Source organism: Raphanus sativus, chromosome 2 (genome assembly GCF_000801105.2).
Source record: "Raphanus sativus cultivar WK10039 chromosome 2, ASM80110v3, whole genome shotgun sequence".
Taxonomy (NCBI): Eukaryota; Viridiplantae; Streptophyta; class Magnoliopsida; order Brassicales; family Brassicaceae; genus Raphanus; species Raphanus sativus.
In genome coordinates, this window is record NC_079512.1 from 16,954,187 (window position 1) to 17,004,781 (window position 50,595).

A 50,595-nucleotide genomic window follows, 5' to 3' on the forward strand; every position below is an offset into this window, starting at 1 on the left:
TTACAGGTAAGTCTTCTGGCTGTAGACAACTACATGAAAGTCTTCTGGTCAATGGAGAGGTTAATTTTGCAATTTAATTTTAAATTTGTTTTTATAGACGATTTACATGGAAGTCGTACATCTTTGTTTGTTAAAAAAAATTGAGACGATTTCCATGTAAATCGTCTAGGGTAAACAAATTAGTTTTGCATTAGACCAGATTGTGTCAGAAATTTGACTTTTCCTAGACGACTTACACATAAGTCGTCCAGTAGAAAATTAAAAAAAAACAATATTTTGTTATACCTAGAGGACTTCCATATAAGTTGTCTCAGGTTAGTTTTGCAATTAGAAAATAAAACTTAAAATTTTATTTTTTTCTAGACGACTTACACGGAAGTCGTCCGTTAGACTTAAATAGGTCCATCAAAACCGCTTCCCCTTTTTTTTTTTGTTCGAGCACTTACTTGGGAACAATCGGCGGAACAACCGCTGGAGTGCTCTCCTGGAGTGATCTCGAATTTTCTTGATTTTTCAACCTGCAAGTTAGTTCTTAGAAAGATAAAGACAAAAAGAAAACAATATTTACATTCACAGTGGGTTATCTCCCACCAAGCGCTTGTTTTCTGTCACTAGCTTGACTTCAATGAGCCGATTAGGCTTGAGCGGGATCGCTTAAGGGTATCTCTACACCTTCAGCGATCGTTGTGTCAGCAAGATATGGCTTGAGACGCTGACCATTGACAACAAATTCACCACCTCTTGTGTCCAGCAACACAATAGATCCGTAGGGGCGAACCTCCTTGATGGTGAAAGGTCCAGACCATCTGGACTTAAGCTTTCCAGGGAACAGCTTAACCCTTGAATTGAAGAGTAAGACCTGATCGTTCGGAGCAAAGCTTCTGCTGATAATCCGTTTGTCATGGAATGCCTTGGTCTTTTCCTTGTAGATCTTAGAGCTCTCATATGCTAGATGCCTGATTTCCTCCAACTCGTGGATCTGAATGGTTCTCCTCTCCTTGGCGGGTTTGATGTCGAAGTTGAGTAGTTTGACAGCACAAGCCGCCTTGTACTCTAGCTCAACAGGTAGGTGGCACGCCTTGCCATAGACCAGATGATAGGGAGTGGTCTCTCAAGGGGTCTTGTAGGTTGTTCTGTACGCCCAGAGAGCATCGTCAAGCTTAAGGGACCAGTCCTTGCGGGTGGTGTTGACAGTCTTCTGCAAGATGCTCTTGATCTCTCTGTTGGAAACTTCCACTTGACCACTTGTTTGGGGATGATAGGCGGTTGCAACCTTGTGTTTCACACCATTCTTGCTCAGCAATCCTTGGAACAACTTGTTGATAAAGTGAGTTCCACCATCGTTTATAACCACTCCAGGCACTCCAAATCTTGGAAAGATGATGGAGGTGAACATCTTGGTTACAGCTCGCGCATCATTGGTTGGACTAGCAATCGCTTCTACCCACTTGGAGACATAGTCCACATCAACCAAGATGTACTCATTCTTGTGAGATACTGGGAATGGTCCCATGAAATCGATCCTCCAGCAGTCGAACAATTCAACTTCTAAGATGTAGTTCTGAGGCATCTCGTTTCTCTTGCTTATACTCCCCATCCTTTAGCATGAATTGCATCGTGATATGAAAGCGTGAGCATCTCTGAACATAGTGGGCCACCAGAAACCGGCTTGGAGGATCTTGGAAACTGTCTTGAAGGTGGCAAAGTGACCAGCATAAGAGGAACCGTGACAGTGGTGAAGGATCCCTGGAATATCAGCCTCTGGAACACACCTCCTGAAGATCCCATCTTTGCCTTGACGATATAGATATGGCTCATCCCAGAAGTAGTGCCTTGCTTCCCTTAGAAATTTCCTCTTCTCATTCCCAGAAGTAGTGCCTTGCTTCTGGATCACTGCAACGAATTCTCCTTCTACGCGAGAACAGTTCTTGATGACAGGGGACGACTGTTCCAAGTTGCACAGACCAATCGCGTTGACGTATTCCATCGATTGTTCCTCGTCAAGAACTGTCTCATCTGACACTTTCATCCTAGAGAGATGATCTGCCACTCCATTATCAACCCCCTTCTTGTCTCTTATCTCCAGATCAAATTCTTGGAGCAAGAGAATCCATCTCAAGAGTCGCGGTTTAGCATCCTTCTTCGTGAGTAGGTACTTGAGAGCCGCGTGGTCCGTATGCACAATCACCTTTGATCCAACCAGATAGGATCTGAACTTCTCAAACGCGAACACGATGGCAAGGAGCTCCTTCTCTGTGGTTGCGTATCGGCACTGAGCTTCATCTAGGGTTCTGCTTGCGTAGTATATCACGTGAAGCTTCTTGTCTTTACGCTGTCCAAGGACTGCTCCCACTGCAAAATCACTTGCATCTGTCATAATCTCAAAAGGAAGATCCCAGTCTGGAGGTTGGACAACTGGTGCACTGAATAGAGCTCCCTTGATCGTGTGAAATGCGGCTAGGCAGTCACTATCAAAAGCAAACTGAGCTTCCTTGCAGAGCAACCGAGTGAGTGGTCTCGCGATCTTAGAGAAGTCCTGGATGAACCTCCTATAGAAACCAGCATGTCCCAAGAAACTCCTGATTCCCTTCACTGAAGTTGGTGGTTGCAGACTCATCATGACCTCGATCTTTGCCTTGTCCACCTCAATGCCTTTCTCTGATATCTTGTGTCCCAGAACAATCCCATCTCTGACCATGAAGTGGCATTTCTCCCAGTTCAGCACCAGATGCTTCTCCTCGCATCGCTTCAGCACCCTGCACAAATTTGACAAACATACATTAAAGGAGCTTCCATAGACGCTGAAATCGTCCATGAAAACCTCCATTATGTCTTCGATCAGATCAGTAAAAATCGACATCATGCAGCGCTGAAAGGTCGCTGGAGCATTGCACAAGCCGAAGGGCATCCTCCTGTACACATATGTTCCATAAGGGCATGTGAACGTCGTCTTCTCCTGATCGTCTGGGTGGATGGAAATCTGAAAGACCTGAATAACCATCTAAAAGCAATAGTAAGGGTGGTTAGCCAATCTCTCTAGCGTTTGATCAATAAAGGGAAGTAGAAAGTGATCCTTACGAGTCACAGCATTAAGCTTGCGAAAATCAATGCACATGCGATGACCAGTGACTGTTCTAGTAGGGATCAATTCATTCTTTTCATTGGTTACTACAGTGATCCCACCTTTCTTGGGTACTACATGCACATGACTAACCCAATTATTATCAGAGATCGCATAGATCACACCTGCTTCTAGAAGTTTCATTATCTCTTTCTTTACAACATCTTTTAGATTTGGGTTTAACCTCCTCTGATGTTCTACAGAAGTCATCGATTCATCTTCCAAGTGTATTCTATGCATGCACAGATCAGGTGAAATGCCAGGTATGTCAGCTAGAGAATAACCTAATGCCTTACGATATTTTCTCAGTTCACACAAAAGCAGAGCAGTCTCGGCATTGTTCAGGTCAGCAATCACAATGACATGATATGTAGAGTTGGGTCCAAGAAATGCATACATGAGTCCCTTGGGAAGGGATTTGAGCTCTACCTTTGGAGCTTTCAGTTCGCTCCATGAGTCATCGGCCTGAGCTACCGGAACAGACGGGTTCTGAGGTGCGGTTGTTCCAGTCGATTTGCTGGACTCACTGTTCTCCCCTAGACTTAGATTTGCCACCATTCTTTCAATACTCCTGGCTGAATCCATGAATTTGGCATAGGCATCATCATCAACACTCTCTAAGCTCTGCTCGGCTTCAGCTCTGACTAAGGCGAGTTCAAGTGGATCCTCGGTGAGAATCTCCTCGATCATTCCCTCATGCGGCTCTAGCGGATCACCATCTTCTTGGGCAGTGAAGGTTTGTCCATCCAGCATTGGTTTCTTGAGCATCTGATCCATCTCAAACTTCATCACAATATCTCCAAGGTGGAGATCAATCTTCCCCTGTCGGACATCAATGATAGCTCCAACAGTGCAGAGGAATGGTCTGCCTAGGATCAGGGGATCATTGGAATCTTCCTCGACTTCCAGAACAACGAAATCGGCAGGAACAAGTGTGTTCCCGACTAGAACTTGAAGATCTTCGAGGATTCCAACTGGAGATTTCACAGATCGATCAGCAAACACTATGGACATCCTGGTAGGCTTGAAGTCTGTGTACCCGAGGCGCTTAGCCACAGTATATGGCATGAGGTTTATGCTTGACCCTAGATCGACCAGTGAGCATGAGAAGACTGTTCTCCCAATCTGAACCGAGAGGACAAATTTTCCCGAATCACCCAGCTTCTCGATCCTTCTGTTCTGGAGCACCGCACTGCACTCCTTAGAGACAATCATGAACTCGCTGTCGTCAGATATCTTCCCAGAGATCAGTCCCTTTACAAAGCTACGCATGGATGGTATCATCTGGATCGCACTCATTAGAGGGAGCTTGACAGTTAGGTCTTCCAGCATCTTCCTGCACTTTATCTCTTCCTTATCCTTGCGTGTAGCCTTAGCTGGAACAGGGTAGTGTACTTTTGGTACATACTGACGAGCAGAAGAAGGTGCTGCAGTCGGTGGAACAACCCCAGCGGGTCACTCTGCTTCAGTCGGAACAGTCTCAGTAGGTTGTTCTGCCTCTTCCTCATCTGTGGGTACAGCTTTAGGTGGCTGATCCGACTCCTTCTGCTTCCCTTTCTCAGCCGATGTGAATCTCCTGGGATCCAGATCAGGCAGTTGCTTTCCACTCCTTAGACCTACCGAATTGCACTCCTTGGGGTTCTTGTCTGTTTTTCCAAGGAGAGTTCCTTGCTGTCTCTTCACACTCTCAGCAGTCTGAGCAATCTGAATATCCATCTGTCTCATATGGCTTGAGACATTGTCATACTTGGCACTCAGGTCATTGAACATATGATTCATCCTGGTGTTGATGTCGTTTGTGACCTGGTTTAGTGCTTTCCCCTGGATCTGCTGTCTTTGGAGCATTTGGCTCATCATATTGGCGAGGCTCTTCATGTCATCGTGCGGAGCAGTCTGAGCCGGTTGTGCAGCCTGCTGATTAACCGGCTGTTTCTGGCTGTGGAACTTAGCATTTTGAGCTGGGTTGAGCACAAAGGTTCTTCCTTCATTGTCATAAGGCCTTTGGTATCCACTATTTTGACCCTGATTTCTTTGAGCTTTATCGTCTGGTTTAGGGGCTTTGAACAGGTGGGGATTGTTCCTCACGTTTGGGTTCGGGTGATAGTTCTTGAACTGCCATCCTTGCTCATTCACATAGCTCACTTCATGCTGATCCTCAGCTGACTGATCTGCCTCTGATGTGCCATCCGCGGTTGCTTTATCCTGAGGGGATTCTTCCATGATGAAGACCTGGTTCTGGTTGCTCTTAATCAGCTGATCGACCTTGGCAGAGAGCTCATCAATCTTGCTGTTATCGATGCTTTTCACTTTCTGAGTGCGATCAGTCTCGCGGTTATTATCAGCTGAGCTTGAGGCCATGTTTTCAATCAACTCGAAGGCACCTTGAGTGGACTGGGTCATGAAATCTCCCTTACTGGCTGAGTTCAAAGCGTTCCTATACTCCCAGCCTACTCCATCGTAGAACACTCCCAGCAGATAGTCTTCCTCAAAACCGTGATGCGGGCACTCTCTGCGGTAGACGTTGAATCGCTCACATGCATCGCAGAACGGCTCGTCCACCAACTGTTTGAAGGTCACGATCTTCTGTCTCAGAGCTGCCGTCTTCGATTTCGTGTAGAAGTGGCTTAAGAAGGCCTCTCGGACTTGTTCCCAAGTGGTGAGTGATCCCGTGGGTAGGGAATCTAGCTAGCGAGCAGCTTTCCCATCAAGAGAGAAAGGGAACAGAGTACACTTGATGTACTCGGGTGGTACTCCATTCGCTTTAGTGAAACCACACATCTTCTCAAAGTGCTCGATGTGGTCCATCGGTATCTCAGCAGGAAGTCCATTGAAGATCTTCCTTTGCACTAGACTTATCAAAGCTTGCTTGATCTCGAAGTCTTGCCTAGTGCACGGTGGAGGGTTGATGGCAGATCGCGTAGCAGGCAGATTGCGCAGTAAGTTTCTCTGGCCGATCTCGACAACTTCCTCCGGTTGGTTCTGCTGGTTCGCATCATTTAGAGCTGCATCTGCTGCATCTGCTGTTGCATGAGTGAAAACGCAGCAGTGAGATCATCCTGGTGATCACCCATGTTGTTGTTCGTAGATCTCGGCTGTTGACAGTTCTGTCGTTCCAATCTCGCTAGTTCTTCGATGGTTAGCTGATGCAATGGTCCTTGTGCGTTGCTCCGAGTATGTCTACTGGTCATGCACCTGGATCATCAGTTGAAACAAAGAAATAAACACGAGTTAGATATCTTAGACTAGATATGAAACCGAAAATTAGAGGTAAAAAATCTGGTCCCCGTCGCAACGGCGCTAAAACTTGATACACTAAAAATGAATCCTTCCTACTGCCAAGTTAACAGTTGCAATTGTAGTACTTGAGATTCAAATCCAGAGAACCAGTCTACACTCTAGTTCTATAAGTTCCGAAATCAAGCTAAGATGAAGATATGGATTTGGTTGTAAAGTGACGATAGTTAACAAGCAAATAAAACACGAGATTGATTCAATTAAACAAGAGCTAGCCTAGGGTATTTCATTGGGTGTTGAATTGGAGCCAAACAATTATTCAAGCGCGAAGAAGTGCTTTCTAGAACTCGGATCACTCAGCTGGAACACTCCACTGTCGTGGCAGTGATCGCTTTGCAGATCGATCTCACCACCTACTGTCGTTGGGATGAGGATCGATTGCAAGCTTTAGAGAACAAATCCGATCAGTTCACTTACCACCCTAATATCTACTTTCGCTGATTAGGGATACTAAGCTCATTCAATACATGTCAAGTTATCTCCTAAGCGGTTAACTAGGCGATGAACTAGTGATCTAACATCAAGTGATCAGGTTAATGAAAACAGTAAGAACAATATGAATGAAGAACAGTTATGGATCGCTTATCTATGTTTAGCTCATGTCTCAACACCCTAAAAACCCTAGGCGAGCAAGGTTACTACTCGATCATGATGCAATTAAACAAAGACATAAATCCTGAATAAAATTGCATAAGAACAGAGTATGAAACAATAGGGTTCAGATGATCTTCTCTATGAGAGGATGGATTCTTCTCTCTTACAAGTTGCAGATCGCAAATCACAGTGTTCTCTTGTAAAAACTAGCGTAAGAAAATAGTAAAAAGATAGATGGCGTTTTATATGGAGGCGCCAATCAGAAGAAAAGAGATTAGGGCAACAGGGCTTTAATTCCCGAAATAAAGAGTTTCCATATTCGTCGGGAACAATCTCCGGATCACTTCATCTGCTTGTTCCGCTTGAGAGAGAACAGTCTCGGGACTGTTCTACTTGAGTGTTCTCCGCAGGATTGCTCCAAAAGGACATCTTTTCATCAGGCACCTTCTCTTCTCTCTTCTACTAACTCCAGACCTGTAAAGGGTCAAAAAGGACTAGACTGACACGAATTAGTGACTTGAAACAAATGAAAACATATATACAATGATGTGAAAAACACCATATATCAGTCGTCCATGATTTTATTTCGAGATTCTGGTCAAACCTTGCTTATCTTGGACGACTTCTATGTGAAGTCGCAGACGGACGACTTCCGTGTAAGTCGTCTAGAAAAAAAATTGCAAGTTTTATTTTTCAATTGCAAAACTAACCTGTGACGTTATAACAAAATATTGATTTTTTAATTTTCTATTAGACGACTTATGTGTAAGTCGTCCAGGAAAAGTTAAATTTCTGTCACAATCCGGTCAAATGCAAAACTAACCCGTTTACCCTAGAAGACTTAGATGGAAGTCGTTTCTGGTTTTCTCGATACTTTTTTTTTAACAAAAGTATGCGAATATTTACAAAGGACGACTTCCAGGGAAGTTTTTAGTAGAGACGACTTCTCTAGAAGACGTCCTTTGTAAAATTTTAATTGCAAAAATGACCTAAATGGACGACTTATCTGGAAGTCTACCAGAAGACCTTCGTGGATGTCGGATGCGTTAATGTTTAATAAAATTGCATTTTCTCTAAAAATATAAAGACTTTTTAACCTTTTCTTGTTAATTCATGTATATTATTGAATATTGGGACTACTAAATGAAATTTATAACTTAATTGGTGATATTTATGAGGTTACCAGTATTCATATTTACTAAAGTTTCGAGCTCATCCGGGAAAACTTCGGAAGTCTTCTACGTTAGTTTTTGTAAAACTAAATTTGACTAAGTTTTCAGCACAAACATGTAAATAATGTGATATGTTTTAACTAGTTACTATTATAGGTAATAAATTCTTGAGGACTTAAAGAACAATCACTATGAAACATAGTATAACGAGTGGTGTCACACATATCAAAGAAATATATAATTATCTTCTCAAGAAGACTTTTAATTAATGTGTTCTATCTTTGAACTTATGTAAGGTTTTATCTTTTGTGAATTTGACTAAGTTTTCTTGAAAATTCTTCTCCTTTAGTTGTAATTAATTTGATTATTTTTTGTGTTATTGTTGTTTGCTATTAAATTTGTATCAATAACTTCAATTATGTCAAGTAATTTTGGCAAGATAATATTGTGGAAAATAAAAATATTTACCAAATTTGTCATTAATATCACTTCAAATTTACAAAAAATAAAATCACAACTAAAAGAGTACACATGGAAATCACGAAAAAGACCATAAACAAAACTATTATAGATCATTCCTCTACAAAGACAAGCTTGGACTCCACTTGATATGGAAGAAGTCTTCCATTCCCCTACAAAGACAAGCTTGGACTCTACTTGATATGGAAGAAGACTCTGTCTGAAGACTTCCAGCATTATATTATAGAAGACTTCCCAGAAGTCTTCTAGATCTGAAAAACTTGCATATCCAAATCCAGATATGAAAAACCTGCATATCAAAAAATGTTCAAATAGCTTAAAACGTAGAAAATGGATGGAATATTAGATATATATACTTTTATAGCACACACCGTATATATCCAAATGGAAGATGAGAACCATCTGATTAAAAACATGCAACAAAAAGATATATTAGTGAGAAAGACATGACACAAATGTAAAATTCATATAAAGTGGTGTTTTCAAATCAAAGAGATTAGAGGTTACCAAATGTTTGGAGAATTTTAGTTTGGAAAAAATGTAAGAACTTTATGCAACAGGAGGTTACCAAATGAAGAAGAGCCGAGTTTACTCCACTCCCGGTAATAGCATTGTGGCCTATTATACATAAAATTTACCAAAACTCTCAGATCCGTTATGAAAAGGAAACATGGGAGAAGATCCCGTCAGAAGTCTTCCAGAAAACTTCCTGGAAGTCGTCCGGAAGACTTCCTGGAAGTCGTCCGGTAGACTTCCTGAAAGTCTTCAATTGCATTATATATCTTAATAGAACATTTTATATTGAATATGCTCACTAGCTTAACCATCTCTCGCATACGCCTAACAACCTAGCTCAACAGAATTATATTCATGTAGTGAACCTACTTTCGCAGTTGTCTATTATCTTATGATCAGAGTTCTAGTTAATTAATCTAGAACACAAGCAGTTAGATCAATTCTGTGAAGAATCCTATTAAATAACCCTAGCAGTTCTTTATTTCAGAAGTTCATCAAAACCCTAGAAAATCCATAAACCTAACAGGGGATCTACTCGTACATGATAGATGAAGTAAAAATCATGGAATTAATAAATGAAATAAAATCAATAATAAAACCAAAAAAGTTCCAAGATGACTCTGAATGAGTTGGCCCGTCTACTTGCATCAGTGTCGAGCGACACCAAAGGTGCAGTATCGATCGACATTTCTTCATATCTTCAACAGCTTGCTCTCGCGAGGTAGACACTACCACTCTTCAGTTGAACTAGCATAATGTTAGATCTCACCGTCAGATGGATTTCAAAATGGTGGCATTAGAAATATAACTCAAAGTTTTATCTCGCATAAAAATATGAGCTCAATCGCACAGTAAGATCCATCATAATGGTTTCCATCCATGGCTTCCATCCATAGCTAAACTTCTGATACATCTTCACAGTTCTACATCTCAAAAAGCTTAAAAATCTCCAAAGTAGCCCAAAACGTACACGAACCTGAAAACACTATCCAAAAACATATAATAAACACAATAAATGACTTATACCATGGTCCAAAAGTGGTAAAAGCCATGGTATATTATTTTCATGAGCATCAACTTGCAGTCAAGGTCGGTGTTGTTGTAATGTGTATGTGTCTGTGTAAAATTGATCTTCTAGGTGGATTATGAAACAGATACAGGTTTTTCATACCTAATATGTCCAATCATGTGGTTGAGGCTATTATATTGAATGAAAGTGAATCATACATCGTTAAGAAGGTTTTGATACTGATGACGTATGTTACACCATCAGATGGGAGATTCTCTTTTATAATGCATTGTAGCCAATTTCCATTGACATTAGATTTTGCAATAACTATAAAAATTCGAGGATAAGTCAGTGGAAAATGTATGTTTTTCTTCAAATACATGTTTTCTAGTGGACACTTACATGTTACATTTTTCTAGCAAACTCAAGGTGTGGATTGAAGATACTAATCACCAACGAGAAAAACAATATTCAGAAAAATACTATAAATGTTGTATATAAAGAAGTATTTCAAAATTTGGTTAGGGCATATTGGTATCTAAGATTTGGTTTTTGTTACTACTTTTGTCACCATATCAGCTAAACAAATTATGTATATGATTACAGTATTTAACACATAAATATAACACATTACGTACAGTGATTTTATGTTGACCAAATAAACGTACAGTGATTTTATTATAATTTATAATAATTAAAATATTATCATCCGATTTAGTTGGAAAAGTGTATTTTCTGTTATCATAATCCAAAACCGTAAGCTGATCAAAATCTATATTTTCTCTCATTTTCATATTAAATGGAAACTGTAAATTACTTTTCTCAATTAAATCTTGCAAAGGTTTCAAAATCAAAAATTTTAGTTCTAGTACTCTGACTAAGAAGAGAAGATGATAAGAAGTTGATACTAGGACTGGGCGTTCGGGTACCCATACGGGTTTCGGTTCACTCCATTCGGGTTTCGGATTTTCGGGATTAAAGATTTCAGCCCCTTTGGATATTTTTAAATTTTGGTTAGGGTTCGGTTCGGATCTTTGCGAGTTCGGTTCGGGTTCGGATAACCCATTTAAAATGTTTTTAAATTTTCAAAATTCATTATATACTTTAAATTTTTAAAATCTATAAGAAAGATAATATATTACATATAAATTTTCATAACATATATGTCAAAATACCTTAATTTAACATATAAATTGGTTTTCTTTGAATATTTGGATAAAGAATCAATAGATATTTAACTATTTTGGTGTTTTCAGTATACTTTAGCTATTTTAAACATTTACTTTTGACTATTTGCATATATTTTTCGAGTATTTTGGAAAACTTAAAGGTATCTTATATATTTTTAATATTTTTAATATACATTATATATAAAAATAATGTATATATTTAAGTATATAAATTTATTTCGGGTACATTCGGGTACCCAAAATATTTCGGTTCGGATCGGGTTCGGTTTCGGTTCTTTAAATACCGAAATTTTGAACCCGTTCGGATATTTAATCAATTTTCGATTCGGGTTTGTTGCTACTTTTTCAGATCGGGTTCGGTTCGGTTTTTCGGGTTCGGATTTTTTGTCCAGCCCTAGTTGATACTATCAAATTTTCAGGTATTGAAATGACGTGACATGTAATTTAATATTTCTCAAAAAATCTAACTTATTTTCATTTTAGTTAGATTCATTTAACTTGAGTATGACGGCAAAGTGATCGCTAGCATTCTAAATTATTTGGCTAAGTTTTACATGGATGTTATGAAAGAGGAGCTATGTTACTTTCTTACAATATATGAAGTTATCCGGTCATATTGATTTATCCACTTATCATCTACCCAACTTACTTGGATGAATCTTTGTTATGCCAACATATATTAAAAAAACCATTGAGCTTATTTTCGTATAAGTCAGTGGTCAATGTACTTGATGCCTCATTTTATAAGAAAACCAACAAATATAACGCAGTATCTAGAAAAATCTTTGAAGTATAGTTCATAACAATATACATAGTTTAATATTATTATTTTACAGCTGATATATTGAGTGTCAATGTTGTGAAACTATAAAAAACCGATCCAATAAAGTATGAATAGTAGGATATCAAACCTAAATTTTTAATTTATTTTACAGTTTGAGTAATCAATTTACAGTTTCTATGTTATATTCGAAAGTTAAGAGTATGATTCAGTTTACCAAAAAAAAAAAAATATGATTCAATCATAAATCTATCTTATTAAAGTAGAAGTACTTTAAGATTTTGTTTGGTGACAAGGATAACAATAAAAAAGTTACTGATTGGAAATTTGAATAACATATATTAATCAATACTATTAATCAACCTACCGAGATTTTATCATGATTTATCTATAATTCAAAAACAATTTAAATGGTAACAATACTCAGTGATTATAGAAATTAATCAGTCTCAATAAATGTAGGAACTAATAATTGCCTTAATCTATATTAACATTCCTTATGTGGAAATGTATTATTGCATCATTCGTTCAAAAACTAACTATTAATAAATATCATAGTAACTAAAAAACCAATTTATAGGAAATAGTTTAACGTCGACAACTAATATAGGATCAGTGTTGACCTTTGATCAAACAACTCACGATATAAGTTTTCTGTCTAATATAATTTTTTTTAGTATTTAAATATTTTTAAATCAAAATATATTTAATATTATTATATCACCAGGGGATTTTCAAATCAAAAGCTGTTGGAACCTACAATTTTTTTTTCAATTTTAAATTTTAATATATAAATATCAATAGTGAGATTTGTTATATCAAAACTCAGTTATATAATCAATTCAAAATATATAATTTTTAATGTAATATTTTAATATTTATAACAAAATTTGTAAATCAAAATTGTGTTGGAAGCTACTCTCGAGAAAAGAATTATTTGTCAATCAAAATTCTAATTTAATAAAAAAAAAATCTACTTTAATAAGATAGATGTGAAGGTATATATGTAATTTATTCTTTCCAGATTTTCTTGGTATATTTTCTACACTTTAATATTTTAAAATATAAACATTTCGTTATTTAGTTCTGAAAATTGTTTTTCTACATAAAAAAAATAAATCTTTTCAACAAGTAAAATCTTTTTTTCGTCAACAAATAATATATTTTTAAACTGAATTATTTTTTTTATTCTATTATCATTACCATTTAAATCCCTATAATCATAAAAGATATTTTCTCAATTATTACAATTCCTATATATTATTTCAATATATTTGCCCCATAATCTAAACTACTCAAATATCTACATGTGATATCTTTAACATATTTTTCACATTTGTTTATATAATTATCTTTGACAATAACTACCCTTGATTAAGGAGTATATTTTAAATAAAGTCCTAAGATTTTTTTCTTTCTCTATTATATTTTAAGTATATATAAATATCTATAGTGAGATTTCATACTAGAAAATCAATTGCAGTCAAATCACGTTATATTTTCATCAATGTTCTTAAACCTGATCTGGACATTGAATTGAATGACTTTCCAAATCACCGTCATCTGATAAACCGTGGATCAATTGCGAGTGTACCGCGGATTAATAAATGAATTAACATTATTATATAATAATATATTAACTATAAAAAGAAAAATATAGAAAAACCTCGAGTTAATCTGTACTTTTCGTTTATTTAAGGTTTTATAAGTTTTTTTCTATTATACTGTTTTATAAATCTGTTTCTTTTTCTGTTTTATAGGGTGTAAAGATTGCAACTGCATGCCAAAAAAAATCAGATTTATCATATGCAATATGGTTTACCAGTTGGAGAGTGGAAGACTATCGACACTTTTAAAGTTTTGGCTGCTTTTGGACAGTATCAACCAATTGCGCATCAATACAAGTTGATTTTTTTAGGAGAGACCGTGGTAACCAAATATGATTTACAATTTTTTTCATTTCCTTATAATTTTATATTTCTCAAATATTTGAAACTAAATAAATATACATTTAATACGCATGGTAAGATTTAAAACTATTATGAGTTCTGTATAAATAAGCTGTCAGACACATTCAATATATTTTTCCTTTTGCTCCCAATATTTCAAGGAAGTACGTGATTACATAATACAATTACGAAATACAAAGTTAAAAAAATAAACAAAAGCAATAGAATTTCGTTTAATTAATTTAAAGTTCTGAAATGTTTATATATCTATATATATCATAAAAAAAGACCCGCTCAATATCCACACAGATACGTAGATCAGCCTCTAATATTATTTACGACAGTAAACTATAAGTAGTAGAAGTTGTACCCCCTAGCCTAACCTTATGTTTTTCATAATTTTATATATATCATAAAAAAAGACCCGCTCAGTCGGGCGGGTTAAGATCTAGTTATATTTTATAGTGGCATCGATTAATTTACTGAATCGGGTTATATGCGGAAAAGTTTGAAAGATTTTCAATTATGTGTCATTTTAAGAAAGTAAATATTTGTATCTTAAAAACTGAACATGTTTTGTGTGGATTTCGAGTTTGGTTTTCTTAGATATGGGTATGTTCGGTTTTGATGTATAGAAACCTAAAAATAACCAAATAATCTATATGCGTAAAAATTTCATTAACGATTTATAAAAAAATATTAAAACCGCATGGGTGCATAGATCAAACTATAGAATATTTTATATTGCATTTTATAATAGTTTAGTATAGTATACAAATGTATGTCGATATTTTATATTTAATGGTAAAATTTAAAAATTTATGTATTTTATGTTTATCTTTATATCAGGGAAGAAAATCCAAGCAATAGTTTTCATGAATGAATGTTGTATATTTTTTTCATTAAATTTCAAGAAAATAATTGGTATTCTATAAAATATTTCAAGATAAGACAAATGTTAGTAAAACCAAAATAACCAATAACAAATTTAAACTCGTATTCAGTATATCCACCAATAATTCAGTTTATTTATTTCGTGTCGTTTTCTTTTCTTTGTGCTTTTCTTCTTCTAGATTGTATATTCTTCATATGAGACTTGATCTCAAAATTCATGTTAGTGAGTTTTAAATGTTATTTCTATTAACTATTTATTTATTTTGGATTTTAAAAGAGAGGAAAGAGATATTGATTTTTTCTGATTAGACAAATGACAGTGTCTCTGCACAAATTTTATTTTATTTTTTGATGAAATCTTCTCTTATAACATTAACCCAAAAATATTAATTGGACTAAACTAATTAATTGATATATACATCGCAACCATAGAGACAACAAACTATATCACATATCGAACAGTACAAAGTTTATTCAATACTTTCTTTGAGGCGGATCCAGCAATTTCTGTGGTATGCGACATGCAATGTAAACAGTGCCGGCTCGGTTAGGAGGCGATCAGTGCAACCGCTTCGGGATCCATGATAGTAGGGGTCCAATTTTTTAAAAAAATTATTTTTATTTTTAAAGAAAAAATTAAATTCTTTTCAGAAACAAAAATAATTATTCATGTATTTTAAAAATAATTATTTAAAATATTTATATTTAAAGTTTATAACATTTTATGTACTATAATTTTTTAAAAAATCATGCTAAAATAATTTTTGTAGTAATTGAAGAGCCTAAAAATATTTTTTGCCCAAGAACCCTTAGAGCAGGTTTATCGGGGTTATTTGGAGGTGTCTTGAGGGAGGAGAGAGGGTGAGGGGCCCACGAAATTGGCAGAACCAAGGAAAGAAGCCTTCTGAGGAAGAAACGAAAGTGGTTGAGTTTGTTCATGATCGTGGGCCCCACTGACACGTGGAGGCCCACAATTGGTTTACTTATTTTTTTTTCGAAAAAAGAAAAAAAAAGAAAAAAAAAATAAAGAACCCCCATTTGGGGTTCAGGGATAAACATGGTCTTAGGCTATCTGCATCAAAAAATTTAAAGGGGGAGGATTCACACGTTTCCCGAAAAATATTAAAATAAGATGATATTGGTGAACCTGTGCTAGTGCGTCTCTTGCCAGTGATACCGAATCGTCACTGTTTCGCGGGCCTCAGGATATGTGACGGTCCACGATAGGTTCGTTCATTTTTTTTTTTTAAGTCAAACGAAAGAAAAAAAATAAAATAATAAAAAAATATATGGGGAATTGAGAAACGCAAGTTTACTGATGTGCATGCCCTTATAAACTATGAGCCGGCCCTAAATGTAAATCATATTTCAAGCAGGGAACGTACATCAAAATCAGTGGGGGCACATTGCCACACTCAACCTCTTATTGGGTTCGCCCCTGGTCATATGAGATGTGAACATGTGAGAACAAGAATCAAATCGAAATTGTCAAGTAACAAGCTAACGATACGTACGTGTGATGTAATTCATAAGTGTGAACGTAATCAAGTATTCAGTTTAGGTTTGAAAAGAGTAAGAAGACTTTGCCCTATTCTTTTGACTAGAATTTTGCATAATATGCCCTTATTATGCCATGCGGCATGCGCGTTAACTTCTCTTTTGCTATAATAAATCATGTAATCTATATATGATGTTATCGTTTGCAAAATTTTAAATAAATGATCACGATATGGTACATATGCCATTTTTTATATTAGTCCCATCTACTTCAGGTAATCAAAACAAACAAAAACACCGATTCAACGATGACGTGAGATGAGGTTATGAGGTACTTCAATTGAATCAATTCTACGGCATTCTAGAATTCCTCCAAAACTACTATGTCAACTAATTATGATAAAGCGTTTTGTTTTTTTTGAAAGTTTGTTGATCAGATATTATCGTTATATCAAATTATTACACAAGTCTGCTTTCCATTCAACTGCACGTGAGAATCATTAGGTGAATATTTACCATTCATATACATATCCACCACCAACTTAACTCAACCATCGGAAACTTATTTTCTCTTATAATACACATTTATATTATTTAGATATATGAATTGTCCCTATGATCAACAGATCGTATATATTATTCATCTTAGGTCGGCTGTAATCTAAAAATATTGCATGCCAAACATACCAAATGAAATAACAAAACAATTATAAGTGTATATTAAAAAAAAAGTGAATCATTCTCCGGAGAGAGAATGTAAAAGTCTAGATGACCACGTACTGTGATAATCTGAGTGTAAACGGATTCAAACTCAGGTCTCGTAAGATCTATGGAACGCCATACTACCATCCGACCACAAACACGTAGTTTTATAAGCGTATATAATGTTCTAAAATTTAAACAAATGTATATTGTCTTTGATCTGATGCACGGTTACCTTTTTGCCTGCTCACATGATACTTTGCCTTTTTGAGCAATCATTCATTCACACACACAGACATCAAATAATTCAGTAGGCCCATCAAATAAACACGGCATGATCGTGAATAAAGAGCATCTTCTTTATCTAATTAACATTAACAGAAATAAACCTAAATTCTATTAATATCAGAGATATGTACGAATTTTTTTTATGACGTCATAGAAGTAGTTAGCCTTTCCCTTTACAAGTTTCTATGGTTCACATTAGGCAGCATCTCGCTGTTTGTCAACTCGTGTTTCTCTATAAATCCACCTTCTTGACATCATCTTCTCTTCATCCAATCCTCACCATCTACATATCACTTCATTCCCTCTCCCCCTCCTGGTAAATCAATATGGCTAAATTCACAACCATCTTCATCATGGCTCTCCTTCTCTGCTCAACGCTAACCTACGCAGCCAGGTTGACTCCGACGACAATCACCGCCTCTTCTAGAGAAGACACCGTCAAGGTTCGTTAACTAGTTTATTTTTTACATAATATTGCAACTCAATACATATTACAATATCGAGGCTCCAGTGGGAAGATAAATTACCAACATGTAAAGCTATATCATGGTTCAAAAGTCAGAAATTATTTTCTTACCAAAAGAGTTTTTTCTATCATTACTTACGAAATTGAAACTAATATTTGGAACCTATATGTGTTTGTTTCACGCATAAGTAAATAGCAACGAAAGTGTACAAAATCGTTCTACATTAGATTTTCATACATATTAACAGCTCCATATACCCTTACGTCTTTATAAGATTTTGTCTATGATACTAAAGAAAACGTACAAAAAAGAACCCTGAAAAAATCTGCATGCATGCTTCTTATAAGATATCATTTCTATTGTACGTGTAATAAGTTCTCTGTTTATCACAATGTTATTTTTTTTTATATACTAGAAGGAGTTTAGAAGTTAACACCGGCGTGCGGATTTTGTTTATTGTATTTAGGGAACCGAAGGAGATAATACTGAAGAAGAAAGCTGCAAAGGAGTTGGAGAAGAAGAATGTTTGATTAGGCGAACTCTTGTTGCTCACACCGATTACATTTACACTCAAAATCACAAACACTAAATTTATATTTTATGCTATAAATTATTAACTAGTTACCTTAGTAAACCCTATCACTGTAATTTCTGTTCTTTCTTAATTTTGTTATAGCTATTTGAATCTTTGTTATTCCTTCTTTGAGAGTTATTACTTATTATTATTCACACTCCTTGTATAATTATGGATTTAGAACAACTTTCAGTATTTTATTTTGTAAGGTTTATATTAAAAACATAAAGTCACAACAACGAGTTTATTCCATATCGAGTTTGGTTGTAACCACCAGCTGTATTTTGTCTTAAAGTTAGACGAGTTGACTGGGAAAATAGTTGACTTTGATAACAACCTCTCTATCAGAAGTCCTGACTGGGCCAACAGACTATGATGTCAATTATGGGCTAAGGGCCCCCAAGTACACCATAAGAATGTAGCTTAAATAAAATTAGATCTTGTGCGGGTATATACCTGGTATATACTAATTTTAAAAAGTTAAAATTTTACGGTTCCAGTTTTACTACTTTTATTTATTGTTTAAACTATGTAGTTCATCACTTTGTTGTGTAATATGGGCGTCCGTAAAATATTGTGAACCGTAAACACCATAGTAAGAATTTCACAAATATATATCTACTATTTGTATAATATTTTTTTAACTTAATAATAATGTATCATTCTTAAATACACAGAATAACTTATGAGGTGGATCACTATATAGTTATATTGTATTTGTTAAATTATATATCAAAATGTTTTGGGGAAGGTATTTAAAATATATAAAAACATAAAGTAACAATACAAAATCTTAAATTAACTTATGTTCAACGTAAACTCAATACGAAAAGTAGAGGTACTTCTACTTTTATAAAGTAGATTAACAAATTTAATAACAATCATACAAAACTCAAAAATAAATATTAATTATACATTGGACCATAATAATCTATGATTCAAGTTAAGTCCATTATTTTTTTCTTTAATATAGGTGATGATTGGTTTGATTGTGGTTTTGACAATTTAAATGTACAAATTTAGTTGTAGGTAAATTGGTTGTAGCCGTAAAGTTGTAACTGTATATTTTTTTGCAGAAACTTTTGTTGTAGTTAAATTTGTTGTAGATGTAACTTATAGACTGTAGATATTTTAAAATAAAATATGTGAAATATGTAATGTATATATAAAACAATTAATTTTTATCAATTAAAGAATTTATATTTTTTATAAATTATCAAAGTTTACTGTTATTTAAAATGTGATATGTAAATAATAACGATGTTATTTAAAATATTTCAATCAATTTAAAAACACCCAAAGTTCAATTAAATATTTAAAGATGGTTTAGTTATGATTCTCTAATTTATTTTATATTATAGATAGTATTTTATTTTACAGATTCTACAGTCTATAAAAAGAGAGCTTTAGATTTTGTACCTAAAACACATAATAAAAAATTTGCTTTAATTTTTTTGTTGTAGCCTTAAAAATAAGGCTAAATCACGATTGGTAAAAAGTTATAGAAACTTGATGTAGACTTTAACTACTAAAAATAAAACTACAACATGGTTGTTAAAGTTTGGTGATTTAAAAATAAATAAAGCTAAAGTAAAGAGATAAAGTTCAACCAATCACCTTCATAGTATTATCTATGTTTCCAAACAACATTCTATTTTTTACTACTATCTTTGTTTCCAAACATTTCTAAAAGATACTTCTATTTTAATAAGATAGATGTACTTGTTAAGTTATATACCAAAATGTTTTGGGGAAGGTATTTAAAATATACAAAACATAAAGTAATAATAAGAAATCTTTAATTTAACTTGTGTTAAACTTAAATTCAATTCAATACGAAAGTAGAGGTACTTCTACTTTAATAAGATAGATTAAAAAAATTAATAACAATCATACAAAACTCAAAAATAAATATTAATTATACATTGGGCCATAATAATTTATGATTCAAGTTAAGCCTATTATTTTTTTCTTTAATATAATATTATCTATGTTTTCAAACAACATTATATTTTTTACTACTATTCTTGTTTCCAAACATTTCTAAAATGTACTTCTACTTTAATAAGATAGACTAGACTTTGATCCGCGTCCCCGCGCGGGTGTTGGATGTAACTTATGTCTAACTTAAATTCATAAGCCATTCGTTTTATAAAATATTCATTTATATTTTTATGTTTTGTAAATTCAATTTAGAGTAAAATATATTATTTTATAATATTTATATGTTTGATCATGATTTTTTAATCTGTATATAATATTATATCTATAATTTTATAACTTGATGTAATTATAATATCCGCATATTAACTTCTTTTTTTCTTTTTTTATTTAAAATGATTTTTTACTGTAGTTTTCTATGAATTATTATTAGTTCTATGATATTTTATTTTCTTGAAAATTTTATTGTAGCAGATTAATATATATTATATATTATAATTTATGTTTTTATTTTCTCCACAAAGAAAAAACAACCATAAATTACACAAAAGTTCACTTTATATATATAATATCTATATATTAACTGATAAAATTCTAAATTGAAATGTTAGATTCATAAAGGATGACGATAGATTAGTTTTTTACATTATTATTTTCGGGAAATTATGTTTTCAAATCTAATGGTTAGTATATTCATTTTTCATATCCGAAAACATCTATATTAATTTTTTTTTAAAATCTAAATTGGAATGTTTGATTTGAAGAAAATAGGGATAGATTAGTTTTTTCATATAATAATATACGGATAGTTGTGGTTGCAAATTAATTAAGCTTGATTGTAGGAAATATATATATTGGTGAAGTCTGTTAAATATGTTGGTAAATATTAGTACATCAGATCACAATATTTGTGGAGTGGAAAACACTGCAATCTAGAAAATTAATAAATACTGTTGGGTTGATCAAAAAAAAAAACCCCGTTGTATATCGTGATGTACCAATTAAACACCATGCACCGGTTTAGAAGCAAGTTTCTCTTGCTAAATTATCTAATTCCTTTAATTACTTATATCTTATATGCTAATTATAGATGATGTGTTTGTAAAAACTCTTTACAAATATTTTTATAAATTGTTTTATCAAACTATATTTATATATAATTATGTAATACTATATTTCGAAATTGTATTTTTATTTTCAGCACAAATAAATAACAATCCATTGTAATTAATTAATCTAAAAATTTGATTTTAAATAAAGTTGTAAAATCTGTAAATAATAAAGAAAGGCAATGGCTAGATATGTAAATAAAATGATATATTTGATATGCTATCCGTGTTTTCAAACAAATTTCATTTATTCTGCTATTCAAGTTTCCAAACGGCATAATATGTAAATAAGAAAGGAATTTAATGGCTAAATGTGTAAAAAATATTTAATCTGATATCTATGTTTCCAAACAGATTTTATTTAATCTGTTATCCAAGTTTCCAAACAGTACCAAAAGGTATTTCAGTTTTAATAATATAGATTATATAGAATTAGCTTCAAATTTTTCCGAGTTATTCTTGGGTTCACCAACCAATAGGATTCAAGTATTTTATATTTAATATTTTTTAGAAAAAGAAACAAAATATTGTAAAATTATATTATGTTTTCAAATAAATAGCTAAAAATAAATAAAAACATTAATAGTTGCAAAAAAAATTAAGAAAACTCTAAACCCTAAATTCTAAACCCTAAACCCTAAACATTTGGATAAATCTAGAACCCTTGGGTAATCTCTAAACTGTTGGATGAATCATAGTTTTAATTTTTTTTTTCAAATTAATAAAAACCCTAAACCCTAAATCCTAAACACTAAACCCTAAATCTTTGGGTACTTCCTGAACTCTTGGGTAAACTCTAAACCGTTGGATGAATCATAGTTTTTAAAAAAGTTTAATTTTTTTTGCAACAACTATTGTTTTTATTTATTATTAGCTATTTATTCTAAAAACATAATATAATTAACAAGATTTTGTTTACTTTTTTAAAATATATTAAATATAAAATACTTGAATCATATTGGTCGGTAAACCTTTAGGTTCACCCTAGGGGTGAACCCAAAATTAATTCAATTTTTCCACGTGAAACAAATAGTTTGTTAGAATCATGTTCTACTAATATATAATAGGTTGTTATCAGATTCTCCATAACTTCAGTCAAGATGATTTTTGAACTTCTCATGATGATCTAAAAGCAGATTAGCAAAATGCTTTCTAATAGACTTTAAAGTTTTAAAGAACAAGTTACTGACAATTTTCTCATCAAACTCCATCCAAATACAGTTGTATTTATATATACAAGTAAACATAAAGTATTTACAACAATCTCCATGACTATCAGAAGTTATTAGTAGAAAAAAAACAATTTTATTAATTTAAGAGCTAACATTTTTTTAACCACTAACATTGTTTTTTCCTGATTAACAAATGAATTTCACCACTTCCATAAAAATACATCAAAAGAGTTTAAATTAAAACTTTAAAGGTAACTGAAATTGGATTGATGAGATATCAACTCAAATGAAAGAGAGAAATATCAACTTTGTTAGTGCTACGCTCCCCAAGCAAGCCTCACCCTTTTTGGAAGCTTAGTGCTTCACTGCCCATCTTTTTGTCTTTCCATGAAGTGTTTTTCTTGGAATGTTAGGGGCCTAAACGGCAATAACCGGAAATTAAATGTGCAAAGGTGGATTCGCACCAACCGTCCTATGATAGGCGGTCTTTTGGAAACTCGTGTGAAGCAGCAAAATCTAAATAACCTTCTTTCTTCCTTTCTACCTGGATGGTCTTTTGATTCAAATCATAGTGTGGAGGCGGAGAACGGACGCATTGTTGTGATATGGAACCCGGTGCTCTCTGTTGTGGTGTACCTAAAAACCCCTCAAATTATGGTGTGTGGCGTTTTTGATCCGACTACTCAGACTTCTTTTACAGTGGGTTTTGTTTATGCTTATAATGAAAGAGATGATCGAGTCAGCCTCTGGAATTCTATTAGGCAATTATCCGGCTTACCACAGTTACGGGACTCTCCTTGGATGCTTATGGGAGATTTTAATCAGGTTTTGGATGCCTCCGAGATTTTTTCCCTTTTCCCTGTTGATGTTTCTGTTGGTGGCATGGTGGATTTTCAGGAATGCTTAGATGACAGCTATCTTTACGACCTCTCATATCAAGGTTGTTTCTTCACCTGGACAAATTGCTGCCCAACTGATCCTAAGTCTAGGAAGCTTGATAGGGCCTTAATAAATGAAGCTTTCCAGGACAAGTATCCCAACGCAAATGCAGTGTTTGATTCTCCAGGGAGCTCCGATCATTCTCCTTGCACTGTTACAATATCTCAGGATACCCACTTTAGAATATCAAGGTTCATGTTCTTCTCCTTCTTCTCATCACACCCGGATTATCAGCGACTTCTAAATGAAGCGTGGCCCTCTTCTGTTCATGGAACTTCATTTATGTCTACTCTCTATCAAAGGCTGAGAGCTGCCAAATTAATGTGTAAAGCTCTAAATCGATCAGCCTTTAGTGGGATCGAGGAGAGAACAAAAGCTGCTTTTGATGAGCTTCAGAATATTCAGCTTCGTTTGCTTACAGGTCCGTCTCAGACGCTGTTTGAGGAAGAGAGAAGAGTTCGTGAGGTCTGGCTGGTGTTGGCTGCGGCAGAACAAAATTTTTTCCAGCTCAAGTCTAGAGTTCGGTGGACCAGTAAAGGTGACCTTAACACGGGTTTTTACCATAAGTGTGTCAAGGCAAACCTCTCCAGGAACATTATCCACTTCTTGACTGACGAAAATAATGTTCGTGTTGCGGATTCTCAACTGATGAAAGACATGGCAGTCAGGTTCTACTCCCTTCTACAAGGTCGGTCAAATGCTGCCGTTATTCCATACACTGTTGAACAAATCAGGTCTATCCACCCTTTTAGAAGCAGTCTCTCCCGGAATGATCTTCTTTCGGCCATTCCTTCGAATGAGGAGATAAAAAATACCCTTTTTGCTCTTCCTAAGGACAAAGCTCCGGGACCTGACGGGTTCTCGGCGGAGTTCTTTAAGTCCTCTTGGGATCTTGTGGGTGATGATTTCCTAAAAGCGGTAAAGGAATTCTTTTTAGGAGCGGATATGCAAAGACAAACGAATGCAACAGTCCTAGCCTTGATACCAAAATCCCCTGGTGCTTCTTCCTTATCGGATTTTCGCCCTATTTCACTTTGTAATACAGTATACAAAGTAATAGCAAAAGTCTTGGCTCATCGGCTGAAAGCAATTACCCCAAAGGCTGTTCAGAGGAACCAAGTTGGATTTGTGAAAGGGAGGCTTCTTTGTGAGAATGTTCTTCTCGCCTCAGAGCTTGTAGCGGATTTCCACAAGTCAGGCACGACATCTCGGGGTTGTCTACAAGTGGACATTTCAAAAGCCTATGACAGTATTGAGTGGGATTTTATTTTGAATATTCTTCAAGCTTATGACCTCTCTCCTCTGTTCATTTCTTGGATCAGGAAGTGCATTACCACCCCTTATTTCTCAGTGTCCTTGAACGGAGAACTTGCGGGTTTTTTTCCGGGGAAGAAGGGGTTACGTCAGGGAGATCCTCTGTCATCTTCACTGTTCGTTTTGGCTATGGACATTCTTTCCAAAGATCTGGATGCTGCAGCCAGAGAAGAGAAAATCGGCATCCATCCTAAGTGCTCTAACCCCTTGATCACACACTTGAGCTTCGCCGATGATCTGCTCATCTTCTTTGATGGCTCACCTGAGTCCTTGAGAGGTATATTGACAGTGCTTAGAGACTTCCAAAAAAGATCGGGGTTGGCCTTGAATGTTAGGAAAACTTGCGTTTTTGTCGATGGGAATAACACCCAACTGGCTTCATCTTTGGCGACACAATTTGGATTGGTTCACGGATCTCTTCCTGTGAAATATCTTGGAGTTCCTCTATCGCCCCACAAACTGAGGCGTCAGGATTATCAGCCTTTGCTGGACAAAGTCAGAGGTCGGGTCTCTTCTTGGACTGCAAAAAAACTCTCTTTTGCGGGCAGATTACAACTGATTCAGTCAGTAATTTATAGCATGATCAATTTTTGGTCCTCCATCTTCCCTCTCCCCAAAGAATGCTTGGATACCCTTGAGCAAATATGCAATGCCTTTCTCTGGACAGGAGCTCCCAACTCAGCAAGGGGAGCAAAAGTGTCATGGGAAGCTGTCTGCCTACCTAAGGAGTGTGGAGGTTTGGGATTACGTCGTCTTCTGGGGTTAAATCAGGTCTATGGAATCAAATTGATTTGGCTTCTTTTTGCTGGTTCTGATTCATTGTGGGTAGCCTGGATACAGAACCATATTATTGCAGGAAGAATTTTCTGGACTTTTGATTTCTCAAATGTGGGAAGCTGGATTTGGAAACGTCTCATGAAACTCCGAGATCTAGCGAAACCCCACATTCTTTGCCATATCAACTCTGGCTCGGTTGCGTCCTTTTGGCATGATAACTGGACGGAACGGGGTTCGCTTATTGATATTACGGGACCATTGGGACCTCAAGTCTCTGGTATTCCTATTGAGTCAACAGTTGGTGATGCTGTCTCTTTGGGTGCTTGGAGGGTTACTCGTAGTCGGAATCACATTCTTCGTCGCTTACGCCAGTCTCTTCCTACTCAAATTCCTGATATCACTTCTTCAGAGGCAGATTATTATATGTGGAGGAACTCGGTAGATGACCCACCATCTCTCTTTTCAACTTACAAAACTTGGAGTTCCTTCAATCCATCACCTCCTGTAGTGACCTGGCACAAGGCGGTCTGGTTTGGACAGAGAATTCCTAAGCACTCTTTTATGGTTTGGCTGGTCCTAAAGGAGAGAATGCTCACTCGTGATAGGTTACGGTCTTGGGGTCTCCAGGTTCCGGCGGTTTGTTTGCTTTGTGGTCATGCAGCGGAGACGACATCTCACCTATTCTTTGACTGTCATTACTCGGGTGCGGTCTGGAATGCTTTGCTATCAAGAATCCGACTGGTCTATCCATCTTCGTTGGCAGATATTGTTCCCTGGATGATCTCTTGTCCTCTCAATAAAAAAATTAAGGCGGTTTTGAAGTTGGTTTTCCAGGCTTCAATCTACTTTTTATGGAGAGAAAGGAATTCTCGTCTCCATACTAGTACACTCAAACCAATCTCTCAGATAGTAAAAGAGGTCCAACTCCAAGTTCGAGCCAAACTTCTTGGTCTTGATAGGTCGGGAACAAATTCTACTTCATCTCAGCGTCAACCACTTCCATCTTACGTTTCAATATGGTTTGATCGATTTCAGGCTTGAAGGAAGTTCTTTAGTCCTGCTTCACACAAGTTTCATCTCATTATAAATTTCCGGTTATTTGTTTTTCATCTATTTAGCTTTCATCCTCTCTGCTTGTAAACAATTGCCCAGGTTGGGTTATTTTGAAATGATATCTCGTTTTGGGGAAAAAAAAAAAAAAAAAAAATATCAACTTTGTTATTTTTTTATCAACCAACTTTTTCATTAAGAAAAGTTTTACAGCAGTAAGTAACAAAATGAAATAAGCCCAATAACCCACTATTTACAACATTGATCAAATTTATCCCACTTATCTAAGCCCAATAGACTAAAGATAAGGATCAGTAATGTTCCATGCCGATCAACACGTGTAGCACACATGGAAGCACGAGATGGGTTAAGCAAACGGTGAACGTCGACTCCTGAAATTGTGTTCCCTGTCGCTGGAACTTGAGATAGTCACCACCGTGTAAATTATGAAGCTTCTCCTTGATCGCCTTCTTCACTCATCATCCGCCATCTTCGATCACCGGCTAGAGCGCATCCACGTCTTCAAACACCATGGTTGAAGATCTTCTACCGCCCACTAAGGACTGCGGCTATGAGCAGACACGATATTACCTAGTCCAAGGTAGATGATTCCGGCTTCAGTGAGATCAGTTGGAATTATAAGAAGTACCAGAGAGCTTCATCGCTGAACAAAGTTCCGATCAAGTCGGAATATTTATATAATCAACACAAATCAGGAAAATATAGAACACGTGAGAGACCAGCCTTGATTTGGTTGAAAGATCACAACAAAAACAAATTCGAGTTGAAAACTAAACTTATTTGAACAAAGACTCAACTCGAAACAAGGAAATCTCTCCATCTCTCTACAAAATATCAGATTGAAAAACAAAGAGAGAAAACAAAAGGAGAGAAAACTGGGTTTGAGAGCTAGCAAGTCTTGTCAAAATAATTACATGGCAATTAAGACGGATATGAGCAAGGCTTATGACAGGGTAGAGTGGGATTTTATTCAGGCGCTTCTTCACAAACTGGGTTTCGATTCTCATTGGATAAAACTGATGATGGAATGTGTATCTTCAGTGCAATATCAGGTACTTTTAAATGGTCAACCGCGAGGACTTATTGTATCACAAAAAGGGCTAAGACAAGGGGATTCGTTATCCCCATACCTGTTCATATTGTGTACGGAAGCACTAATTGCGAATATTAAAAAGGCGGAAAAGGAAAAATTATTAACGGGAATAAAAATAGCCAGGGCGTGTCCACCAATTTCATACCTGCTTTTCGCAGATGACAGTTTATTTTTCTGCAGGGCTCAGAAGGAGGAATGTAAAACTATTCTCAGGATTTTAAAGGAATATGAGGTGGTATCGGGTCAACAAATAAATTTTCAGAAATCCTCAATCCAATTTGGACATAAAATTGAAGAAAACAGAAGACAGGAGATGAGAGATATTTTGGGGATACAAAATATTGGAGGAATGGGATCTTATTTAGGAATACCGGAAAGTCTTGGAGGATTTAAAATACAAGTGTTTAGTTTTGTTCATGATCGGCTGACTAACAGGATAAATGGGTGGACTTTTAAATTCTTCACGAAAGGAGGAAAGGAAGTGGTTATCAAGTCGGTGGCCACGGCATTGCCAAATCATGTGATGTCTTGTTATCGGCTGCCAAAAGCAACGGTAAACAAGTTAACAAGTGCAGTAACAAGGTTCTGGTGGAGTCCTGGAGGTAGCACGAAAGGATTGCACTGGAAATCATGGGATAAGGTCTGTTTGGAAAAAAGATGAAGGAGGTTTGAGGTTTAAGGATATTATGGATTTTAACACTGCTATGCTTGGGAAATAGTTATGGAGGCTGATAGAAAAGCCGGAATCTTTGTTTGCCCGAGTTTTTAAAGGACGGCATTTCAGGAATGCTTCGCCCATGGAACCGATCCGCTCGTACTCTCCATCTTATGGCTGGAGGAGTATGATCTCAGCTAGATCTCTGGTTAGCAAAGGACTAATTAAACGGGTGGGAACAGGATCTTCCATATCAGTATGGAACGATCCTTGGCTCCCAACCACTCGCCCGAGACCAGCAAATAAAAAACAAAATATTTCTTTCTCGGATCTAAGAGTGGAAGCTCTTATTAATTCGGACACGCGTATGGAACTCTTCGGCAATTCGGGCTCTTATTGATCCACAAGATGTAATAATTATTGAAAGCATACCATTGGGTAGAACTCATATAGAGGATAAAGACGGATGGCATTTTACAAAAAATGTAAAATACACGGTTAAATCAGGATATCAGGTGGAAAGGGTATACCCGGATAAAGATAAACCACTAGAGACTTTTGGACCTACGGTGGATGTTTTAAAAGCCTCTTGTTGGAAAGTGAAGTGTCCCCCAAAGATAAAACATTTTCTATGGCAGCTTTTGTTTAGGGTGCATTGCGGTAAAGAAAAATTTGAAGGCCAGAGGACTGAAGGGAGATATTTATTGTGACAGATGCGGAGATCCAGAGGAATCAATAAATCATATTTTCTTTGATTGCCCCCCAGCACGTCAAGTTTGGGCGCTTTCAAAGATACCATCAAATCCACAAATTTTTCCTGCCGCTTCTCTTTTTACAAATATGGATCACCTGTTATGGCGGGTTACACTAGCTATGGATGATCACCAGTTTGCATGGATATTATGGTACATTTGGAAAGTTAGGAATAGCAAAGTATTTAGTAATTTAGATGTGGATCCAATGGACACACTTAAAAAGGCAGAAGTTGAATCGAGACTATGGGCTGAGGCGCAGGAGATAAGCACCCAAAGAATATCACAGCAGGTGGAAGGCAGAAGTTTACCAACAATCCCAGGACGATAGTGTTTCACGGATGGTTCTTGGAAAGACAAGGAAAACTTTTCAGGACAGGGTTGGTTTAGTAACACTACAAGGATTTCAAGGATTAATGGGAGTAAGGAATACACGGGCAAGTTTATCACCTCTATACTCGGAGGTAGAAGCCTTAATTTGGGCAATGGAATGCATAAGGAATCTACGTCAATATCAAGTCACTTTTGCAACGGATTGTTCTCAGTTGGTGAAGATGGTTTCAGAATCAAGTGAATGGCCGGCGTCCGCAAGTTATTTAGAAGATATTAAGATATTGAGAGAAAGTTTCACAAGCTCGGAGATCATTCATGTACCGAAGACGGAGAATATAAGAGTGGATAGTCTTGCACGCGGGGCTAGACAGCAAAACTCTTCATCGTCTACATGGATGGAGAGCTTACAGTTTGGTATACAAAATCTAGATGAGTCTATGTCTTTAATGTCAAAAAAAAGAAGAGAAAAACTAAATTACATCAAAAAAAGGCCATAAATCTCTTTCCCCCTCTGAAAGATTTGTGTGTGATAAGAGGGGAAGAAGAGAGAATTTTCTCTCTCAATTAACAGCTCATATAATTGAAGCGGTAGCTGAGGGAAAATTCCTTAAAAATACACAGACTGAATTTCTTTTGCTGAAAAAATACACGAACTTTTTTGGCTTCCCAAAAAATACACAAACTAATTTTGATTGTCCAAAAAATACACGAACTTTCGAATTTTGAAGGTTTCACACCTCGATTTTAACGGTGTAAACAGTGACTAACAGAATAGTAAGACGCCGTTAGACGCCGTTAACTCTGACTAAAAAGTTCATGTATTTTTTGGATAACCAAAATTAGTTCGTGTATTTTTCGGGAAGTCTAAAAAGTTTGTGTATTTTTTCAGCAAAGAAAATTTAGTATGTGTATTTTTAAGGAATTTTCATATGGAGTTTGGATATTTTAGCCGGATTCAAAAACTTGGATCGAAACTGATCCGAAAATATTCGGTCCAAAACCAAACCGAAAGTTTACAAATATTTGTTGGGTCCAAAATTCATCTACTTGAAAGAATTGAAACCAAAAAGAACTGATCGAATAGACATAGGCCTAATAAAATCGATACGAATAGATTCAATCCGACAAGATCTTTCTGCTAACAATTTTGTTATTATTTTTGCAACATTTTTTAGTTTTGTTTTTGTAACAGAAACATTTTTAATTAATATGAAACTTTCAATGTAAAATTTAGAGTTGTTTGTGAATTTTTATATATATATGATAGATTTCGACTAAATTGGACTCAACAAATATTTGTAAACTTTTGGTTTGGTTTTGGAGAGAATATTTTTGGGTTAGTTATGATTCAAGTTTTTGAATCCGGTTAAAATGTCTAGCCGGATTCAAAAACTTGAATCAGAACTGACCCGGAAATATTCGGTCCAAAACCAAACCGAAAGTTTACAAATATAAAATTTCGGATCTGTATCATGTGATAGAGAATGTGTTTTTTTTCCAGGTCTTTGGATCGGATTTGGGCCGTTTTTTTCCGGATCTGGATCTTTCAGATCGAAAAATTATTAGGTCCAAAACCAAACCGAAAGTTTACAAATATAAAATTTTGGATATGTTTTGGGTCCAGATATTTAGCCTCTGAATAGTATATGAAATACCCAAACTCCATTTGAAAATTCCTTAAAATACACATACTAAATTTCCTTTGCTGAAAAAATACACGAATTTTTTAGGCTTCCCGAAAAATACACGCACTAATTTTGGTTGTCCAAAAAATACATGAACTTTTTAATCAGAGTTAACGGCGTCTAACGGCGTTTTACTATTCTGTTAGTCACTGTTTACACCATTAAAATCGAGGTGTGAAACCTTCAAAATTCAAAAGTTCGTGTATTTTATGGACAATCAAAATTAGTTTGTGTATTTTTTGGGAAGCCAAAAAAGTTCGTGTATTTTTTCAGCAAAAGAAATTCAGTCTGTGTATTTTTAAGGAATTTTCCCTTGTGAATTATCAACTTTGTTAATATTCTTGGGTGATAAAAATAAACTTTCTTTGCTTACTCTTTTTGACATTTCCTGAGAAAAGAACATACAGTATATGGGTCTTGTCTCATGCACGTCACCACCAAATACACTATATCCATACCATATTTATCCACAAAATAATGTCCCACGCTTTATCATTATCCAAACATCCAAATCTAAAACATTCAAACCGAACCCTATCCATACCCCTTTTCCAAAATCAAAAACAATAATTTCTTCTCCAATTATAGAAAAAGAGCAGTTCACATGGAATTTGTCAGTGTGATATGTGTATCCAAGAATGACCGAACAAAACACACAAAAGCGTAGTGTAGTATTGAACGACAAAAAAAAAACAGGTTCTTGTTTTGTAGCCTGATCAGTTTCTCGGAGTCAGTATCCATGGAGCTTCAACAATCTGTAAACACAGAGACAAACATAAACTATGAAGAAGTGATGATTTCACTCTGACGAATCTCCTCGTCTCATTTCCCCTCTCTCTAACTTTCTCCACATAACTCTCCACTTTCCCGTTCGCTCTCTCTATCAACACTTCTAACAAAGATCTAACCGTCTCGAACGTTACCCTCCCGGTTAAGTCCACAACGTATTTCCGGTTACTCGGTACAGACAACGACGACGTTACCACATCGATCCACGTCCGGTCCGATTCCGGTTCTGTGGTTTTTCTTCTCGACGCTCTCACGAACGTTTCAACCGCACCGTTACATACCGTTACTAGCGTTTGCTTAACCTTGTGTCCGTGTTTCGGATTGGTTAAACCGGCGAATAAATCGTCAAACACGTTAACCTCCGTGGTCTTGTCGAGATAAACCGAAACCGCCGTGCTAACGAAACGCTGAACGCAATCGCCGATTAGCTTCCTCCCGTCGTCGGAGCAAATCGCGTCGAGCAATTTCGACTCGCCGGAGGATGATGATGCGGAGTAGAGCGCGACGACCAAGTTTCTAGCGAAGCTACCGACGATAACCGAAGCGAAACCGGACCCGGTTTTAGTGAAAAGCTTATCCATGACCCGATCCGTAAAACCGGACCCGGATTCATCTAACCGGTAACCTCTGAGCAACCCGACTGTCACGGCTTGTGTGAATCTGACCAAGGAGGAGTTGACCTCATCCGAGTTGGCGAGTTTGGAGATCTGTTTCAAGCTGTTTGGGATTTGGTCGGAATCTGATCTTAGAAACTCCGTTAGATCCTTGGTGATCAAGCTAACAGCTTCGGCGGAGTGAGAGGCTGCTTCGATGAGTTTGAAGAGGAGAGTGAAGAGCTTAGAGATTTGTTTTCTTTTGTGGGAGACAGAAGGAGAGTGATAAACCCTAAAGGCGCCGTAACCACTGAGTGCAAGTAAGATCCACTTCTTGTTTCTCTGAGCAAAACTGAAACCCTTTTTACCCAAAGACAAATCCATAAAAAAAGTATTACAGAATAATGGAGCTTACAATACCATTTTTCTCTCACTTTAAAACAGAGAAAGCAAAACAGAGGAGAAGTGTATAAAAGGAAGTGACGAAATCAAGATTCTTGGAGGAATGAAGCAAAATTTATGGTAAGAGATTCGAATTGGATAAGAGTTCGAGACAAATGTAACAAAAGAGAAAGAGAAAGAGCTTGTGCGTAATTGTGCTGAAGATGTCTGATCCTATCAAGTAGTAGATATGATGGAGATGACATAGGTGTGTAAGTGAGAAGACATCGATTGCTGTCTTTTATTGCAAGTTTGGGCATGGGTGGTTGTTGGATAATGGATCATGATGATGATAAAAGTCAGTTATGGAGTCTTTAAAGTTCAACACCTTCTTCGTATCCCAATCCATTTTAAAAACATTATTGATATAATAAAGTGAACGGTCATGCTTGAATCGTGTAGAATTTAATTGATGTTCAGATATACATTACACACAAGCACAGAAAAATATAACCACCGCAATTCCGCAATTATTTTAGTTTCTTTTTTCTGAAAAAGGGCATAATTCTTTTTTTTTTTGTTTCATACGTAAAAACATCACAATAAACAAAAATGGCTTTATTTTCCCCTTTCTATTATTGATAATTTAATATCATTCGTTCAAGTTGAAGCCAATGGATAATGGCGGTGCGCTTTTCTTAACAAGTAATAAAATGAAGAATCGCGATGATATAAAAGGAGAAAAAAGAAGATGTTAGCAATATGAAATCGCAGCGAGACATGTGGTCCATGTGGAGGGTGTGAGGTGCTAACGCCTTGGAAAGAGGCGAGCCGTCGCGTATCTTTGAAGTTCAGTCACCGTTGAATAGAGAACAACATTCCACGTGGCCCTAATTTTCGACACATAGCATGATAGTGTCTCTTTCATCTCATGATAGTACACGTGTGTCTCCTTTCATCGACCCAATATATCAAAGCTCCAAAAGGTTGGGAGTAGTAGACTTCGCGCTTAAAGACCACTCTATTTACAAGTATAAGAGCATCTCCATTAGTGAACCCCTTTTGGAATTCACATGAATATTTTAATATTTTTTTGGTGGAACCGTGAATAGTGAAGAACCTGTATTTATTTTGCAATTCCATTAGTGAACCTGAATATGAAGTTCTTAAGAATAAAATAAAATAATATATTTTTTATTTTTTAAAAAAGTTTTTATTTAATAAAGTTTTTTATTTATTACAATGAGAATTCATACAAAGATTATTCATCTAGATTACCAAATTTTTGCCATATATTTTCAACTAAATCGGCTTTCAAACGTTCATGTTTGTTTTCACTCCGAATTTGATTACGAATGCCAAGCCTATTAACGAAGGTGGAAGGGGTGGCCGTAGGTTGCGAGACTTCAACCTGTGAACTTCTGCTTGACTCTCCAGTTTCGAACTCAGATGTATCAGACAGATGATATGTGTTTCGTTCGTTCTCTACTATCATATTGTGCAGTATGACACAAGTTCTCATAATCTTTCTAATCTTTTCCTTGTCCCATAGTAGAGCCGGGTTTTTTACTATTGCAAACCTCGATTGCAAAACTCCGAAAGCACGTTCGACATCTTTTTTGGCGGATTCTTGATGTTCAGCAAAAAGCTCGGCTTTACGACTTTGAGGTAGTGAGATGGATTGGATAAATGTTGACCATTTCGGATAGATTCCATCTGTAAGGTAGTACGCCATACGATAATTGTGGCCGTTGACCGTGAAATTAACTTTATGAGCTCGACCATCTAAAATGTCAGAAAAAACTTGTGACCGTTGGAGAACATTAATATCGTTGAGGGTACCTGGTAAACCGAAAATGCGTGTCATATCCAAAGATCCTGTGATGCCACATCCTCTAAGACAATTGTCGGCTTTCCGTGACCTCGTGCGTACTGTCCTCTCCAAGACCTTGGGCAGTTTTTCCACTCCCAATGCATACAGTCGATGCTTCCTATCATTCCTGGAAATCCGCGAACCTCTCCAATATCGAGTAATCGTTGAAGATCATCTGCTGTAGGTTTTCGTAGATACTCATCTCCAAACAATTGTATTATCCCCTCGTTGAATTTTTCCAAACATAAAAGTGCAGTACTCTCACCAAGTCGGAGATATTCATCATATGTATCTGCTGCTTGACCATATGCGAGCATACGTATAGCTGCAGTACACTTTTGAAGTGCAGATAGCCCGTACCTCCCGTGAGCATTTCGTCTTTGCTGAAAGTATGGAACTTCATTACTTAGGCGATCGACAATGGAAAGGAACAATGGTTTGGTCATTCGAAAACGCCGCCTAAATATTTCTGGTGGGTATGTATGATGCTCACTGAAATAGTCGTTCCATAGTTGATTGTGTCCTTGTTCCCGCTCTCTTTCGATATAAGCTCATTTCTTCTGCTTGTTGGCTGCACCATGAACGATTGCGTCGTACATTTGATCAAATTGTTGGTCGAACATATCTTCAAAAGTGTCGTCTATTTGATCATCTATGGCATCATCTTCATAAGACGATGGGGAAGACATTTTTTTGGTAGAGTGTTTAGAAAAAAATAGAGAAATATAAAAGAAAAAGAGTTGAGAAATAGAGAAATAGAAAAGAAAAAGAGTTGAGAAATAGAGAAATAGAGAATTGAGAAATAGAGAATTGAGAGTTGTGGGCTACCAAGTTGAAATAGACAAGTTTAAAAAGTTGAGAGAAGTTGAAATAGAGAAGTTGCAAGTGAGTGATGAAACAAGTGATTTAATTGAAAGACAAGTTGCAAGAGAAGTAAAGCAAATAAAGGCATAATTTATAGAGTTTGATTACATAACCCGTGACTGAAACTAGTGCAAAGAGATAGTACATTTTGTTACATAACCCGTGAAGCAAAGAAACAAGTGCATAGACAAACAAAAGACTGCACTTGTCAAGTCCGAAAACAAAATACATTGAACAAATGGCAGTAGAGAAGCCATTAAAACAAAATACATTAACCCCGTGAAGCATGTAAACAAGGAAGCAGTAGAGAAGGCAGTAGAGAAGCCAGTTGAGACAGTTGAGACCCGTGACAACCTGCAAAAGAAAACATAACAAATTAGAACCATTTCAAAACAGAACACATAAGCAAGCAAAATAGAACAAACAAGCAAGCAAAATAGAACAAACAAGCAAGCAATTCTGGATTTAATAAGAAACCAACCAAGCAGTCAAACCAATTCAGAAACGAGTTTGTCTTTAAGAACCATTTCTGTTTCAGAAAGTGGATCTTTTCTTGCAAGGAGACGCTCAAGGAGTCTCCGTTTCGATATGGCATCTTTCACCCCTAGCATGGTTTGTAACTGATCATAAGCTTCATTGCCACGCTTCTTGCGTTTGGCTGCTTTAACACCTTCTGGCCTAACCTCTTCGAACTCAGATTCCACCTCCGCACCTTCCTTCCTTTTCTCCTTTGCACCATCTTTGGAGTTTGATTTCCACTTCTGATCATACCGAAGTTCCCTCCACGCATGTTCAAGGCCGAACTTGGAGCCGTAGTCATTTAAGAAGATGTCATGAGCAGCCTTCATGACATCATTCTCGTTTTGCCCACTTGCTTGCTCCTTCAACGCGGCCTTATGACTTCCCACAAACCTGCAGACTTGCTCGTTCAATCTTCCCCACCTCTGCTTACACTGATTTAACTCTCTTGGCGCAAAGCCAGAGAGTTGTGGGCTACCATTGTAATACTCTTGTATTCTCTTCCAAAATGCTCCTCCTTTCTAGTCTGTGCTGACAATCGGATCCTTGCTGGTGTTCAACCAGGCACTGATCAGCACGATGTCTTCTTTTGGTGACCACTTCCTCCTTTCAGCAGCTTTAGGGGACGGGGGGAGACTCTACGTGGGTGTTTTCACTGGTTTGGGAAGCTAGTAGGTTAACATACCCGCAGGGGTTATGGGAAAATGACCCATTTTGGTTTCGGTTTGTGTTTTTTAAATGCGTTTGTATTTTTAACAAGGATTTACTATGATTTTATACTAGTTTTAGCAATGAAAGCAGATAAGAAACATTGATTATTTTACTAACACTACAACTACCAAACATTGATTATTTTACTAACACTACAACTACCAAACATTGATTATTTTCTTAAGCTAGTTCACAGATAGCATTGAATACGCATCAAATCACAGCAACCAACCACATAAGTTCGAGTTCATGGTACTTTAAAATCACAGCAACCAACCACTACAACTACCAAACATGTCATTAACTATGCTAAGTAACAACTATGTGTAGTCCTAGTTCGAGTTGTAGTTGTAGTTCGAGTTCATGATCTAGTTCTAGTTCTACTTCTACTTCTAGTTCGTCATTAAAGCTAAGTAACAAGTAAGAGTCTGACCTGATGCTTTTCGAGGTCCTCATTCGAAGCAGAGCTTCTCCAGGTGATCTACCTGCACTGTGAGGTTATAAACCTCTGCCTACATCAATAGCAACAAAAAGAAACCATCAACAAAGTAATTAAATTTATCCCAACCAAGAAAACTACTGTGGGTTCCTAACAAACAAAACTACTACAAGTCTATTAATCCTAACCATGAAAGTAATTAAATGGTTCAAGATAATACCTCCAGTCGCTCAATCTGTTTTTTGAGATCCGGAACCACCTTCATCACCTCCTCCGCCTCCTCCACATGCTTAGTCAGGCGTTCGATCTCCTCTTGGACACCTGCGACCCAAGGCTGACGATAATGGAGCCCATCAGCCTTGTTTAAAACAGAAAAAACATCAACACCGCTGAAGAACCTAGTTCATGGTACTTTAAAACAAAAAATATAGAAAACAGTTGAACAACTTGCCTGGTACTTTGAGCAGCTGAAAAACCGCTTGCCCGGAAGAGAGTCGAACTCCTCCTTACCCCGAACCTCGTTAATGATCCTCCCACCACAAGCACACCTTCTCGGAATGCCGTATTCTGAATCCGCAACGAATTGTAGCATGTTGATGTGCTCCTTTAGCATCTTTCTGTCTCTTATCTCATCTGCGGGTTCCATCTGCACATTTTATATGTAAATTAGAACCCAAACAAGAAAGAAACAATTTCTAGAACCCAAACAAGAAAGCCCCTTAATCGAAATTGAAATCGAACCCTAAAACGATTTGGAAATCAAAAACTAAATCGAATTGGAAATAAAACCCTAAATCGGACCCTATAGATGATTTAACAACCTTAAAAATGAAAGCCACGACTCCAATTAGAACCCTAACACGAAACCCCCAAATCGATTTGAACTTTAACCGGTTAATCTACGCGATTTTAACCGGTGAATCTACGCGAGGATTACCTGAGCTCGTCGAAGGGAGACTACGTCGTCGATTTATCGGAGAAGATGACCGGATTTGAGCTTCGGAGAACGAATCGCCAAAATCGCCTTAGAGAAACACGAAACCCTAGTTTTTCTAGAGAGCAAAGAAAATGAAACTTCTCTCTTCGATCCCGTGTTTCTTCGGTGTGTACGCGAGCTCGCATCTCCAATCGCAGCAAGACACGTGGTGTGAGACGGGTTCATACGGGCTCACTCATAAGAGACGGGCTCGCCGAGTTTAACCATTTTTTAAAAAAAAATTTCGGGCCTAAGAAACTCAGCCCATGAACCCTTTTAAAATCTCCAATGGAGATGCTCTAACGAGGTTGTATGTGATGCGAACCTGAACCCGAATCCGATTGAAAAGCCCAAACCGGACTGTTGCAGTTCTAGAGATAAATACAATCAAGAAATAGGCGTTTCAGTTCAAAAAAAAGGCGTAGGTATCCAGTATGTAGTAGTAGGTAATCCATCTGTTTCATATTAGATAATGTTTTATCCAGATATACATTTTTTTTTTGTCAGCTACAAAAAAGATGATTCATATAGACTCTATGAACCAAACTGGTAATTCTGCATTAATGTGAACGATGAAAGATGGTTGTTGTCTGACACTACGTGCAAAACTAGTTTTGGATACATGTTAAGAAAACTATTTTTTTATCAAAAGTACCATAAAATATAATTTAAAACTAATTTTTATTTATAAATATATATAATAAAATACAATTGGTTATTATGCAAACATCATTTACTATGAAACCAAAAAAAAAAATTCTAAAACTTCATATATATTTAAACGGATGGAGTAGTATTAATTCGAACCAGTCAAATGGTATGGATATCCAAAAATACAAAGTTACTTGATATTTTTGAACCATTCTTACTTGAATGATTTGAATATTTTAACCATTTGTGGATTTTAATTTTATGTTAAATTAGAGTTCTTGATTAACTCAGATATTTTGGTAGTTTAATTAGAATCATTTATTCTATGATTTATTTTTTAAATAATTTATTATTAATTCTAAAAATTAGAAATCAATTTAGAGAAGTATACTTAGGTAATCCTAAAAGGATTGTTTCAAAATATAACTGATAATGATCAAAATGACCAATATATTTCATTAAAAAGATAAATATACACTTATACTTTTAGCATTAACCAATGGTTTAGAGTTTTGGATTGGGTTTAAAGTTTTAGAAAATAAAAGTTTTTAAAATAAAAATTTTAAAAGTAGTTTTAAAAATTATTTTCGAATTTCAAAAAAAGAATTAAAAATTGAACAAAATGATAAAATTCTGAATTTTAATTATTTTTATTTAGGGTGTAAGAGTTTTTTGCTTTTTTAATAAAATACATTTTAGTCATTTTTTTCTTATGAGTTTTTTGTGACAAAAACATAGAAATTTTCTATTTGTAAGAATTCTTTCAAATTATCTGATAGTTAATCATATAATTATATTAATAAAATTGATTTCACAGTAAATTTGAGTAGATTTAGAAGATTTAGTCTGATAAATCCAAAGACTCGTTTTGGGACAATATTTTAATTTCATTCACTAATCTTGTTTGAATAGAATATAAGTGGAAATTTGTCATCTTTTTAAAATAAAGCATAAAATTTAATCTATTTCTATAAAAGAGTGTCTCCCTCCTTCTTCGGACTGCCACATCACTAAGTCGAAGAAGGAGAGGCTGACACGTGTCCTCATTCCAAAGCGCATTGTTTCATTAAGTTTTGGGATCAGGCCAGTTGGGGCTTATTTCGTTATTCATGCATTTTGAGTGTTTTTGGGCTACAAAATCAGACTCGAAAGCCCAATTTTGATGGATTGGAGATCCATGGTGATAGAACCTAATGATATGATCAATCAAGTAAGGATTACTCTGCCGGTACGAATGATATGAACTCAGATCCGAGTGGATTGAGAACTAGTGGATCGAAGGGTGACACTAAGGGTTGCGGAAGCCCAAAGATACTACCAGAGTTCGAAGGTTGCCGGATGTGACGCACCGGTCCAACACAACGAAAGTGTTTCACTCGGAGATAACCTCACCAAGCAAACTATGAATGTTCTAAAGACAAAGAACAATGAGAGAAAACTCAAAAAGAAGTAAAGGAAATCGATCATCATAAAATCATCAAAGTGGTCGGACAAGTCGAGATCAGCCTGATCCGGGTGTGCGGTACGTCCCAAACGGGCCAGAAAAGATAGGCTAAGTCCGGAATCAGATTCATCTCGATGATCATGGGTTCTGACTTGATTGTTGGCTCTAGAATGACGAATGGGTCGGGGAAGAACGCCTGTGGGTCGGCTGATTCGGTCATCAGGTCGTGAATCCATCCTTAGGTCGCGTCCGGGTGCACTCGGGTCGATCCGGTACACGGCTCTGTCCGTTGCTCTGGTACGGCTGAATGGCTGAACCTCAGTTGGACTGATCTGATCGTATTGAGTCTGCTCCAAGTCCTGGTCCAGGTCCTGGGTTCCATCATTCCCTCCCTCTTCAAAAGGATTTGACCACAAATCCGGATCATCTGCAAGAAAAGGAGATAAATCAGAAACATTAAAACTTGAAGAGATATCATACTTACCCTGAAGATCAAGCTGGTAAGCATTGTCATATAGTTTCTTGAGAATCTGGAATGGACCATCGACCCGGGGCATGAGTTTGGACTTCCTTTGTTCTGGGAATCGTTCCTTCCTCAAATGGACCCAAACAAGATCACCTTCCTGAAAGATAATTTCTTTTCTCTTCTTGTCTGCAAGTCGTTTGTAGCCTTTGGTCTTGGCTTCAATGTTGGCCCGGACCTGTTCATGCAGCTTCTTGATCGTGTCCAATTTCCTCTTGCCATCTGTACTAACTCGTTCACTCAAAGGCAAAGGTAAAAGATCAAGTGGAGACAAAGGATTAAATCCATAAACAACCTCAAAAGGAGAAAACTTAGTAGCTGAATGCAATGCATGATTGTAAGCAAACTCAACATGAGGCAAACATTCTTCCCAAGTCTTAAGATTCTTTTTAACCAAAGACCTAAGCAAAGCAGACAAGGTTCGATTAACTACTTCAGTTTGCCCATCAGTTTGCGGATGACAAGTTGTAGAGAACATCAATCTAGTACCTAGCTTAGACCACAAGGTCTTCCAAAAATAGCTAAGGAACTTAGCATCACGATCAGAGACAATGGTCTTAGGCATTCCATGCAATCTAACAACTTCCCTAAAGAATAAATCTGCAACTTGCACAGCATCATCAGTTTTGTGACAAGGAATGAAATGAGCCATTTTTGAGAACCTATCAACAACCACAAAGATAGAATCTCGTCCAGCTTTGGACCTAGGCAAACCAAGCACAAAATCCATAGAAATGTCTACCCAAGGATGAGAGGGAATGGGTAGAGCTGAGTACAAACCGTGGTTTGAGGCTTTAGGCTTAGACTTCTTGCACACCACACATCGGCCACAGATCCTCTCAACATCTTTCATCAAACTCGACCAATAGAAATGGTCATGAACAGCCTTGTAAGTCTTCTTGACACCAAAGTGTCCCATAAGTCCTCCTCCATGAGCTTCCCTGAGAAACAACTCCCTCAAAGAACATTGGGGCACACACAAACGGTTATCAAAGAATAAGAAACCAGAACTTTGAAAGTATTTCCCATAAGCAACCTTGGTGCATTTTCGAAAAATCTCTTTAAAATCCTGATCAGAGGCATAAAGATCCTTGATAAATTCAAAACCAAGCAATTTAGTCTCAAGGGCTGAAAGAAGAGTATACCTTCAAGACAATGCATCGGCCACAACATTCTCCTTACCTTGTTTGTACTTGATCACATAAGGGAATGTCTCAATGAACTCCATCCAACGAGCATGCCTCTTGTTGAGCTTCTGCTGACCCTTAAGATGTCTTAGAGACTGATGGTCAGTGTGGATGATGAACTCCTTAGGCCAAAGATAGTGCTGCCACGTTTGAAGGGCTCTCACCAAGGCATAGAGTTCCTGGTCGTATGTGGGGTAGTTGAGCATGGCACCACCAAGCTTCTCACTGAAATAAGCTACTGGTTTTCCTTCCTACATCAACACAGCACCAATACCAACACCAGAAGCATCACATTCGATCTCAAAAGCTTTAGAAAAATCTGGAAGTACAAGCAAATGGGCATTAGTCAACTTCCCTTTAAGGATTTCGAATGCTTCTTCTTGAGCTGGTCCCCATTTGAACCCCACGTTCTTCTTGATCACTTCAGTGAGAGGAGCGGCCAAGGTACTGAAGTTTTGAACAAACCGCCTATAGAAACCGGCAAGGCCATGGAAGCTTCTCACTTCACTAATGGTTTTCGGAATGGGCCAGTCTCGGATTGCTTGGACCTTCTGCTCGTCCACTCTCAAGCCATCTGCACCTACAACAAAACCTAGGAAGACCACATGATCTGTGCCAAAAGAACATTTTCCAAGGTTAGCAAACAAATGTTCCTTTCTAAGAACTTCAAGAACATATTTCAGGTGCTGTTTGTGCTCATCAAGGCTTTTGCTGTAAATAAGAATGTCATCAAAGTACACTACAACAAAATGACCAATAAAAGACCTCAAGACATGATTCATTAGGCGCATGAAAGTACTAGGTGCATTTGTGAGACCAAAGGGCATGACAAGCCACTCATACAAACCTAGTTTTGTTTTAAAGGCCGTTTTCCATTCATCACCTTCTTTCATCCTAATCTGATGATAGCCACTTTTCAAATCTATCTTAGAAAAGTACTTAGAACCATGGAGTTCATCAAGCATATCATCAAGGCGAGGGATAGGATGTCGATACTTTACCGTGATGTTGTTTATGGCCCGGCAGTCCACACACATCCTCCAGGAGCCATCCTTCTTTGGTACGAGTAGAACAGGCACTGCACAGGGACTGAGACTCTCTCTGATGTATCCCTTCTCAAGCAGGTCGTTGATCTGTTTCTCCAGCTCCTTGGTCTCGACCGGATTGGTGCGGTACGCTGGTCGGTTCGGAAGAGATGCGCCCGGGACAAGATCGATCTGATGCTCAATGCCTCTTACTGGTGGCAATCCTTTTGGATTTTCTTCTGGAAACACATCAGAATAATCCTGCAAGATACCTAAAAATTCACTCGGAATCTCCGGTGCAAGGTCAGAAGAAGATGAGGCCAAAAGAGACTCTTTATAAACAAGTAAGAGAAATGGCTTTTCAGAGCAAAGAGACTTCCTTACCTGACTTTCTTTGACAAAGAAGTTGGAGTTTCTGGTACTTGACTCAGGTTTATCAGTCTTAGAGTCTTGGTCTCGGTTCTTCCTAAGTTGGACCTGGTCTTGATGGACTTCCGAAGGTGACAAAGGCACCAAGGTGATCTTCTTTCCTTTGTGATCAAACGAGTGCCTGTTTGTGAAGCCATCATGCACTGCCTTCTTGTCAAATTGCCAAGGTCGGCCCAAGAGAACATGGCAAGCATCCATGGGAAGCACATTGCACACAACCTCATCCTCATATCGGCCAATGGAGAGTGGAACTGTGACTTGCTCCTTCACATACTATTCTCCAGCCTCATTGAGCCATTTTAACCTGAAAGGACGAGAAAGAGGTCGAGTAACAAGCCCAAGTTTCTTTACAAGAGTGTCACTGGCCACATTAGTGCAACTGCCTCCATCAATAATCAAAGAACAAACTTTATCAGAAATGAGACATCTAGAGTGAAAGAGATTCTCCCTTTGTTCTTTTTCATTGGATTTGGGTTGGACACTCAAGGTACGCCTAGTAACCAGTAGTGAACCTTGGCTTGGCTCATCAAGAACATCCTCATCATAGATCGGACCAGAGCTCTCCACAAAGGTTGAGCAAAACTCATCGATCACGCCATCGGCCTCCTCATCAAAGATGGGATCAAATGTGTCGTCCAAAGTCTTTCTAGTAACAAGAAGGGGGCCATGAACTGGGAAGTCAAGTGCTTCTTCCTCATCATCAGTATCATAAACTGGTCCGAGATCCTCCTTGTCTTCTTCAGATTCGACTTCTCCATTCTCCAAGAGCACCATCACCTTTTGGTTTGGACATCGGTTGGCATAGTGGCCAAGACCTTGACACTTGAAGCACCTGATGTCTCTTGCACGGCTAGGATTCTCAACTGCTTTTCCTTTGTCAAAACGAGCAGGGACATCAGTCTTAAAAGCATTATTTGTTGTGGAAGAAGACTTACCCTTGTCTTGATAGTTTGGCTTGGAAGCAAAGGTTGGTTTTGAAGCAAATGTCGGTTTGGAGAGACCTTTTCTCTTGAGTTGCTGTTCAATCAGCACGGCCTTGTGTAGCATCTGTTCCATGCTGTCATAGTCTTCCAGCTCCATGCGGTCTTGTATGTCTCGGTTGAGCCCGGTGAGAAATCTAGCCATGGTGGCGTCTAAGGGCTCATCTACATCAGCCTTGATCATCAAGGTCTCCATTTCCTGGTGGTAGTCCTCAACTGACTTAGAACCTTGAAGCAAACGTCTGAGTTTATGGTGTAGATCTCTGTGGTAATGGTCGGGAACAAAGCGTCTCCGCATCAGCATGGAAAGCTCATCCCATGTAACAACTGGCGCCACACCTGCTCTTCTTCTGCTAGTCACAACTCGATCATACCAGTTAATAGCATAGCCAGTAAACTCAGCAGCAGCAAGTCTAACCTTTTTAATATCAGAAAAGTTTTGACAATCAAAAACAAGTTCAATCTTTCTTTCCCATTCAAGAAAGGCATCCGGATCATTCTTGCCATCAAAACTTGGAATTTTCAATTTCAAACCACCCAATCCATTATCAGTTCTTTCATTTCTACCAAATGGATTGACATCACCTTGGTTCTGTTGTCTAGGAGCTCTCCTTGGTCGGTTATGGACTGATCATCATCATAGGACTCATCTCGGATCTCAAGATCGGACCGGCTGTGTCTCCTTGGGCGGTCACGCCTGGTTCTGGTTTGGGACTGAGCTGGTCGGCCCTGAAGTTCATCCAGCCTAAGATGGATCGCCTCCAAACCTGTATTCAACAAGTTAGACATAGAATCATTGAGAGCACGCATCTGCAAGTTAGACAATCCAGCAAAAGAATTTCCGGGTCTGTTTCTTTCTTCTTCACTGCCCATGGTTTCCTGAAAACTTAAACAAGGCAAAGTTAGAGTAAAAGCCTCACACTCTCAGGTGTTTATCTTACCCACACGTGTTTCACTCGAGTTTTTGGTAATCACACAAGAGAGTTCCTCCCAAAGTTCTAAGAGAGCAAACAAGATCACCCAATGAGATAATCCAAGTGAACACAAATGAGCAAGAGAGAGAGATAAGAGATTTTAAAGGGGAACCCGCCTTAACCACCTCAAAGGCCGGTTTTCTCTTCGGCCAGCATGCTTTCTCTTCCACCACCTCACCACAATCAAACAAACTTTGAATCTTTTCTTTCTTTTTTCTTTTTTATTATAGCATAAACTTAGATCTTATTTTTTTTTTTATATGGGGGTAATGAGGGGCCCGGGTTCAAGATAGATAGATAAGAAGTGTTTAGAAAAAATGGAGAGATGAGAAAATGGACAGAAAATGAGTTACCGGAAGAGTGGCTCTGATACCACTTGATAGAACCTAAGTAAGGATCACTCTGCCGGTACGAATGATATGAACTCAGATCCGAGTGGATTGAGAACTAGTGGATCGAAGGGTGACACTAAGGGTTGCGGAAGCCCAAAGATACTACCAGAGTTCGAAGGTTGCCGGATGTGACGCACCGGTCCAACACAACGAAAGTGTTTCACTCGGAGATAACCTCACCAAGCAAACTATGAATGTTCTAAAGACAAAGAACAATGAGAGAAAACTCAAAAAGAAGTAAAGGAAATCGATCATCATAAAATCATCAAAGTGGTCGGACAAGTCGAGATCAGCCTGATCCGGGTGTGCGGTACGTCCCAAACGGGCCAGAAAAGATAGGCTAAGTCCGGAATCAGATTCATCTCGATGATCATGGGTTCTGACTTGACTGTTGGCTCTAGAATGACGAATGGGTCGGGGAAGAACGCCTGTGGGTTGGCTGATTCGGTCATCAGGTCGTGAATCCATCCTTAGGTCGCGTCCGGGTGCACTCGGGTCGATCCGGTACACGGCTCTGTCCGTTGCTCTGGTACGGCTGAATGGCTGAACCTCAGTTGGACTGATCTGATCGTCCTGAGTCTGCTCCAAGTCCTGGTCCAGGTCCTGGGTTCCATCACATGGAGCACATGCATACTTGATCGACCAGTTCATGAAGGAAATTGTTAATGATCCCGATGCTTATGGCGGATCTCTCGAGAACAGATGCAGATTAACACTAGAAGATGGAGAAGTTCATGGAAAGGTCTGTTTTTAAAATCATTTTTGTGAAATTCGGCTGCTATATATATTCTTCTGGGTTTTCCTTTTTGTGTTTGTTTAGATCGTAACTGATGATGTTTAAGGGTTTAGATTTTGAGAAGAGATATTTTGGTGCAGTTACTAATGGGATTAACGGATGAAGAACTTGAGAATTTAGATGCTGTTGAGGGTAATCAATATGAGAGAGAGTGACAGTTGGTGTTGCACGAGAGGTGAGTCTGAAGATTATCATCTCCATGAAACAATGTTTTGATGAGACTGACTCTATTGTTTTTTTCTTATTTGCATTTACAGGACAATTCTGAGAATATGACTGTGAAAACATATATATGGATCAATAAAGATGATCCTGATATCAGAGGAGAATGGGATTTTGAGGTGTTTGATCCCTTTGTTGTTAACTCATACTCGGTAGGAAATGAGGTTCGATTTGCATTTCTGATCCTTCGATTTGGATGTTGTTGTTTTTTTTTTTTTGGTTAGGAATGGAAATTACTCACATAAAGGAATTCATAGAGACGTTCAAAGAAATCATGGAATGGAAGAGGAATCCTCAAGGAAAGGGAAGGGACGAGTTCAACAATGCCCTACTCTATGCTCCTTCTGTTTGAATGAAATCTGTGTTAAGAATATGTTCTATGTAACCTAGAGACTGATAGTATTGTGGAGATCAGTGAACAGGATATATTGCCATATGTTATCTTGTGGATTGTATTATTGTGCTTATATGGGATTTTAGTATCTATAGTATGGTTTGCTTGATGCTAATGCTTATGCCTTTGTTTAAGTAATTACTTCAAAAATTAGTAGATCACTGAATTAATTTTATAAAAGAATTTTTGTTGTCACGAAATTCATGGTTCGACCAGAGTCTCACCAAACCTTCCAAACCGGCCATTTAGGAGGTACCAGCGACCGAGGTTCAATCCAAAGAAAATTTCTCCACAACCAGAAGGATTTTCAACATAAAACCAATTTTCATGGATTCTACACTCAAGATGGAGTCTATACCAATTGGAATCATATCAAAATCTATCTGTACCAAAAAGTTATGTATTTTACAAACTGGAGGTTTTCCAGCTTATCCAGTTGCAAGTATCAGCCTTTTGAAGTGGATTTTAGTCCAACCATGAAGCAGCCTCCTCCAGAATCAATCAGGGCTTAAATAAGGGTTTATTATCTTTCCAGAAGCCCTAAATCAAGAGATTTGGTTCAGGAAATACCAAGATGCAATTAATTTCCCAAAGCTGGCCAGACCGACATCAATTATGGAAAGCTTCCAACCAATTCAATTTGGTCCGACCCAAACCTATTTATGGAAGCCTGGAGATGTTCTATACCAACCAGAAGACATAAAAGACATCCTTAGATGCACCAGCACCCAGAGGATCAGGCGGATTCTCATACCATCTACTTTCCATATCCGGACGCACCATATGCATTCAAGGAAAGTCTTCACCACTTAATGAGCTCTATTCCTTTGAACCAGAAGAAACCAAAACCCTTAGGAGATTAATCAGCAGCCAGAGACTCCTATTTCGTGGATGTTTCACCAGGATATCAAGATACAAGATCAGTCTTCTTGAAAGGCAACAAATCAGCCCTACGGCTAGTTTTCAAGGAGTCATCAACTCCTTTGCTTCCAAGTTTATTATTTCGAGTTTATTACTTTCCTTTTATCATTTTATGACTATTAGAGTCTGTCTTGGTCGAGTCTATAAAGCTCTAGTCTTTGCTTCATTGTAAATCAACCCTTGAATTTTATGAATGAATTATTTAGTTTTTTTAGTTTTGTCAAAACTATTGTTCTAGATCCTTTCACAGAGCTTTATGGCGTCTATCATCCCATTCCCATCCACCAATCGATCTTGAGAGTGATACACATTCAGCAGGACCGGTTCCATCTTCATTCACCTTTCATCCATTGATCCTTGTTGAGAGTGATACACATCTAGTGATAACATGAATTTTCAGGTCCCTATCAAATGAAGTAGTATGTGAGATGTCGAACCAATCCTATGTGATTTCAATGCACTGAGAATACAAATCTATGCTTAATCTAAGTGCAATCAGGTTTTGAATGATGATATGAACTAGAACTATGCTAAAGTGCAATAAAGGAACAAGCTTTCAATCAATCTTGGACAATAGGACTCATGGGGCTAGGCATTTGATTTCAAGTGATTAAGATCCAATCTAAGGGTGGCAAGCTTTCAATCAAAAGACTTCCTTAAGTCCAGAACACTGAAATAAGCAAGTTCTATGGTCAAGAATAATGCTCATTTGCTTTAATCAACTAGACATCAAAGGTCTTTGAGCCTAAAAGATCTAAGCAATCATTATGGATGAGTCTATTAACTATCTAAACTCCCTTAACACAATGGTCTTTGTGTAAGGTAAGTTTAGAGCAAGCTCTACTTGGTTCAGACATTTCATCAAACACCTTGTGGGTGGAAAATGTCTAGAGCTCTAGAATAAAGAGGCCAACTTTAATCTAGCATTAAGAGAAGTAGACAAGCAAAGAAACAAGATATCTAACACTAAACACCCTAGATCTTCACTTAATCACCCTAATCACCCAAGCCCATGAATCCAAATGGTAACTACTCACTAATAGACATGAATAACCCAAAACCCATGGATGATTGAAGGTTAATCATGCTTAGTGGTCAAGATTGATCAATAATCACAAGAGATAGAGATGAAGAGAAGCTCAAGATTAAGTCTTTCACCAAAATAGCTAATGTGATTACAGAGAAAACAAGATATTTCTCAAAATTAGGTCTAAACGATATTTATAGAAGTCTAAAAACAAGCTGGGTCAACCCAACAATCATGGGTCAATCCAATAAAAAAGCAGTCTTTTTCGCCTGTAGCGACCTTGCTTCCCGCTACAGAGGTCGCTACAGAACTCTTCAAATCTTCAGGATCTGTAGCGACTTTGCAAGTCGCTATGGTGGTCGCTACGCTCACTCGGGTGGCCTCCTAGCGACGTGATCATGTCGCTACGCAGAGGTCGCTACGGACACTTAGTCATTTCTTGGGTTCTGGCTTCTCCCATCATAGCGACTTGGTAAGTCGCTACGCATGTCGCTATGATGGCTCGGGTTGCGTCTTAGCGACCAGGCGAGGTCGCTATGCTGATGTCGCTACAGGGTTGATATGCCTCCAGTAGATTGATCATAACTCTTTCAATACAGATCCAAATGACTTGAAACCACCTCCATTAGAAAGCTAACTCAATTTACTTTGTCTTCCCAAAATTTGAGCTTCAAAAGATATCTTTAAGGCCTTCATCCATGTTCATCTTTCACTCTTTTGACTCAAAACCCCTCAAATGTCTCCAAAGTCACCAACAAGCATCTCCAATATCTGATAGAGACAAATGTATGCAATGCAACCTAAATGCACTCTAAATGCATGCAAATGAACAATATAAGGACTAGAATGAAGCTTAAAAACATGTAAATACACAAGATATCATCTAGCAACAAAGATCTCATCTCCATCAATCTATCCCTTTTTATTTGTTTTCATTCATATTATCATTTTGATTAATATTTATATTTGCTTCTGTTTGCATCATAAAACTTATAAAAACTCATAAAAAGGTCACTCTTTGTTTCAGGTACCAATCAACCATTGTACTAAACCTCATGTTCCATATTTCCGGAAAAGTGACCCTTGCCCACAACAAGAATGAAAGACAGAATTGGT

General features: G+C 37.2%; 2 protein-coding genes, 1 long non-coding RNA gene and 1 pseudogene across 3 annotated transcripts; 2 read left to right on the forward strand and 2 right to left on the reverse strand.

Moving 5' to 3' along the window:
• Nucleotides 1-17,735: 17,735 nt before the first annotated feature.
• LOC108843593 (phytosulfokines 3-like) lies at nt 17,736-18,723 on the forward strand. Its single transcript, XM_018616819.2, has 2 exons — nt 17,736-17,930; nt 18,421-18,723. Exons 1-2 carry the CDS (start codon nt 17,814-17,816, stop codon nt 18,541-18,543), a joined length of 240 nt encoding a protein of 79 aa, XP_018472321.1. The 5' UTR covers nt 17,736-17,813; the 3' UTR covers nt 18,544-18,723.
• Nucleotides 18,724-26,994: 8,271 nt separating this feature from the next.
• On the reverse strand, nt 26,995-28,008 carry LOC130507924 (uncharacterized). Its single transcript, XR_008942574.1, has 2 exons — nt 27,766-28,008; nt 26,995-27,421 (listed from the first exon to the last, which is right to left on the reverse strand). It is a non-coding gene; the product is annotated as an uncharacterized LOC130507924 (long non-coding RNA).
• Nucleotides 28,009-31,800: 3,792 nt separating this feature from the next.
• Nucleotides 31,801-33,529, reverse strand: LOC108843590 (protein PHLOEM PROTEIN 2-LIKE A10). Its single transcript, XM_018616817.2, has one exon. It carries the CDS (start codon nt 33,133-33,135, stop codon nt 32,086-32,088), a length of 1,050 nt encoding a protein of 349 aa, XP_018472319.1. The 5' UTR covers nt 33,136-33,529; the 3' UTR covers nt 31,801-32,085.
• A 13,239-nt stretch (nt 33,530-46,768) lies between these two features.
• Nucleotides 46,769-47,579, forward strand: LOC130508587 (AIG2-like protein B; annotated as a pseudogene).
• Nucleotides 47,580-50,595: the final 3,016 nt, after the last annotated feature.

Bases quoted from the DNA above. Each gene is read 5' to 3' on its own strand.
- LOC108843590 (XM_018616817.2), bottom strand. From the start codon at position 33,135: ATGGATTTGTCTTTGGGTAAAAAGGGTTTCAGTTTTGCTCAGAGAAAC.
- LOC108843593 (XM_018616819.2), top strand. From the start codon at position 17,814: ATGGCTAAATTCACAACCATCTTCATCATGGCTCTCCTTCTCTGCTCA. The intron at 17,931-18,420 runs GTTCGTTAACTA...TATTGTATTTAG, and splicing joins CTAGAGAAGACACCGTCAAG to GGAACCGAAGGAGATAATAC.